The 72,089-nt window shown below is 35.6% G+C and overlaps 1 protein-coding gene across 1 annotated transcript; it reads right to left on the bottom strand.

The window, feature by feature from the left end:
• Positions 1 to 28,242: 28,242 nt before the first annotated feature.
• On the bottom strand, positions 28,243 to 28,857 carry LOC145661592 (protein GVQW3-like). The gene has a single exon (XM_081726910.1). It carries the CDS (start codon positions 28,855 to 28,857, stop codon positions 28,243 to 28,245), a length of 615 nt encoding a protein of 204 aa, XP_081583036.1.
• Positions 28,858 to 72,089: the final 43,232 nt, after the last annotated feature.

The following is a 72,089-nucleotide window of genomic DNA, read 5'->3' as shown; positions in this document are numbered from 1 at the left end:
AATAACTTCTAGGAAAAATTAAGAAAAAAAATCAGTTCATATATGTTGCTCATGAATAAACAAAATGAGACGAATCGAGAAAATCTTTCCGAGAATCGAGACGAGACCTGATTTCTACAAAATTTACAAGAACTAAACGAAAAACCTTATTTCTCGTCTGACCTCGTCTCGCAGGTAACACTATCTATCTCAGGGAAACAGAAGCGTACGTAGGGTCCATTTAGTTGTAGTGCGACATCTTCAAATTCGAATTTTAAGTAGCTCAGAATTTTGTCCAATTTTTGTCCATTTTTGTCCACCCAAGAAAAAATTTTGTACCATTAAAATAAACGAGGGAGGGCCATTTCAAAATTTGGGACACTTCGATCACCTGTAGTGCGACATCTTCAAATTCGAATTTTAAATAGCTCAGAATTTTGTCTAATTTTTGTCCATTTTTGGCCACCCGAGAAAAAGTTTTGTACCATTAAAATAAACGAGGGAGGGCCATTTCAAAATTTGGCCGAACCATTTAGCTGTAGTGCGACATCTTCAAATTCGAATTTTAACTAGCTGAGAATTTTGTCCAATTTTTGTGAATTTTTGTCCACCCAAGAAAAAATTTTTTACCATTAAAATAAACGAGGGAGGGCTATTTCAAAATTTTGGCCGAACCATTTAGCTGTAGTGCGACATCTTCAAATTCGAATTTTAACTAGCTGAGAATTTTGTCCAATTTTTGTCAATTTTTGTCCACCCAAGAAAAAATTTTGTACCATTAAAATAAACGAGGGAGGGCCATTTCAAAATTTGGCCGAACCATATAGCTGTAGTGCGACATCTTCAAATTCGAATTTTAAGTAGCTGAGAATTTTGTCCAATTTTTGTCCATTTTTGTCCACCCAAGAAAAAGTTTTGTACCATTAAAATAAACGAGGGAGGGCCATTTCAAAATTTGGCCGAACCATTTAGCTGTAGTGCGACATCTTCAAATTCGAATTTTAACTAGCTGAGAATTTTGTCCAATTTTTGTCCATTTTTGTCCACCCAAGAAAAAAATTTGTACCATTGAAATAAACGAGGGAGGGCCATTTCAAAATTTGGGGCACTTCGATCACCTGTAGTGCGACATCTTCAAATTCGAATTTTAAGTAGCTCAGAATTTTGTCCAAATTTTGTCCACCCAAGGAAAAATTTTGTACCATTAAAATAAACGAGGGAGGGCCATTTCAAAATTTGGACAAACCATTTAGCTGTAGTGCGACATCTTCAAATTCGAATTTTAAGTAGCTCAGAATTTTGTCCAATTTTTGTCCATTTTTGTCCACCCAAGAAAAAATTTTGTACCATTAAAATAAACGAGGGAGGGCCATTTCAAAATTTGGCCGAACCATTTAGCTGTAGTGCGACATCTTCAAATTCGAATTTTAACTAGCTCAGAATTTTGTCGAATTTTTTTCCATTTTTGTCCAACCACGAAAAAATTTTGTACCATTAAAATAAACGAGGGAGGGCCATTTCAAAATTTGGGGCACTTCGATCACCCGTAGTGCGACATCTTCAAATTCGCATTTTAACTAGCTCAGAATTTTGTCGATTTTTTTCCATTTTTGTCCACCCAAGAAAAAATTTTGTACCATTAAAATAAACGAGGGAGAGCCATTTTAAAATTTGGGACACTTCGATCACTTGTAGTTCGACATATTCAAATTCGAATTTTAAGTAGCTCAGAATTTTGTCCAATTTTTGTCCATTTTTGTCCACCCAAGAAAAAAATTTGTACCATTAAAATAAACGAGCGAGGGCCATTTCAAAACTTGGGACACTTCGATCACCTGTAGTGCGACACCTTCGAATTCGAATTTTAACTAACTTAGAATTTTGTCTAATTTTTGTCTCTAGTGCCGTTTCAAAATTTTTCCACTTACATCACTTGTAGTGATGAAGTTCAAATTCTAATTTTAATTTTTCAAAATTTAGTCTAGCTTTTGTTCATTTTTGTAACACCATGAAAAAATTTTGTACCATTCAATTTAACAATGGAGGGCAATTACAAATAGTGGCCAGTTCGATCACCTGTAGTGCGATATATTTTTTTTCGAATTTTGACTGACTAGTGAGAACTAAGTACATTTCTTTTATTACAAAGAACTTTGTAGCATTCAAATAAACGACGGAGGGTCATTTCAAGATTTGGCCAATTCGATGTCTTGTAGTGCGACAATATTTAAATCCTAATTTTAATTAACTCATAATTTTGTCCGATGCGTGTACGTTGTTGTAGAATCAAAAATAATTTTGTAATATTTAAAAGAACGAATTAGGGACATTTTTAAATTTTAGCCACATGGATTATTTGTAGTGCAACATCTTTAAATTAAAGCTTTTAACAAGCTTACAATTTTGTCTAAATTTTGTACTTTATTCTATCACCAGTAAAAGATTTTCTACAATTTAGATAAACATCAAGGGGTGGTTTCAAAGTTTGGCCTATTCGAACACCTGTAGTGTGACATCGGCTCAGCTCAGGCGACCCATCGGCTCGACTCAGGTTAGCCACGGCTTGGGTCGGTTCGGCTCACGTGAGCCATGGGCTCGGTTTTATTGGGTGGAATTGAGTCATCAGCTCGAACCGGCTCAGTTGCGACGAGCCACCGGCTCAGTTCGGCTCGGCTCAGGTGAGCCATCATCTCTCTTTTTCTCGGCTCGGCTCAGCTCATGTGAGACATCGACTCGGTTTTGAGATCTGTTGGCTCGGCTCAATTCTCGGTTCGGCTCGGTAGAGACTTAGCCGTGAGCCGAGCCGCTCGAGCCGTTGACAACACTATCATATTCGAATGTTATGTAGCTCAGAACTTAGTGAATTTTTACTATCAACAAAACTTTTGTAAAATTCAAATAAACGTGGAAGAGTCATTTCAAATTTGGCCAATTAGATCACCTGTAGTGTGACCATCTTCAAATTCTCAATTCAAAATGCCGAATTACCATTAACTTGGAATGCAACCAATTCGTATTAAAGAATTAAGAACAACAGCGTCCTCTACGAGTTTTGCACCTTCAGAAAATGTAGATATTTTATTTTGTACCCTCGCCGTTAATGAGAAATTCCTAATTAAAAATGCGGAATTACCATTAACTTGGAACACCACCAGCGTCTTCTATGAGTTTTGCATCCTCCGAAAATGTCGATATTTCATTTTGTACCCTCACTGCTAATGAAAAATTCCTAATTTTAAATGCCGAATTACTATTAACTTGGAACGCCACTATTTTCTACTGAAGGATTAAGGACACCAGCGTCTTCTACGAGTTTTGCACCCTCCGAAAATGTCGAGATTTCATTATGTACCCTCGCTGTTAATGAGAAATTCCTAATTCAAAATGTCGAATTTCCATTAGCTTGGAACGCCACCAATTCGTATTGAAGAACCAAGAATACCAGCGTTTTGTACAAGTTTTGCACGCACAGAAAATGTCGATATTTCATTTTGTAACCTCACTGTTAATGAGAAATTCTTAACTCAAAATGCCGAAATAACATTAACCTGGAAAGCCAACAACACATTTCGAAGAAATAACAACATTAGAGTCTTCTGCCGTTTTAGCATTTTCAGAAAATGTGGATAATGAGTAATTTAAAGTTCAAAGTGCCGAATAATCATTAATTTGGAATGCCACCAATTCGTATTGCAGAACTAAGAACACTTCTACGTCTTCTACGAGTTTTATATTCTCTGAAACTGTCGATATTTCATTTTGTACCCTTACAGTTAATGAGAAATTTTCAATTTAAAGTGCCTAATTATCATTAACTTGAAACAGCACGAACTCATTTTGAAGAAATAAGATAAGCGTTTCCTATGAGTCCTACTCAGTCAGAAAATGCCGATAATTCGTTTTGTGTCTTGTCAGTTAACGAGGAATTCAAATTCAACATGTCTCAAATCACATTTTGTCTACAGTAAAACAACATATTTTAGCAAAAGGATAGTTTAGTAATGAATAATTAATTAAACTGTACTAATACGTAGATATTATGTTACAAGATAGTTCAATGAATTGCGTTAAAATATGACTAAGTATACTGATGAAGTACATTATTTTATTATTAGTATAGGTGAAAGTGGATATGAAAAGGAAGAGGACACATGAGGTCTCGCTGTTCCCTGTGCCCATCTTTGTCAATTGTATTTTTTTTTTTTTTTTTTTTTTTTTTTTTAAGGAAGTAGAGAATGCCATAGATATTGTCATTAACTTTTAACGCCATAGATAGTTTTTGGAAGCGGGGTAACGGCGTCCACTTGCGTTCCCCTTCACTTTTACACCCAATTGTTTGCTCGAAGTTATTTTGATGTGCAAAACTCGTAGAATAAGCTGGTGTTCTTAATTCTTAAAAATGAGTTGGTGGCGTTCCAAGTTAATGGTAATTCGGCATTTTGAATTTTGAATTTCTCATTAACTGTGAGAGTACAAAATAAATTATCGACATTTTCTAAGGGTGCAAAACTTGTAGAAGACGCTGGTGTTTTTAATTCTTCAGTACAAATTAATGGCGTTCCAAAATAATGGTAATTCGGCATTTTGAATACGGAATTTCTCATTAACTATCGGGGTACAAAACGAAATATCGACATTTTCTGAGGGTGAAAAACTCGTAGAGGACGCTGTGGTTCTTAATTCTTTAATACGAATTGATGGCATTCCAAGTTAATTGTAATTCGGCATTTTGAATTCGGAATTTCCCATTAACTATCAGATACAAAACTACATATCGACATTTTCTGCGGTTCAAAACACGTAGAAGACATCGGTGTGCTTTATTCTTCAATACAAATTGGTGGCTTTCCAAGTTAATGGTAATTCGGCGTTTTGAATTTTAATTTTCTCATTTACTTGGAGGGTTCAAAATGAAATATAGACATCTTCGGAGGGTGCAAAACTCGTGGAAGACGCTGGTGTTCTTAATTCTTCGGTAAGAAATAGTGGCGTTCCAAGTTAATGGTAATTCGGCATTTTGAATTCGGAATTTCTTATTAACTGTGAGGGTACAAAATGAAATATCGACATTTTCTGCAGGTGCAAAACTCGTAGAAGACGCTGGTGTTCTTAATTCTTTGAAACGAGCTGGTGGCGTTCCAAGTTAATGGTAATTCGGAATTTTGAATTCGGAATTTCTCATTAACTGTAAGGGTATAAAATGAAATATTGGTATTATCTGAGGGTGCAAAACTCGAGGAAAACGCTGATGTTCTTAATTCTTTAATACGAATTGGTGGCGTTCCAAGTTGATGGTAATTCGGCGTTTTGTTTTTGATTTCTCATAAACTGTGAGGGTACAAAATGGAATATCGACATTTTGTGAGGGTGCAAAACTCGTAGATGACACTGATATTGTTAATTCTTCGAAACGAGTTGGTCAAGTGCCCCAAATTTTGAAATGGCCCTCCCTCGTTTATTTTAATGATACAACATTTTTCTTGGGTGGACAAAAATGAAAAAAAAAATGGACTAAATTCTGAGCTACTTAAAATTAGAATTCGAAGATGTCGCACTACAGGTGATCGAAGTGCCCCAAATTTTGAAATGGCCCTCCCTCGTTTATTTTAATGGTGCAAAATTTTTTCTTGGGTGGACAAAAATGGACAAAAATTGGACAAAATTCTGAGCTACTTAAAATTCGAATTCGAAGATGTCGCACTACAGGTGATCGAAGTGCCCCAAATTTTGAAATGGCCCTCCCTCGTTTATTTTAATGGTGCAAAATTTTTCTTGGGTAGACAAAAATGGACAAAAATTGGACAAAATTCTCAGCTACTTAATATTCGAATTTGAAGATGTCGCACTACAGGTGATCGAAGTGCCCCAAATTTTGAAATGGCCCTCCCTCGATTATTTTAATGGTACAAAATTTTTTCTTGGGTGGACAAAAATGGACAAAAATTGGACAAAATTCTAAGCTACTTAAAATTCGAATTTGAAGATGTCGCACTACAGCTAAATGGTTCGGCCAAATTTTGAAATGGCCCTCCCTCGTTTATTTTAATGGTACAAAATTTTTTCTTGGGTGGACAAAAATGGACAAAAATTGGACAAAATTCTCAGCTAGTTAAAATTCGAATTTGAAGATGTCGCACTACAGCTAAATGGTTCGGCCAAATTTTGAAATGGCTCTCCCTCGTTTATTTTAATGGTACAAAATTTTTTCTTGGTTGGACAAAAATGGACAAAAATTGGACAAAATTCTGAGCTAGTTAAAATTCGAATTTGAAGATGTCGCACTACAGCTAAATGGTTCGGCCAAATTTTGAAATGGCCCTCCCTCGTTTATTTTAATGATACAAAATTTTTTCTTGGGTGGTCAAAAATGGACAAAAATTGGACAAAATTCTGAGCTACTTAAAATTCGAATTTGAAGATGTCGCACTACAACTAACTGGACCCGCGTACGTAAAATGTCATCAAAGCCCCCCCCCCAAGTCCATACACTGAAAAAATGACTTGGTCAGGAATACTAAATTTGTTTAGTCAGGGCATTTGGTCACTTATTTGTATAATTTAACCAAAATTTGGCTCTTTATACCAAACGTGTTTGGTCATTAACATTATTTTTTGGTCAAAACATTTGGTTGATTAATTTTGTTATGCCAACCAAATCTTAAGTTATTTGGTTTTCCTGACCAAAATATGTAGTGACAAGGTCACATGTATCTACTTGACTTCTGGTAATCACGAGAATCAAGTGGCAGCTGGACTGGGGAGTAGTTAGTGCGTAAACGCTATTCTACATTGCTTTGTATTGGTAGAACAGGCACGTAGCCAGGATTTCGTAAAGGGGGGGTCCGTGACATGAAGTACTTTTTCTTTCAATTATGACCTCAACTATTACAAAAAGTACATGTTCAATAATGTCTGCATTTTTTTTTTTTTTTTTTTTTTTTTTTTTTTTTTTACAATATATGCGTTCCTTTCTCTGTTGAATCAAATGTTAACAGAACTTTCTTTCCACATAACTTTTTTGATTTCATTATTCCGTCAACTACTGTCTGCTTCAAATGACAGGTTAAAGGACCAGTAGAAAGCTGTTTCTGAAATAACATTTTTGATACTGCAGAGAAGCAATGACGAAAAATTATGATTAGAAATGTCCACGCTGTTACAGAACGGCACTATGCTTTCGAAAGCTTGAATAGCAGAAATTCTGAAACTTATGTAACTTTTCTAGAAACTACAAATTCCCTGACTTTTCCAAAATATTCCGCTCAATGGCCACCATGTATAGTAAGTAATACAAATCTCATCATAAGAAAGAGTAACCAAAAGCTTGCTTATAGTTTTTTATTTTTAATGCTGATTCTTCTTTTTCTTGTTTCTTTTTGCTTCATTATTCCTTAATTTTTTTCATTTCTGGTTTCGACCCTCCCTTGGCTACATGCGTGGCGTAGAAGAATCCGAATGGACAAAATAACTATTATACATAACAAAAGTGATTATCTGTTTGGATGCGGAGAATGTAATCAATATATTAAGAAGATGAGAATTACAGCAGCTAATCGAGCAGTTTCCAGGTAACCTTACTTTTTCGAATATATTACTTTACTGTTAGGTAATGTATTGGTTATTTTAGTGGCCGTAAATTTGCACGAGAAAAAGGAGTAAAAATAATTGTTTGTATTATTTGATATGTATTTTATCCTATCTATAAGTAATATTTCCATATGTATTGACTTTCCATTTGCATATTTAAGAATTTCTTGCTTTGTTATGTTTTCGTTAGAAAAAAAAGTTTCCATGACTTTTACGATAACCATCGTACTATCTTCAGTTTAGTACCTGTAACGAAAGTATTTAGTGTCACCGAACATTTTGTTAAATCAAGTTTGGTATACGACATTCGGTTAAATTCACTAAATGGAGGTTTAGTATTTACAACAAAGTTATTTAGTTCCAAGAACCAAACCTGGATCATTTTAACCAAATATTTTGGTATTTCCAATCAAATCCCAAAATATTTGAGCAGGAGTACCAAATACATATTTTTCACTGGTAACCAAATACTAGGTTGTTGCAACCGAACAAATCGTAACCAGATTATTTCGTACTGGTGCTACATTGACCAAACCAGTGGTTCTCAAAGTGGGGTACGCGGACCCCTGGGGGTCCGTGGAACGTATCCAGGGAGTTCGCGACGCCTAAAAATTCAAATGTGTTATAATAAAATGGAACTCTCAGCTATTATGCAAGATTTTTTTTCAGTTACTTAAAAGAAAGCAATTAGAAATTATACTTATTGTAAATTTAAATGTTTCCTACTTTACTAAATTTCTGCCCTGTGAGTATGAAGAGTCATCTAAAAAGGCATTGCAACATTTGATGCCTTTCCCTACCACTTACTTACGTGAACAGACCTTTTCTGCTCTTTGCAGTATTAAAGCATGAAAGCGAAATCGTCTTAATGTGGAATCGGACCAAAGATTAATGGTGACAAAACTTATTCCGGATTTCAGTGCAATTATGGAAAAACAGAAAGAATTTCATTTCTCACATTAGTGACCCCACATTTGAGAACATTGTTTATCAAGTGGATTTTTTAAAAAATGATTTTCAGTCTTGAAAGTTAGTGTATTTTCAATTGAAAAATCGTTCACTAGGAAATAATCATGTATCTTTAGAATAAATTACTTATTGAATTACTTTTCTTGATCTTTTTCTTGTCAGTCATAATTCTAATCAGTGTAGTTGTTAATACTATGTGAAATTCACCAGCACCAGTTTTTTTTCAATCTCACCAAACTTTTTCCAGTGTATCATTTCATTTGTTTTATACAGATATCGTAATATGTAATTGTGTATTTTTCATATGTTGTTCAAAGGTGCGCTAAATCCGCCTTTGCATGCGCAACTACGGAAAGATTTTGGTCAGTTTTGAGTATCATTAATTAAATAGTTCCTTGATATAAGGTACATAATGAGCTTAACATTATTTTAAAACCGTAAATCCATTGCTTTTCTTCTTAACACAACACTTCCGCTTAAATAAAAGACTTGTATTAGCCTTTCCTCATTCCTTCGAACAGGAAAATATATTATTTCCGGTTTCATAAATTTATCTCTACTATCCTCAAGCAGAAGCTAATTCCACCAACCACTCTATCTAGAGTAACTTCTAGAAAATGTCGCCAAAATCAATTTGAACAATAATTATATTTTAAATTATGTGCTATGCAACTTTATTAATTACTATTATGTTAACTTTTAAAGGTAAATAGAAAATTTAAAATTTACAGGATAATGAGATATAATTTCACACATCAATACAACTTCCTAGTTTCAGAAGCACAGAGCCTAACCGAAAAGAAAGATCAATCTTAGGGTCTAGACGAAAGTCCCGCTAAATTATTTGAGCTAGAGGAGAAAGCTGTGGAGCACGATACATAAACTCATTCTATCACTTACAACGTTAGAACTAAGTGGAATTGTTATAGGAATGGGGAAAAACAATCATTGTTACAGTTCGTAAGTACAGCTAACGCTCTAAGTTTTTTGTGTAACTTCGAGATTTGAGCCACGTCAGAAGTGAACGATGACTCATTCGACCATATCACACGTTTCCGTTCATCATCAATCCATGTTGAATGTTCGTGTCACCATTGACATTATATTAAAGTGTTATGATCCCTTTTAAGCTGTTTATTTCACCCATACAATCCGATCCCGTATGTTCATGTCATATAACTCGCGGGAAATATTCATGTCATACAACAATTTCAGAATTATTTCAGTAAGAAAGTGAGTAAATCAACTGTACATGGATTAATCGTGAACTCAGCAATGTGCGAAATAAGTGTCTTGGCGAATAATCTTTATGATATATTGTCGGTGGTTCCAAAACTTCACACGAAATAATGTTTCTGTACTTCATAAACATTCTTCACAGACAAGGCATGGTTTAACTTCACAGGTGATGTTAATTCACAAAGCACGATATTGGTCCGCTGAAAACTCAAATATCTTACACGAGACTCCCCGGTGTGTTGTGCTCAGTTCGCCAACAATTCGGTCATTCTTTTTCGAAAACAGAGTAAACTCAGCTGTGTCTCCAAATGTTATTCTTGCAGTTCGCAGCGCTTTTGGAAGTTGGTGAACGATATGTATGACTAAAATAACTTTTACATGATTATTTTGGTGACCGTCTGGTTTCAAAAGGACTGTGACCGCCGAGGTCACCCAATCTGGAATTTTTAAGGAAAAGTAATTTAAAAGGAAAAGTCAACAAAAATATCCCAGGGATTTGGATATATTAAGAAACAACACCATCCAGTGCATAACAGCAATTGTGAGCCTACTCCATGTCGCGTGGCACGAAGCATGTGGCATCGTGTACAATTCTGCATCATACACCAAGGTGGACACTTTCAGCACCTCCTGTGATATGTTAACATTTACTCAGAGGTCTAATGAAAGCCACAATATCACCTACACATTAGTACCTAGGACTGTTTCACTTGTAGAATTTCTGGATCTCGAATTTGAGGAGTTTTCGATCGCTCTGTATATGTTGTGCTACATATAGAATATTTCCTTGGATCCCACTTCTGCACTTCTTTTAGAACTCAACAATGGTTGTTCTTCAAATAACAAACACGTGTTGATAAGCAGTTTTGTCGACACTTGGAGGCTAAACAAAAGTAGGCTTATAGTCATGAATCTGTACTTAGCTATGAGTCTATGCCAAATTTAAAATAAATATGGAACAACTTCTGAAACACAAAGAAACTTATTTCCTGTTATTTCCTGCAATTGCTTTGTATCCTCAGTAAACTTCTTTTTTCTGTTGTGACAGATTCTGAATGATAATCCATTATTTTGTTATTCTGACAAGTCATTCATTTCTTGTTAAGTTCGTTTGTTCTTAAAAGATCATTTGTGACTCGAGCGGTGACTTGACAAATAACAGCTGAAGGCGAGTAACTGAATCAGAAATATGTTTTCTTAAAGAACAAGATTTTCCATTTGGAAAATTAAGGAAAATATTTCTTCAGTATTTCTTATAAATGTGGATTCACTGTTTGTTCCCTGTTTTGACAATAACATAAAAACATAGATGAATAATCATACTCGGCTTCTCACTACACGCAGTTACTTATGGTTTTCTTATAGAAAACAAAATGTTTTCAGGGGGTTCTCTTGTTCTGTCCCACTTTCTTCATTCCACCATTATCATTTATTTCGTTATTGCCATCTCCTTTAGTCTCGGTGAATAATCATGTGATGTAAAACTACAAAAAAATTATTTCTTTATCCTTATGTTTCACATATACAGAATGATAATGTAAAACAGTGATATTCACCTTTGCTTCCCTTTACTATACTCTTGCATTCAAACTTGTATCCCCAAATTTAACCTATTCTTAATTTAAATTATAGGTAACTATATCAAAAATAAGTTTATTTTGTATTATCAACTGAATAACCCAGTTTTACTATAAACAAGAAAATAATGCTGTAAATTTAATAGAACTATGTAACAGTTCGTTAGTTGATTTGTTGAAATAGACTGCAATACAGATTCTCGCTGGCAGAAATTGTTTTCATTATTATTCATGAGGTAAACATGTATTATGCTTATTTCAAACTTTACCCCTAAGAAATCATTGCGTACCCCATAGTGAAGATTACTGATGTAGAGAACGTATTTTTCCTTACTAATCAGTTCTCAGAAAATCATAACATGGGATTCTTTTAATCAAAGTATTCAATGTTAAACTCAGTGGCGTAGCAGCTGCCCTCGCAACCCCCGCAGTGCGGGGGGGGGGCGAGATATAGGGGGCCCCGAAGTCTTGCGATGAATAAAGATTTAAAGAAGTAGAACTTCAACCTTACTTCTGTCGGCTTTACAACTAGGGCCCCTTCTCTATACTTTGCGGAGGGGCCCGCAAAAGTGTGCTACGCCACTGGTTAAACTTAAAAAAATGAATAATTGTAATAATAATGGCACGTGCAAAAGTATAGATAAAATGGAGAAATTAGTAGAACAAGGAAGTACAAGAATATCGTGAAACCTCCTGTAAACCCAGCAGTGAGTACTCAATACATGGGGATGAAACAATTTCTTCGAACCAGACGTCAGCACTTTACCACTGAGCCACAATGCTAAGAAATCATTGCTTCTTACCTAGACTTAATATACTGTTTTAGTATTTAATGTCATTTACTACCACCAAGACGTAAGACACAATGCAGGGTAGGCTAAAAATACTTAACATAATAGAAGCAGGCTTTACAATTTACAATATGGTCACGAATGGAACTTGGAAATAAACTCTAACAATACACAACGTTTACTTATATATCCGAAGGCAAAAGGAATAAGACAAGATCAACTCAAAACGGTAGAGATTAATAACATAAGACCAAGCACAAAAATAATATATTTAGAAGTAATCTTCAACAATGTACCATTACATAAACTTAAGAGATTTCAAGCAGTAAACAATGAATATCATATATTTACAACACATAGTCCATATATATAATGGAAATAAAAAATAGAATATACAAAAATATAATACGAGGGTTGGGGAGTAAATTACGGCAACCCAGTGATATTTCGAGAATCGAAGGATGCATTACAAATGTGTTGTATGCAACTGAAAGAATATTCATGATGGATATTTTGTTGGTAGGAGTCATGAAAGAAAACCCAAACAACCCAATGACATACAGATGTATTAATGCACATGTTACAAAAACTCGTCTCATTATGATAAACCCTCAAAGTAATCTCCTGCATTGTCCACAGTACAATTTCATCGATGTGAAAGACATCTAATACCATTGTCAGCACCATCTTCATCATTAGTTAATTTTACAACTAATTAAGAGGAAAAAGTCAAAGATCTTTGAAAGCAAACCTCGATTGCATTATTGCAAAGTTCTTCACCAACACGACCGGCTAGTAACATTTTGCACCTAAAGAAGAGAATGTAGCGACCTACTCAAAATCTAACAAGCATTGTCAATCCTATATTTCCTGGCTTCCTAACACACTTCTTATTACACGAATACACGTAAATTACATCTAAATATTCTACGTGACACTAACACACTCATTACACACTTTGGACAAAGTAGTAGAGAAACTAAACCTTTTTCCCCTTGAGGATAAACCGACTGAAGCTATGACATGCTGTGCTATGAAGCGAAATTTGAGAGGGTGAAAAATTTCGAAATTAAAACACAAGCTAATTCCATCAGTGGAAAAGCGCAGAAGAATAGAAAAAGAGAGGTTAGAGGTTTTGCCTGAAATCTGTCATTATGCTTACGATCCATTGGAATTATGATCTTATACGAAAGCACTACTAAAACTTTGGTACTCGAATCAGAGACAAGAAGCTGCTTGGCTGATAATTAAACTCTGACTCATTCAGATTTCTATGATCTTGTCCGCAGGTAGAAGAGTCTAGGCTGGACCAATGGTTTTCAGTCTTTTCGAGACTAGTGGCTCCTTGTGTGAATGCGATTGTACTGAGAGTTCCATCATCTTAACCCAATTAACAATAAAAGATTGGCAATTTTAAACTCAGCATTCAAGTATACTGTAACTTGTGTTCCATTAGCCATCTTCTCCTTTACATTTTGCCCCCAAAAATGCTGTTTTTTAATAATTTTTTAGCATGCACTTGCCCTCTTCATTTACAAAAGAAAAGACGATGAGCATTTCTTTGACTGACTTTTTTTTTTTTTTTTTTTTAGAAAAAAGAAATAAGAATCTAAATACGTATAATAATCAACCTATTATTATTGATTGTAAAAAAAATCTAAACTTTTGATAATTTATAAAATGTATAATGGATAATTCATCCAATAATAAGAAAATAAGGTAATAGGTTATGAAATCTCAAACGCTCCCTAAATAGTCTATCGTCCCCCAATCCCCATTTAGGTTCCAGCGTCCCTTTTGGAAACGATAACACCCTCTGATGGGCACTAACGTCCACTTTGACAACTTGGGCTAGACGATGTGATGTTTCACCTGAAATACGAAGACTGCTTGTCTGAACGACCTCTCTGGTCTCACTTTTAATAGTCGAGTAAACCAAAAATCATCCCCTCACCAGATGCGCAAATCTATCTTCAACATTGGGGGAGGGGGGAAGAGTAAGACCGTTCCCATATATTGCTAAGCAATGATCAAAATATTTATGAAGTTAAAAACCAATGCTGTGGAGGATAAGGGGCAGAGTTGTCTTCAACATTGGGAAGCTAGTAGATTTCAGGCTTATTCTGGGAGGGGGGGGGGGGAGTAAATAATACGATTGTTTTTTAAAAATGAACGAGCCAAGAGACTTGACTTCAATTTCATTTCATTTTCCTTTGTTGTAGTCGGACACAAATCACCACATTTCTCTCTCTCTCTCAAAAAAAAAAAAAAAAAAAAAAGAAAGAAAGAAAGAAAGAAAAGAAAAGAAAAGAAAAAAACATTTCAAATAGAATTATTAGGGGGTACAGTCCACCCAAGTCCAAGATTGAGGGGGACATGTCCCCTCATCCCGAGGAATTTGTGCCAGTGTCCCTCACCTTCGTAACCTGAGTATTTCAATGACAGTTTCTGCAGCTGTCACCATGATGTGACATCCTTCACTTTGGGGGTTTTCTCTTCCTGTGGTTGTTTGCAGTCTGGCGCAATTAGATGGGGAAAGAGAAGAGCAGAGAAGTTTTGGAAGATGAGCAAATAGAGAAAAGTAGAAAAGTATTGAGCGATAGGGAAATAGAGAAAAGTAGACTATTGAGTATGGCGGAAGAAGGAAGGTGTTTTGTTGGCATGTTGTGTTAAAAACATTTTTTGCCGTTTTATTGAATTTTGTTTCCTTATTACATTCAAATTAGTCTAGTAAATTCCTCAACTGGACGATGATTAAAGAAAACAGGAAAATCTTCTGCTTCCTTGTTGCGCGTCTCGTAAACGAAACGGATGGCCTTCTGTTCGATGTCAGGGTGGTACCCCTTACCTCTACAGTATGAAAAAAGTACAAGCAAACACTCGGTAGAAGATTAATCATTCGTTTTCAGTGTAGAAGGAAATTTGGATTACAGTAATGCGGATGATAAATTATTATTCTGTATATACCAGTCTGTAATTACTTTTACAATTACCAATTTTGAAATTAAGGAAAGAGATATTCTTTCATTAATCGTAAAATTATTATTTACTAATAATTTACTAATTATTTACTAGTAGTTCCAGTTTGGTTCCCACTGCCATGTTTTTATCCTTTTATAAAATGTTGCGAAAATAAAAAAGCTATACTAAAAGAAATATCTTTGAAATTATTGAATACTGGCATCGATTACACGTTTCTCTGGGTTAAAATAAAAATTTTAAATGCACAACTCCTTATCTCATGAGCTTGGTACCCGTGAAATATGCTATTTTTGTTTTTGGTGGCATGAATTTAAACGGCATTGGAAGTATCATTGTTCATTTCAGATACTCCGAAAACTATGGACTCGACACTCATGTTGGTCATTTTCGATCATTGATATATATAGTGTGTCCGTAAAGTTGCGCAACCCAAAGTTCGATAGCGTATATTTTTTGATCTAAGAATGATAAAGATCTGAGACTTGAAACAAATGTAAGGATGTTTTATGTAGATATTTTCGAGATCATGACCAATGCTGGAGCTTGTAACGTTTTTGTGTAACAAAAGAAATTACCGTAAGTGTAAAATAAAAAACGTGCAAAATGAAGAAAACCAATATTCAGTCGCAGAAAGCTTATTTCCTCCGGGTGAATTCCTGTGTATAGGCCTATGTACATTATGTTTCAACATTTATCTATTGGTGCGAAAATGCGACAAGGTTGATGCAGTGTTGCCATATAAAAAGGCTATTTAATGCAAGTCCGTAAAATGGGTGTTTTTTGACAGAAACGTGGCCCCTGGCAACACTCTTGTCGTAAAATTACTGCAACAGGCGTGTTTTAGGTTAATTAATGATAAGCAATGAGAATTTGCACATAATTGATAAGATGAATTTTTATTCAAAAATTTGCGATATCGGCTTGAAAAGACAAACAAGAGCGCCGATCCTGGGGGCCGAGGGGGCCCGGGCCCCCCAAAGCACATGTGGACCCCTTATTGTATTTGTAAATTTATAATATTGGGCATAATTTGCCTCATATATGCTTTCTGCATCTGAATGGGCCCCCCAAATTTGCAGAGAAATCGGCGCCCTTGGAGACAGATACTCTATTTTGTAAATTTAATTAAATTCCTTTGACTTATTGTGACGCGCGGGCTACTAGCTACTATTTCTGTTGAAAAAGGTCTACATTTATCTATTTACTTTCGGGGACTATGAAGATCAAAAGCAATCTCACATCAGCAAGATTAATCTAGTTGTGTGGTAATTGCAACGCGAGTTTCCAACTCTTCAGTCTCTGCTACTTTAAAGACGTGTTCGAGGAGATGTTTAAGTACAAGATATACCATTGCTTCCTTGGTGATGTCAAGGCTTTGCATATTATGTCTTATTGCAAATGTTTCGATTTTCTTCAGTGATCAAATTAGGAAGTCGATATGGAATACCAGTAGTAAATTTCGATGCCAAAAATCGAACTAGCTATAAAATTTTAAAATTAAGCTTCATCATATTGAAACATACCCAAAATAGGTCTCTAAAAGAGCATATCGTTTGCAGTTTATTTAAAATTGGACCACTGTCTGAGAAGGAATAACTTTTTGACAAAGAAGTAAGTTTACGAAGATTTTTTGATCAGCTAAAATAGACAGGGCAGAGCTTACATTGTTAGTTTGGCCAAAATAACTAGAAGGATAGTACTGGCAAAAGTTGGCCTAAGGTATCTGATTGGCTGAAAGCCGTCACCTGACATAGCATTATTGGGGTCAATACTCCTCTTGATTTTGGCAGGAGTACCTTGGCCAACCACTTAAATTTTGAGAGGGGTACATAGGAATGTCCACTTAAATTTTGAAAATTACCAAATTTAAAAAAATTGATATGATAACATAGGACCTGGGTATATACCTCTGTAAGTTTGGAATGGTCCATCTTGTCTCTTTTTATGGATATAAAATTGCCAAACATTCAAAAATTTGGAACTTTTAAACCTAGTTCATCCCCATTTTGATGAGTGTTTATCACTCTCTTTTTAAAGACATGAGTACGTTTATGTGCTCTTGTAGATTTTTGGGAGGGATTCTTTGGTCCACTTCTTAAATTTTGGAGTTATTAAAAACCAAAGATTGGTAAGTGTTCTTTAGAACCGAAACAAATACCACTCTAAATTTGGATGGTTTTGCTTATCCCCTTCTATGGACATGTGTATTAAAAGTTCTATGGACATGTTTGTCACTTGGTCGGTTATTAATCTATCTTCTTTGATGAACATTTAACGCGTTATATGATTATATGGTAGAGTACAAGAGTCGATTCTCTTTCATGGGAGATGGGTACATTGAAGTTCCCTTCTCAAAATTTGGGAGGGGTACATAGGACCACCCTTAAATTTCAGAATTGTCAGAAAACACAATTTGGTAAACGGTTTTTCAGGACTCAAACATATAACTTTGTTGGGTGGTACTGCTTATTCTCATCTATGTCCAAAAATTGGCAAAGTATTCATATTACCATGTGATCGTTATTGACTTATTTTATCCTCTTTGATGAGGCTTTATTTAAGTTGTATGGTTAAAGGATTGAGTATAGGGATTAATTCTCTTTCATAAGACGTTGAGACATTCATCTTATGTTTTTTTCCAAAAGTACTTAGGGACACCCTTAAAATTGGGTATAATGGGAAAGCAAAATTTGGTAAATGTTCTCTATGAATCGAATATATATCTGTAAATTTGATATTAGTAGTGCTTTCTATATGAGGTGGAAATTTTTTAATGTTGTACTTTAAGATTCATGACCAGGGACCTGTGCCTACCTCTTTTTTTACTTTTGGGAAGATTCACCCTTAAATCTTCCAAAAAATTGTATTTCTTGATCTTGTTTAATACACTATATGACATCACACAGTATTTAAAATTGATATTACACTTTGAATTGGAATTCAAATAAAAACGGATAAGCATAAATTATATTTTATTTAATTTCTTTTCTTCTTCTTTTGTTACGCTAAGATATAACGCTTTATAACTATTGTAAATGTCGTTTAATCACATACATATTTTTGTACTTAAATAACTTTATGGACAAAAATGAGCATTGATTACACTGATTCGCAAATTTTCAATTTTTTTCTGTTGTTTTGAAATAAAATGGTGTACCCGAATCGATTTTTTCTGCAGATTACGAAAATGACCTTCAAAGTTGTGTATCCCTTCAGTTTTTTTTTCACAAATCACGAAAATGTCAAAATTGAAAAAAAAAACTAATTTTTTTAACCTGTAGACGCCTGCCAGGGAATTCATGTCTTGACGTTGTCATCCCTGGCGCCTCTTCTAATCGTTGCAGGGACATGAACGGCCCCTTGTTGGAAAGCTAATAGAACAAGTAATGTAACAAGCTATGTTTGGTGCATCTGAGCTCCCATTCGTAGAAGAAGAAGAAAAAATTCGAAATATTTGTAAAAAATGTCATTTTTTGAATTTCCGGCCACGCTGGCAACACTGCTAGTTATTCTACGTTGGTAAAAATATTAATACGAGTTCCTTACATAGTCATATCAACCATATAGAAAAATGAAAGCCGTAGCTACAATAGGAAGCAAGGGAAAAATCAAAGCGGAACCGTTTATAATTTTTTTTGGTTCGTAAACATTCACGTTGTTACCCCTGGCGCCACCTAATTCTCACAGAGACATGATCGACATCTTGTTGGAAAGGTAATAGAACAGGGAATCCAACGAGATATGTTTAGTTACCCTGGCTCCCGTTCGTAGAAGAGAAGGAAGAAGAAAGTCGAAAAAGTTGTAAAATGTGTTATTTTTTTTAAATTTCCGGCCACGCTGGTAACACTGTTAGTAATCCTACGCTGGTAAAAAAAAAATCATGTGTGCCTCACATAGTCACACCAACCATATAAAAAATGATGTGATCGACTTGTTGGAAAGTTTAAATGGAATTAATGTGTAAAGAGAAACACATATTAGAGTGCCCTTGCCCCTTACTCAGCATGAACTTAATGATTTGGTTCGTGACCTTAATTTACCTAAAGACGCAGCAGAATTATTAGGTCCGAATACGAGATTCTCTTGGTACAGACACTGAGAGGCAGAATTAGTTCCGCTTTTTGCAGAGGAAAATGGTTTGGTATATTGTCGAGACATTCCGGCAGTCATGAAATTCTACATCAATTGCAATTCAGGAGAATGGAGGCTGTTCATAGATTCCAGCAAATCCAGCTTAAAAGACGTTTTATTACACAACACTAACGTCCATCCGTCCATTCCAATAGCACATTCAGTGACTATGAAAGAGACATACGAAAGCCTTCAATTTCTGCTGGAAAAGGTGCAGTACAAGCGTTATGAGTGGTGTGTTTGTGGGCATTTCAAAGTCATTGGAATATTGCTAGGCTAACAAGCAGGCTACACAAAATATCCTTGCTTTTTGTGTGAGTGGGACACCAGAGCAAGAACTGAACATTGGGTTCGAAAGCAGTGGTCATTCAGAAGTACTTTCATACCTGGCAAAAAGAATTGTTTCACTTCCATTGGTTGATCCCTCTAAAATACTGTCGCCACCGTTACATATAAAACTAGGTTTAATGAAACAATTCGTGACAGCTTTAAGCATAGATAGTAAGTGCTTTCAGTATCTTGCCAGTAAATTTCCATCTATCACGTCAGAAAAAATCAAAGCTGTAATTTTCACAGGCCCACAAATCCGAAAATTGATGGCGGACAAAACATTTGTGGAAAGTATGAGTGAGATAAAATTACAAACATGGGTTGTGTTCAGAAATGTGGTACAAAACTTTCTGGGGAACAAGAAGGCTGCAAATTACAGCGTTTTAATCGACGAGATGTTGGAATTTTCTAAACTACTTGGCTGCAACATGACCCTCAAAGTTCACTTTCTTCACGCTCATCTCAATTACTTTCCTGACAATCTTGGTGATTTTACGGAAGAATGCCGAGCGTTTCCATCAGGACATTAAAGTGATGAGAAAGAGATACCAAGGAAGGTGGACTGTCTATATGATTGCGGACTATTGCTGGATGTTAAAATAGACTGGACGGAAGAACACCAACGAAAATCGAAAAAGAGGAAGTTTCAAGGGAAGCTCGGTGACGAATATAAGGTATGTATGTTTTAAACTAAGTATTTAAGTTTATCTTCTTTTTTCTCTTTCTTCTTACCGTTCTTCTTTGATTATTAGACTATGGGTGCGAAGCATACCTCGTTGCATTTCCTGTTTCATGAACTTTCCAACCAAGATGCCATTCATATCTCTGTGACAGTTAGGAGTGGGGGAGACTCCAGGGTTGCCAATGTGAATGCATACAAACCAAATTATAAATTTTGTACAGGTGTTGCACTTCGTTTTGTTTCTCCCTTTCTATTGTAGCTATGGCTTTCATTTTCTATATGGTTGGCATTACTATGTAAGGCAATTGTATTTTTTTTTGACTAACCTGGGATTACTAACAGTGTTGTCGGCGGACCGGAAATTCATATTTTAAAAAAGAATATTTCGAATTTCTTCTTCTTCTACAAATGGGAGCTCAGGGGTACCAAACATACCTCGTTGGATTTCCTGTACTATTACCTTTCCAACAAGGTGTCGATCATGTCTCTGTGACAATTAGGAGGCGCTAGGGGTAACAACGTGAATGTTTACGAACCAAAAAAAAATTATAAACGGTGGTTGTACTTTGATTTTTTCCCCTCACTTCCTATTGTAGCTACGGCTTTCATTTTTCTATATGGTTGATATGACTATGTAAGAAACTCGTATTAATATTTCTACCAACGTAGAATAACTAACAGTGTTGCCAGCATGGCCGTAAATTCAAAAAATGATTTTTTTTACAAATATTTCGAACTTCTTCTTCTTCTTCTACGAATGGGAGCTCAGAAGTAGCAAATATAGCTCGTTGCATTGCTTGTACTATTAGCTTTCCAACAAGGGGTCGTTCCTGTCTTTGCAACGATAAGGAGAGGCACCAGGGATGACAACGTCAAGATATAAATTCCCTGGCAGGCGTCTACAGGTTAAAAAATGTTTTTTTTTCTTTTTCAAATTTTGACCTTTTGGTGATTTGTGAAGAAACCTGACGTGATATACAATTTTGAAGGTCATTTTCGTAATCTGCAGAAAAAATCGATTCCGATACACCTCTTCACTTGAAGACAACAAAACCTTGCATATCGGTGATTCATGTTTCTTGCTTGGACCTCTCCTTCTTGATTGTGACGATTTGTTTTCATGTCATGTAGCATAGTACTTATTTGCAAAGGTTCGTACTGAGAGTTCTGTAAAGAGAACGAAAACATGATTTTATTATAGAAAGTCTATATGATTGATGATGATTAAAACAGAACTTATAAAAATTCTCATAGATAAATATAAATTTACGTGGAAGGTACAGTATGTATATTGCAGCAATCTACTGCCATTGACAAGAGATACAGTTCGCGGCATAGAAATCGTTACACAAATTCTAATTCAAAATTAATAACAAACTCTCGTCCCGTTTTCTTATGCATCCAAAAATACATGTCTCAATCGATTAGTTGCTTTTAGTATTCAATCCAACTCCTCCCCCTCCTCCACCTCTCCTTATCAAAAGCAGTGTGTGTGACGTAGTAGACTATTTCCATTCAGCTGAAAAAGAAACAAGAATCAAGTTTGTAACGTTATAGCTTTAAAACAGTCTTTTCCATTCGTTTGTTCTGAAATATTTTTAAGAGCCTAAATTAAAAAAAAAAGTCGCACAATGTTCCCAGAACTTTATAAATACCTTTAGTTTCATTCTTTCCTTTCTTTAAAGACTGCAAGCTAGTAAGATACTCCCTAAGAAATCTATGGAAAGTGCCAATAACGGCAAAAGGTTTTGTGCTTCCTAAAGTTTGTAATGTACGTACAGAGCTCTAAAATATTTACTGACAGAAATGAGTGTTATTCAATGATTCATTTCATTTATTTTCAGTAATTTCAAGCAAATGTTTCTGGGGCGTCATTTGGGCAGGACAGGAGGGTGTAATTCACCCTCCCTTGAGCTTCATAAATACGTATTGTTTGATCAAATGTATAGTAATACACTAATAAAAAGTTAAAATCTTATGTCGGCCGGGAATCTCCGCCCCCTCCCCGAATAAAATCTAAAAGACACTGCTTTTAGCAACAAACCTATGGAGTTACGATAGCACATTGTTAGAGAGCTTACATTTGGTTTCAAGAGTCGAAGGTTTGATCTCAAGCCATATGAGTTCCTGGGCGACATTGAGAGAGAAAGATTTAAGTATGGAGACAGAGAGAGATGATTTTTATCCACAGATTTAGAATTGAGGAAAAAATGATCAGACAGCATTCGTATTATGACGAAAATTGTGATTTTGTGAAGGAGAAGGAGGGAAGGTTTCGAACTGCGAGTATCACATTAGGCAGTTGTCGTATTAAGGTGGAGAACTCTTTTTAGAGCATCAGATGATCACGAAGGGAGAGAAAGTTCTTGAGAACTGAGAAATTAAGAATTTAAAATATTTGCAGCTTCCGAGACGGGTTCCGAACCACGAACCTTGTAGTTATCGAATTATGACTTTATGCATTCTGCTACGGAGAACTCTAGGTACTCGTTCAATTACGTTTCCTTTAGCTACGTTGAAAGCTAACTTAATGAGATATTCAAAAAGTTGACTCAGTGGATGCGCCGTTCAGATAGGACGTAAACCTCTTGTAACTTAGTTACAATGTGCATAATGAACTTCCCCTTGTTCAGGACACTTTTTAAAGCAGTAAAATTTGTTACTATTGTGTTAATTAAGTTACATTTGATAGAACCATATGATAAAGTAGTGCCAAACCCTGTGCGTCATTGTTGGGTGAATGGTTAATGTAAGTTACTCCTACGTGAATGGTCCGAGCTTCGAATCAAGACCATTCTTATTCTTATTGATTACTTTTTTTGAGCTACGCTCATACTGTGCATTCCACAACTTCAATTTTGAAGTAATGTAGTCACAGCTAGTTTAATTGGAAATTATTTTCAAATATATTTGTTACTACATGGCACTCCTCACTTGTTTGTAGCCCTGCATAAATGCAAAACTGTTTTAAAAGTATATTTTACTTTCAAGTATGATTGCTATTTTTTTTATGACGAAATGCAATATATGACAATTAAATTTATCATATCTGTAGTTTGGTGTGGAGAAGAAACAAAATTGCGAACGAAAGGTTTAAGAACAACTCACGTTATTAATATAAACTATGCCAAAGATTAGAGCGATAAGGATGACTATGTGACGGAAACGAAATCAGTTTGTTGTTCAGGTAGATTTGCACTTGACTAAACATTGGATTTATAAAATAATTTACAGGTAATTGATTTATCAGTTTGAATGAGAAACCATCTGGTTTTACAATTTGTGCTTGGATGTACAATAATGTTTGTTGCAAGTCAGTATATTCATCACTGCTACCACTCACCACAAATTCTATTGGTGAATTTTTAGCTATTGAACTAATTGGTTTGTAACCAACAATACGATTGTTCAGAACACTTGTTTGGGCGGATAACTTTGGAAAAATGTCAAATTCACTTTTTATACATTCACATGGTCGATGATGCAGGAAGGCGATTGTTGAATTAATCGCAAATGTCTGGTGATAATAATGGATCATTTTTTTTTTTTTTGGGTGAAAATTTACATCTTTTAATAGGATTGGTGCTGTTGTTGATGGTTGGCAGGTCAATCTCAAAGTGAGAAGAGTCTTCTCTCTTATCCACTTCTTAGCTTGATTTCCAACTTATTTTTAGCCTTTTCTTGTAAATATAATTTTGCTCCTTGCATACGCTGATGAAACGATTTTTCCAGCTGTTGATTCGACACTACAACACGTTAATCATATTAGCACTTGATTTCAGTAATTATTTTCCTACAGTTTTAAATTCTTGCCTCACTAGTGGTAACACTGAACGAAATAAATAACCAAGGAAACTATCAATTCCATGTTCCGTTTGATAGGGACTTAACACGTAGAGTTTCCTATGGCAGAAAACACTTGTTTTTGATAGTATTGCAAGTACGGATCGGTCATGACGACGACGATGGAAATGTAGTTTTGGACCCACAGTTCGAAAGGTGAATTGCATACGATGACCTGTGCTGTTCCTTATATCGATTTTTCTTTACTTGCGATTCATTCTTTTCCCTGAAACATAATATGCAGGATTGAATATTTGTATTGCAAGACTTCCAAATGTATGCTATATAGAATTCATGCTGACACTTCGTAGCAATGTCTCTAACAATGACAGATTCAATGATGTCACAATAGACGTACATGTCCATCATCATCCTACATCAGGTGTATATTGCCCTTTTTGCACGTCTTCATTTTAACATACACAATCATTTAAACATGTTTTATGGGTATATAGACGTAACAATTTAATCGTCGGGGAGAGTATTTGTAGAAACCGCGTTTCATCGGGCGTAACTTGTTTAAGAACCATCAACAAATAGTAATATGGATTTTTCGTTGCGTCCACATAACTTTCCTGTAGAAACAGCAGATGTTCAGGCATGATTTGATAATGTTTGTCATTTATCACGTGAATTTTTAAGCAACATTGAAAACGAACAATTTTAAACTGATATTTTTATTTGCTTTGCTTTGATGAATTACATTTTGTGTTATAAAAACCACACTAATGTTGCAATGATGAAATCCTTCAATGAACAAATCAATTATATCCCTATTCGCCTCTCGCATTTAATCATCAATAATAGTCAAATGTGGTCCATCTCGTAGTTGAAAAATCTTTCATCTGCAAAAGTCCTTCGTGAAATTGTACTGAAACCGGCATCGTTGGGTATAAAGTTTGCCATTTTGGTACCAATATATCTTATGAAATTTCATATTTATCATACTTGAGAGATTAGACAACAATAGTTTCATACAATACATCTTACCACACTCACTAATACTATGTAAATGAAGTTTTCATTGCGTGTGTATGATGAATACTAAAATTTTGTTTCAAATGTAGTGTGATTTTAAAATGTTGTTACTGAATATTCATGGTTTGGTTGATGGTTTTAAGTTTGAAAAGTTTTAAGTTGAAAATTTTTGTCGCAAAATCTTGAATTTGAAACTTTAAAAAAATTGTTTGAACGAATTTTGATTAAATCTTTTGATTGAAATTAGAGAATTTTGAATTTAATTTTTTTCCTAAATTTTTAGTTTGAAAATTTTCGTTTTCTTGCACTCACTACAAAATTGAATTTTTAAGCAGACTAATGTCATTGATACAATCTAATTGGAACACTTTTAACCTTAGGATTTGTAGTCATGACACACCTTAGATTATAGATATACTAGAAGAATTAAAAACCATCTATTTGTTGATCAAATAGTTGAAAATCAGATAGAATTTGAAACAAGGAATTATTCTTGGTGCAACCTGATTGGGGATCAGTGGAAATATTATTCTTGATGCAATTTAATTGAGTGATCACTTTCAAATCTTTGTTTGAAATTTAAAAAAAGATTTCAAAATTTTTTTGATCTGTTTGATTTTTAGAATTTATATCAAACATCTTTTTAGGAATTTTTAGTTTGAAATTTCTTGTTTGGCAGTTTTGGTTTGAAAATGTTTAGATCAAAACCTTTTATTTTAAAAATTTTTATTTGATAATTTTTAATTTGAAAAGTTTGGTTTGAAAATTTTTAGTTTAAATACTTTTAGTTTGCAATTTTGTTTGTAAAACTTTTGGTTGAAATTTTAAATTTGAAAATTCTTCCACTCATTGGAAACAAAATTTGAATTTTCATAAACCTTCTGGTAGAACATTTAATATTCCAACTTTACACAGGAAATGTGAGGGGGTGGTCCTATGTACCTCTCCTAAAATTAAAACTGCATTGACTCCTATGAAGTCTTACCACGTGAACACGTCATGTGATGTTTCTCAGCCAATCAGAGAAAAGTTAGACAAACTGTCAACAGTACTACTTAGAAGGTTCGAATTTACCGATGTACGATGTTCGAACTAAGACATAAAGTTACCTAAATTGGTCATTTTTTATTGTTTCGCAAAAGCTAGGATAACAGGTTTCCTGACTGTTGTTCGTTAATGAAATAAAGTTAAATTTTGAGAGTCTCCTTTATATTATGCTGAAGGAGATGGATCATGAATGAAGGATGAATATGATGAAGGAATAAAGTGAAATAAAGGGAAGAATCCATTCTTCTCCAAAAGTTTGCATGGGATCAAACTTAGAACGGTTATCAATAGAGGAAAACGCTCTATTATTCATACATCGGAACTTCAGTTTTTCTTCCCTGTTTCCAGTCAACAGTCAACACTGCGATTAACATCCCGATTTTCACCTTTAGTTTCCTACCTTCATAACATTGTTTCCGTGTGTTGTGTAAGTGACAAAACTAAAGAATGATTTCATTCTGCATGTTTGTAAACAAAAATACTTAGTTTTATTCTATCCCTTTAAGCCTCATTGTCAAAGTACACAGGCTAATCATAATGAACAATGAACAAGCAACACATTTTTAAACTCTTAAAGGTGAAATTAGTATCACATAATGAAGACTTAGATAAATGCGTAGTTATTCATTATTTCTTTCCCAAGGTCAAATTTCTCTCTTTTTTAAAAAAAATCCTTGAACTTCCTTCAAGGAATTAACAAATCGTAAACATAATCAATGATGATACAATTACTAATACTAATTCATTAATTACAAGAATTTGACTGCTAATGATCTACTAAGTAAATTTACTTCTTTTATGTTGATATTTGAAGCAGCCAGAATTTGAAGCTTGTTGATGTATGTATTTTCCTCAAAAGCCACCTTGCCTAGGAGGAAACAATCAGACTTGGTCTCATCCATTACATTGCTCCTTCAGAAACATGTTAGGTAGTCCTTGGAATGTCCGCCCCCTAATGCGCGAACAATTTCCAGTTGCTAGAAAGTTGTCCTTTTTGTCAGATGAAGTAACCAAAAAAGATTATAAGATAAATCCGCTAAACAGTAATTGTAAAATCTCAAATGCTGGATGTTCAAAAATAAATAAATAAATAAGTGAAAAATTCGTGAAAAATCATCTTTTGCATATTTGTTTCCATGACTAATGCTCTAAAATGTAATCTATGATTCAATTAGTCAGAGTATACTTCAACATTTACGTGTCTTGATATGAAGCAGCGTTGTTAATATTATTCAATGAAACATTTTTTTCCTCGAATTATTCGCACATTCGGTATTGAGATAATTATTTGAAAAATTTCTGTAACAATTAATTATTCGAATTTAAAACGCTCGAGAATAACAAAGAATGATTGGATACATACGGAGCATATTTGGATACATAAAAATATAGTGACGTGCATTTATATTCATACAGAGTAATATTAACTAAAGGAAAACTATGTTTACTAACATATTATTACTAACATAACTATATATTGGTATCAATCTAGATATATTTAAATAGGCACGGATGCTGAATTGAGTTAGATAATACTCTTTCACCTATTTTCACAACCGAAAATGTTTTTGAAGTTTTATAATAGTGTTTGAATAAATAATACAACCTCTGACAATAAAGTTCGGTGAATGACTCCGTGAATAGATAGTAGACACAATATGAATGAAACTTACTTTGCTGTCCTTCGAAGTAGCCCCTCCCGCAGCTATGTATCGCTGGGCACGGCTGTACAAAACCTGGAAACTTTTTGAGAAGTCTTCTTTCGGGATGGTGCTCAGGAGCTTCGTCACGATTTGTTTTTCTGTCTGGAATATCGTCAAATCTCTTTCTTTTCAACGCAAGTTTGAGGCGTGGGAAGAGGAAGAAATCGGGAGGATTCAGATCTGGCAAGCATAGTGGATGTCAATTTGCACCACCCCGTTTTGGACCAGGAATTGTCTGATGATATTAGCTGTGTGAGGGTTAGCATTGTCGTGAACCAGAAAGCATAAACCTTGTTCTGAGCACTGGAATCGTATCCTTTGTACACGTTTCTTGAAACTTCTCAAAATTTCAACGTACGTAGCAGCATTAAATGTTGTTCCCTCAGGTAGAAACTCCTTGTGGATTATGCCATTACTGTCAAAAAAAAGTGATTAGTATCGTTTTGATGCGTGATTTTTCTGCTTTGACCTCTTTCTGACGAGGTGATGTAGGAGAACACAATTCCATGCTTTGGCGTTTTGTTTCCGGATCGTACCTGATACACCAGGATTCGTCCCCAGCAACAATGCAGTTCAAGAAATTTGGATTTTTCATCCGCCATAGCAATAAAGTCCTGTGAGGTAAGAACACGTGTGTGCTTCTGGTCACCAGTCAAGTAATGTGCCACGAGTCGACAAGACGTTTTCTTTTTCCTTATGTCGTTGGTGAGGATAAGTCTTGCAGATTCACGGCTAATGTTCAAATCCTCAGCAATCATTCCCACAGTTAATCGGCGATCGTTTGTAATTAATGCCCTCACCTTTTCAATATTTTCGTCTGTGCGAGGGCTTGACGGCCTTTCGCTACGGGGGATATCAAAAACACTGTCCCATCCTTCTCGAAAACGGCCGAACCACTCGTAAACACACTTCAAGGACACTGTTTGATCTTCATAAACCTGTACCAGCATATCATGGGTTTCTTTCGGTGTCTTGCCAAGCTTAAACCAAAACTTCAAATTGATCCTTTGTTCGTTCATTTTACTCAGTCTGGAACCGAACACACTAACAGTCACTTGGTATAACGCGTCTCACACAGACCACAGTTGACTCACAAACGAATAACGATGGGTCCACAATGATTGCAATGAGTTCTAAACATACTTTGAGCAATAAGTGTTCACTACGTTCAATAGTAAATAGTAAAATGGATACTAAATCAGTCTAAAAAACAGAGAAAGAAAACACTTTCTTACTGGCATTTTCTAAATTGTGATTGTAATTGTAATTGAATAACACTCAGCCGTAGGAAACATGTGATATTCTCATTACAACCCCTGCTTTTCAAGACCACTAACCGATGCTGACGCACATGCTAGGGACGACTCTGATTACTTCGGATCTATTTGAACGTAGCTAACTTAAAACAGAAGTCTAACATACAGAAAATAAGTGTATATTGAAGTAAAAATTTGTAGACTTCGCACTACAAATACGCACTTCTAACGCACTATTTGTTTGTATTTCATAAAATACTATAATCAATTTCCCACTTCGCTGGGCTAAAATGTTCCATTAGTCAGTCACTGTTTACTATTACTAAAGCACTTTCAGATATCGGTCATTTTCGATGATTTTTATATTTCTCTCCCCTCCTCCTCCCATGTAGCATGGCTGAATTTTGATTTAAACGGTATCGAAAATATCAGTGTTCACCTCAACGACCCCGAAAACTAAGAATTCAGCACTAATATACAGGGTGGCAGGTAACTCCACCGACAAACTTTGGGAGGTGATTCCTTATATGAAATGAAAGAAAAAAGTTCTAATAAACATGGGACGAAAAACGTCTCCTTTCAGAGTTATGAACCGCCGATAAAATTCGAAAATTCACGTTTCGAAACGCTCTGCCTTAGAAACTACAGGACCAATCCCAAGCGGTTTAGGGAATTACAAAGGAACTAGTATGCGAACTATCTAAATATCCATGTTTTACCATCCTCCGATATCGGTGAAACGAACTGTAAAAAGGAAATTGAGGTATAGGGATAATCCTTTAAGTACTAATAACGCGTTCGTTTCGCCGATAACGGAGGATGGTAAAACATGGATATTTAGACAGTTCGCATACTAGTTCCTGTGTAATTCCTTAAACCGCTTGTTATAGGTCCTATAGTTTCTAAGGCAGGGCGTTTCCAAACATGATTTTTCGAATTTTCGGCGGTTCATAACTCTGAAATGAGACGTTTTTCGACCTATGTTTATAAGAACTTTTTTCTTTCATTTCATATAAGGAATCACCTCCCAAAGTTTGTCGGTGGAGTTACCTACCACCCTGTATATGTCATTTTCGATGATTTTATATATCTTCTTCCTCCCCGTCACCCAAGTTGCGTTATTGAATTTGGTTTTAGTCAGCATCAAAAGTGTCCCTGTGCATTTCAACGACCCCGAAAACTATAGATCCGACTCTAATATTCCTCATTTTCGATCATTTATACATTTTCCTCTCATTCCCCTAATTTACACCGTCAAAGTTATATGACAAAACCTTCTCAGGTCTGAACCTCATCTATGATGAAAATTTGTTTGACATCGGTCGGCTGTTTGAAGTGTGATGAAGTGAGAAAGACAGTTACTGTCATTTATATATATATATATATATATATATATATATATATCCCCTGCCCTGCCCCTCCCCGAGGTTCTGTCGTCAAGGTGACATTATAAAAAAAAAAAAAAAAAACTTTCCAATCCCGAACCTCATCTATGTTGAAAATTTGATTGAGATCTGTCGGGTGGTTCAAGAGTTATTGTCACAAACCTAGTCACTTCTATTTTTATCTATATTGATTTTCATATATCTCCCCTCCTCTCTCTGTCCTACGTTGTACCGTCAAAGTGAAATGATAAAATCCACCCCAGTCCCGAACCTCATCTATGTTGAAAATTTGATAGAGATCGGTCTGGTGGTTCAAGAGTTAAGTTTTATTTATTTTTTTGTATGTCTCTTCTGCCCCTTCCCAAAGTTCTACCGTCAAAGTGAATAGCTAAGAACACTTCCAGGCCATAACCACATATACGTTAGAAATTTGAGTGAGATCAGTCGGTCGTTTCTAGAGATTAAGAGTCACATAATCATTTTCAATTTTATAATATAGATATATAATAAAGATTATTTTCAAACACCGAGCTCGTAGGTTTTCTCGGGGTTCTCCCGTTTCCTCCCACTTTCTTCATTCCACCATTTCACTCATCTCTCATCATCACCGTCTCCTTTAGCCTAACCGGCATAATCGTGGGACGTAAAACTTAAAGATTTCATTTTTTAAAGATTATTTTTGCAACACAAACAATACTTATGTATATAATTTACCTTGCTATTTGCACTCGACATATCTATGCCATCTTCCCTGTAACCAGTAACTAGCAAAACACTTAAAGTAGGCTGTAATTGTTGTTATGGAAACAGTAAATTCCTTGCTAAGGATGTTGACTAGCAAGTTGAGGAATGAACAATGGCTCGTGCTGCATATTTTCCCTTTTTACTGTACACTTTGCATAATGAACCCGATCACCATTTGTTATAAGATGAATGCGTATTTTGCTGTACGAAGAATGAGTATTTTGCTAAGTTTTAGTAATAATGAACTGAAGTTTCACATGTTAAATTCCTTAATATATTTCTCGCTACTCAAATGTAGATATGCAATTGTGCGGTGTATGTGTGTATGTGTAAATAACATCATTTCTCTTTCTGAGTTGTTCGAAAAATATAAAAATAATACAGAGAGATTTTACTAGAAATCAGAAAACTAAAAAGTAAAATTAAAACCTGCTAGAACTACTTTTTCCTGCTAGCGAAATACATTCTATATATGCTGCAGACACATTACAGCAAATAAGATTAGCATCAGGCGAATAGTTTTTAAATTATACTTTCTGGTTTTTGCCAATATTGCCGAAAGAAAGATATTTTTGTAATGGGTTCAAAATTTTCGGAAATTTTACACAGAACGAGGAAGATACCTATGCCCATAAAATATATATTTGATTGTAACATATCGGTATTAACTAAAATGATTCTGACTCCGTTATTTTAACACTTCCTTGCCATAAGGCGAGAACTTCAGAAGATTGCTTAAGATATTTTAAATGCGTCTATATTAATTAATCTAGGTAGGATTATATTTCAGTATCTTTTGAAGCCATAACTCAATTCTATCACGGTGCTAACTTTAAAGAGAGGTGCACATATTTGTTGACACAAATTTTCCCTATTCCAATATAAGAAACACACACTCAATGATCTTAACTGTAAACTAGTAAATATAAAATAGTTTTCATTTTAAAAGCATAATGTAGTAAAATATTCGAAAATTTCAAATTGTCCTAAATTTTCCGTTTTTTCCAAGCTCGGAAAAATTGTAAAAAACTGGTTTCTTACCGGAAACTTTCGTTTTTTTTCCCAGGCCTTCACAACACTAGATAAGACAAAAGCAAATACAACCTACGAGACAGAAAAATAGCAGTATGAAGTATACAGGGTTTAGAAAGATTGGCGCAAGGCAAGCAAAATTGGGAACCACTGAACTAATGTGTTGAACTTGTCTTATTACTGTTTTCAATACCGGGATACTAACTGATTTGATTTGATTTCAGTTTAGCAGCGAGGCTATATGAGACTTAGACCTACTGCTTAACATGGGATCTGAACCAAATGAGCTCCCGTCAGGAATCGAACTCAGGTCTGCAAAGATTTTTGAATATTGCACACAGGAAGCTCATTGAAATCATAGGTAGACAATAATATTCGTGACGGTGCTTTCGAAGATTCATTGCTCCAATATGTGACAAATTTACGAAAGTGCTAACAATAAACAATGTCGAATAGGTACATTGCTGTTTTGATATTCTAGATTAATTCCTTTTAGTTTTCTGTGTAGTTTCTAGGCCCATTTAACTTTGGCCTTGATAGAGACTTTCATTGACCTGTGCTCAAAGAAGTGGAAAAGAGCAAACTCATCATTGCTTCCAAGCTATTCCGGTCATTACACGATTTGCTTATTACCTAGCAGCGACAAAGACAAATCTTTCCGTTGACACAGATAATGTTTTAGCTGTTTTCCTTGTTCCGAGAATAACACTTTTTAGTACAGATGGTTAAAAATAATTTGATATGTAGTTTGTCATGATGATGATTCAGTTATTTTCCATGCACCGCAGTCAAAAATGAACTTTTTTCTTCCCCTTTATTCTCTAAGCATACTATTTTAAATTCCGTTATTCCGGTTGACGTCAATGGCCATCACTCTACAAAAACCCGTTCCAGCCCATCTAAAACTTCTTCTTTCAACGTCAAAGATATTGAGGTGGGTTAAGGATGGAATCTAGATAGTTTGTAATTTGAACAATGAATTGGATCAAGCCAAGAATGTAATTCATTGTTCATTACTCTTAATATTACCCTTAATATAATACGCTTAAATACTATTTTTTTTTTTAGCTCTATTAAATTGAATTCAGTAGGTCCTTAGTGAAACACACAGAAGAACACTTACTTTCAATAATGAGTTTATTTGCATGAGTTCAGTGGAACGTTTTTTCATAGTTTATCACAAAGAAGTATTGTATAGTCATGCGGTAAAAAAGAACACACTTACTCCCGAGAAGCTCCTGTATCCTCAACTCAACGTAAGATTTCTGCAAATTAGTTATTCTTAATTTTTCTGAACTCTTTCTTGTTAGGATATGAATCAAAATTTATAATTTGCAAATGTAAATAGAAAGCATTAGCAAATAAAATGGAGGTTCAAGATTGAAGAGTAAGTACTGCTAATCCGAATTGTTAGCGCGCATGACTTCAGTTTATGCGGTCACTGGCTTTATTTCCGATGGGAGCACTAAAATTTTCCTATGATAACCTTGCATCATGAGACAATTGACAAACTATCTAAATTAAGAGTTCCAGAAAGCCAGGAATAATGGCGACTAGGAATCGATGAACTGACCACGTAACATCCAGTTGAATCAGTGCGATGAGGTCGACCACGGTTTCCTAATTCCTATTCTTCTCAGCCAGAATACTCATATACACATACACTCCTGTACGACATGCTTACTAGTAACTTTCTCCATGAAGTTTCTTTGGCTATAGCACTGATATTAACTGCGCGAGACAATACTTTATATTAAATTACTGGAGTACGCTATAATAGAGATGGATTGGAAAACGTCTCCTTTCCGAATTACAAGTAGCAAAGAATTGTTGTTGATTTTAGTTTAGCGTCCCTTTCAGCAGCGAGGCTATATGAGACGTGGACCTACTGATTAACGTGGAATCCGAACCACATGAGCTCCCGCCGGGAATCGTACAAGTAGCAAAGAGAATAAAATGTTGTATTTTGTAAATAACCTTGTTTGAAATTATTGACCTGAAACTATTTAAATATAATACTAGACGAACATGTGCTGTCTACTCAGCATATCATTCTGTTATGACCATGAATCTCCTTCCCACTGTGCATGTCTCCTTACTCACACAAGTGAAGAATAGGAGACTCACAAAGGAACTAAATTACTATGTATAGATGGAGTGAGTTTGTATCAAATTTGTAGAGTAACACGATATCAAGTAGAAATATTTTTTGTAATAAATATATATCCACTAGAGTACGCCTCATTGCGTCTCTTGACGCCTTTGAAGTTGAAAGCATACAATGGGTTTTGCCATCCAGATTTAAGCTGTGCCTGTAATGTCCGTCAACCCGTCATACGTAACTTCTCTACTGGTTGCCTAACACCGTAGTTTCGGCCTGCAACATTAATCTTATGTTCTCACATACGTCTGTGAAGTTGTCCCGCCCACCTAACGAATTTTTCTTTTTCTTATCTACATCGTTAGTTTATCGTTAGTTTACCTTAGTTTTGCTATAATTATCGTAAGTTTCGAAAAAAATAAAATTTTTATTCAACAAATAAATGGGCAGGCCAACTTCACGGTTCCCCACCCACAAATGAATTTCAAAAGTTTTTCATATCACATCGTTAGTTTATCGTTAGTTTATGTTAGTTTTGCGAAAACTATCGTTAGTTTCCCCAAAAAAATTATTCTAGAAATAAAGTTTCCCGCCAACTGAGAAATAGCCCGCCCATATTGAATTCTCATAAAATTCCAACTCATATCGTTAGTTTATCGTTAGTTTACGTTAGTTTTGCTAAAATTAACGTTAGTTTTGCAAAAATAACGATTTTATTTGAGAAATAAGGTTTCCCGCCAAATGTAAAGTTAGCCCCCCCATAAAGAATTATCATAAATTTCCATCTCACATCGTTAGTTTATCGTTAGTTTACGTTAGTTTTACTAAAACTATCGTTAATTACGCAAAAATTACGATTTTATTCGAGAAATAAATGGGCAGCCCAACTGCACGGTTCCACACCCGCAAATGAATTTCAAAACTTTTTTGTAATTAAAAAACCAAATGTAAACCCTAACAGCACAATTACATAGCAGGCATATGCCTATCATGTTCCGTCAGGTACACTGGAATGTGTTCAGTATCTTCAACTCCGGGAAACTTTACATTTGGCGGGAAACATTATTTCTCGAATAAAATTGTTATTTTTGCAAAATAAACGTTAATTTTAGCAAAACTAACGTAAACTAACGATATGAGTTGGAATTTTACGAGAATTCAATATGGGCGGGCTAATTCACAGTTGGAGGGAAACTTTATTTCTAGAATAAAATCGTTATTTTTGCAAAACTAACGATAGTTTTAGCAAAACTAACGTAAACTAACGAAAAACTAACGATGTGATATGAAAAATTTTTGAAATTCGTTTGTGGGCGGGGAACCGTGAAGTTGGCCTGCCCATTTATTTCTCGAATAAAATCGTAATTTTTGCGAAACTAACGATAGTTTTAGCAAAACTAACGTAAACTAACGATAAACTAACAATATGAGTTGGAATTTTATGAGTATTCAATATGGGCGGGCTAATTCACAGTTGGCGGGAAACTTTATTTATAGAATAAAATCGTAATTTTTGCGAAACTAACGATAGTTTTAGCAAAACTAACGTAAACTAACGATAAACTAACGATCTGATATGAAAAACTTTTGAAATTCGTTTGTGGGCGGGGAACCGTGAAGTTGGCTTGCTCATTTATTTCTCGAATAAAATCGTAATTTTTGGGAAACTAACGATAGTTTTAGCAAAATTAACGTAAACTAACGATAAACTAACGATGTGATATGGAAAACTTTTGAAATTCGTTTGTGGGCGGGGAACCGTGAAGTTTACCTGCCCATTTATTTCTCGTATAAAATCGTAATTTTTGCGTAATTAACGATAGTTTTAGTAAAACTAACGTAAACTAACGTAAACTAACGATAAACTAACGATGTGAGATGGAAATTTATGATAATTCTTTATGGGCGGGCTAACTTTACATTTGGCGGGAAACATTATTTCTCGAACAAAATCGTTATTTTTGTAAAACAAATGTTAATTTTAGCAAAACTAAAGTAAACTAACGATAAACTAACGATATGAGTTGGAATTTTATGAGAATTCAATATGGGCGGGCTAATTCACAGTTGGCGGGAAACTATTTCTAGAATAAAATCGTTATTTTTGCGAAACTAACGATAGTTTTCGCAAAACTAACGTAAACTAACGATAAACTAACGATGTGATATGAAAAATTTTTGAAATTCGTTTGTGGGTGGGTAACCGTGAAGTTGGCCTGCCCATTTATTTGGTGAATAAAAATTTTAATTTTTCGAAACTAACGATAATTTTATCAAAACTAACGTAAACTAACGATGTAGATAAGAAAAAGAAAAATTCGTTAGGTGGGCGGGACAACTTCACAGACGTTTCTCACATGACGTCTTAAGCACGATAGCCGTAGAACGTTTCATTGCAAAACATTTTGAAGATTCCAAAACAGACTGTCTCACAGCTTTAATACTTTCAGGCGTACGAGCACTCTTAGAGTGGCCAGATGATTTTTCTTTCCAACGCTGAACCTAATTGTTCGGGAATTCTTTAGCCACTGCAAGATGGTCTTCCGATCAAGAACATTTTCATTGCATGGAAGAGCAAACTTTAAACGAAAAGTTCTTTGCATTGTAATCACAAAACTGCTGCTTTTGAAAAACATGTCAATTGTGTACGCGCGATCAGCTCCTGACCAAACCATAATAACAACTGAAAATGGTAGGACAGTAGTCAGCAGAAACGACGTCCCCCACTGACAACACTACAGCCGATAAAAATGTAGAAGGTTTTATTAGGTCACCATGCATTTGTAAAATGACCTCTCAACTATCAGAAGGCATCTAAATTTGCATCTTCTACTGGTGACATACACTGCTAACAGGGATACTCGTGCTACTTGTAAAATTTTACTAATCTACTAGCTGAACCTGCGCTCTCTACACAGCGCATCATTCCTCACATCTGTACATGTCCCTTTACAGACACAAGTGAAAAAAGTCTTGATTTAAAAAAATGGCAAGGCGTATCATAAAGGGGACCTCAATATTTCGCACCGTTTGCAAGAGTTGAACCTACTTCCGGTTGGAGTTTCTAATTCATGCATGACCAGTGTTTTCTTTCTTTTTCCATGCAGTATGTAATAAGCAAATACATTACAGACGCAATTAATTATAATCGCAGTTATGTATGGTGTTCATTAGGCAAATCGCTCCAAAAATAAAGATTTATTTTACTGGTTAAATTGGAGATATGGTTATCGTCCCTTTTTCATTATTATTTTGCCAAGAAATAAACGCCTGAGGCATATGCAACCCCTATATACAACAGCGTGGTGTTGGAATGTATTACACGTAGGATATGGTGCTTTAGTTTTTTTTTTATTTCAACGCTTCCATGCGTACCCTAAAAAATGTAATAAAGAAATAACGGCCATGTTTTTAAAATATTCAATTAGAAGTGTACAATCTACGCAAAATTTCCAATCGATCAATGAAAACATCATCTTTCTAGAGCCTGTAGTTTCCGAGATCTCATTGTCGAAAGGATTGGTCAGAAACATATAAATTTCCACAACATATAGTTTAAAAGAACTCGGAAGATAGAAGCACAATTCATGTGCATTGATTTTAGAGAAGGCTTATTAAAATACCAAGGCTTTGAAAAACCATTTTATATCGTAAACTTTATGAAAAAGATCAAAACTGATTTATTTAAAGTACTCGTACTTAAAATGTTTGTCTCTGTTAAACGTGAAATCACTCATCACCGTAAATGAAAGATTTGAAAGCCATAGTTATACGTTGGAGCTCGGGCGCTTTTAATTTCTATTGTAGCATTTTAATAGATGGATAATAATAATAATAATAATAATCATAACCATAATAATAAATATGTGCAAGAAAGTTGAAATTTGGCTTAATACGGGAGGCGAACCACCCAGGCTGTTCGCCGGAAAATAAAACTCAGATCCCTAACGCCAGAAGCGCATATATTAACGGCTTAGCCACGAGGTGGCTGATACAGAAATAAAGCAAATTCCAATATTTTTACTTTTCGCTCACGTTTGAAATTGGTGTTATTCCAAGTCACGTTTTTAACAAAAATGTTCTAACTACAGGAGTGAAATTTCAACCCAAACCATGGCAAACCACTATGTATAGAAATAAAAAAAAAATATTTAACCGGAGTGACACGGAATATACATAAAAATTCATCCATGTTTTTTCTCACAACCCCCGAAAGAAAAGATAGGTTTATTGCATCTCTCCGGTCCGGTACATAATCGTAGCAGACAGGTTAAAATTTCGTGGGACTTCGTGCACACTATAGCAACAGCAAAGTATATGGGAAGGAACGGCAGAAATCCGATAAAACGCGGTGTTGGCGTGTGCCACCACGGTAGTGAAAAAAGAATTTCTTTCTGTGAACACGAATTTTTCTCAACGAGAATAAATAAATAAATAATTTAATAAAAATTAAATACTTCTAAGGGAAGAACACAGCAAATGAATGAAGAGGTAGGTAAAAATTCCAAATTGAAATACAGAGCTGTGTTCAAAATCTCCTCATTATAGTACCCCTTGCCGATTTTTATCAAGACGTCTTTCACTTGCGTCTGTAAAGGGACATGTGCAAATGTAGTGAGGAATAACAAGGAGATTCATGCTGATATGTGAATGATGCGCTGTGTAGAGAGCAGGGTTCAGCTAGTGTGTATTTATAATTCCTCGAAGTTCAGTTCTAGAGAATTTATTTATTTATTTACTTATTTAGAGAAATAAATACTATAGGTAAAGATACCCACTTACAGTATGCACAGAAACAGGTAAACGTAACAACAGTAGAATAAACAGACAAGTGATAATTTTAATGAGTGGTTAATAATCGATTCTGGCACTTTTTTAAAATTTAATGAAGGACATTCTGAATATATCAATACTTGGATCAACCACACAAAGTTTGTTGTAGAAGTCACACATGCACCGAATAGGTAAGCTTTTCATTATATTTGCTTTTACTGTTCTACAGTGAAATAAGCCACCATTTAGACGTCTTTCAACGTTGGGAACTTTACATTTCAGAAGTCCAAGTAATTGCGACACTTGGATTTTGTTATTTAAAATTTTATATAGAAGGCAGAGTAACATAACTTTTCTTCTGCTGTCGAGGGATACAATGTTCAGTTGTTTAACTTAACATTGATATGTTTCAAATTTAGGATATATGCCTGTTTCCTTGAAAACCAAGTACCTAGCGAATTTTGATTGTATCATTTCTATTTTGCGGCTAATTTTTTTACTTGCAAGGTTCCATATTTCGACAGCGTATTTTAGTTTCGATTTAACGATTGCGTTATATATCGTTTTTAATGTGTTTTGTTTCTTGAAATCCCTTCCAGTTCTTATCGTATACCCCAGATTTCTATAAGCTTCGCTTACAATTTTTTAATGTGGTTGAAAAATGTTAATTTTTTGTCAAAGGTGACCCCGAGGTCTTTGAACTCTTCGATCCTTTTAATATTGAAGTTACCAATGCAATAGTTAAATTTTAGAGGTGTGAGGAATATCATTAATTAAAATTTAAAATAAAAGTGGACAAGGTTTGAGCCTTGAGGGACCCCTGAGAGCACTGAGTAATCGTCAGTCTGTTTACCTTGGTACGATATCCTTTGGCGACGATCTTTAAGATAGGAAGAAAATAAATCAAGCTCCGAATCTGAAAGGTTTAAACATTTCAGTTTGCTTAAGAGGACATCATGGTTAACCCGATCGAAAGCTTTACTAATGTCTGTGGTGTAACATCAACCTTCTTTTTGTCTTCAAAACATGTGGCTATAAAGTCAGGAAGAAGAGTTAGGTTTGTAACAGTGGATCTGCCAGGTAAAAATCCATGCTGATTAGAGGAGATTATGGGCAGTACGTGCGATAATAGTCGTTGATAAACAATACTTTCAAAAATCTTTGCTGGTGCGCTTAGTATGGCTATTGGTCTGTGTTTTAAATTTTGTCTGTTTCATTACACTTCGGAACAGGGCAAACAGCGGTGGTTTTCCACTTCGCCGGGAATTCACCTTTTGCCAAAAACAAGTTGCAGACACGTGCTAGGGGGATAGCAAGTAAATGCATGCATCCCTTAATTCCATCAGGAGCACAAGCTTTTTTGGGTTTGGGCTTTTTCATAGCATGATCAACTTTTTTTATAGCATTCGCAGAGACAGAAATGTCAAATAGTACAAATGAGTCAAGAAATTCATTCATTTCGTGTCCTTTAAGAAGAGCACAATCAGTACGAGGCGGGGTGAGATTTAAAGTAGAAAGAAAGTGTTGGGCGAATGCATTGGCAAATTTCCTTATTGCTAGTTAATGTTTCATTATTATATGTGAGAGTGTTGTTTGTCTCTTTCCTATTTTTATGGTGTATAAAAGACCAGAATTTCTTTTTTGTCAAGATCAATTCCGGTCAATTTCGGTTTCTTTAATGTAGTTATTGTAGGCTGCGTCAATAAGCTTTTTTTGATTCTCTACGTAAATTTTCAAATTGTTTTCGATGATAGTGTGCATTTCCTACACCGCGTCTCCAGTTCTTGTGATGGCGTGATTTACTTTTAAGTACTTTAATTATTTTTTCGTGAACCAGCAGGGAAAGTTAGTGCTGGCGCAGATCCTTTTGTAAGGTACAGTTTTTTTTTTTTTTTAAATATCTCCTCTAAACTTTTCTAAAAAATAGTCCAGTGCCTGATTTCCACGGCATTGATTAAGCCCATCCCATCTGATGTTCGATACTTCCTCTTACATAATTTTGAAGTTGCATTGCCATAATTTCGAATATAAATGGGTTTGCTTTTTCTACTTTCTTGCTTTTGTTATATAATATTTCAATGAGAAGTTGGGGATGATGTCCATCAGCTGGTACTAGAGTTTGGGTTTCACTGTGTACGTACAAGTTTTCAATATTGGTGAGAACTAAATCTAATGTTCTGTTGTTGGCATTAACGACATTGTTTCTACTTGTAAGATTATAGTAGCACATGAAGTTCTGGAGGGTATGACATTTCTGTGAACTTTTACTGAGATCATAGCTAGAATTAGTAATTTACGGTAAATTAAAATCAGCTATAAGGAGTATGCGTGACCCCACTGGACAGACTGTACAGAAAGTATCAAAGAAATATTCATAGGTGGTTTATTTCGAAGAGAGGGGAGAATATGCTATACATATATATATATATAAAAAAGTGACATGTTATTGTTAATCACAGTTTTAGTGAGAACATATTGTATTGACAAGTCCGGTAAATCAAACGGAACTGAAGATATTTTATTTTGTATTCCAATAAACACACCACCTCCATATTTTCTACCCACTGATGTGTCACGATCACGTCTGTTCATGTGGTACATAGAGTCTAACACCTCACTATCTTTAATACTCAGTTTTAACCAGCTTTCAACTACGGCTGTTAAACTGTAATTATTGGGTAAATCGTTTCTATAAAAGCCTGAAAGCTTGCTACGCAGCCCTCTAGCATTCTGAAAGACATCTGTAAATATGTTTTTGCTCACATGGTTTGCATTGTCCTCCCTAACTGTCAAATGTTGACATTCCTTGGTTGTTCGTGCCTCACCTTAGGCAGTGCTTTGGATGTGAGTTTGTGGTGGACAATATTGCGTCCGAGGGTTTTTCTCGGGCTTGTTAAACTGGAAATGTCATTTTTTTTTCATGTAACATAGGGCGTCACAACAATGTGAACCCCAAACTTCTGATATGATTGAAAAAAATCCCATCATTTTAGATTGGAAACTATTTATTTGCAACAATTTCCCCCTCTTCTCATTTTCCCCCATCTTTACTTATAACGTAGGTGTCCTATGACCCCAGATTTTTTTTACACCCGGTATAACTTTGTTTTGTGTGAGCACTCTGAAAGCTGATTATAGCCATTTACTAACGTATTGAAACGCGTCACTAAGCTACTAAAGAAGAAGAAGAAATGAAGTAGCCAGAGCACGGAGATAAGGGGAAAAGAGAGAGAAGTTTTTGGAGCTAACTTGAGTTCACCAAATATAACAATAATTTTTCAGTACATAAACGCCATTATGAAATACTGTTTTTCTTAATGAGCTAACGAAAGTACTTGGAATGCATTGAATAATTAGAACGATTTAATGTAATTTTAACAATATGTGGAAATAGGAGATTGACTATAAACGAATAGGGCTATGCAATTCTGTCAAATGAAAATAAGGCGTACCCGCCTACAGACGATAAAATCATCTGAAACTATCATGAAAGAAGAGGAAGAAAGAAACAAATACCAGAGCAGCTAGATTAGCATAGTAAATAAAATGCTATTTGTGACTAACTGTATTTTAATTTCTGGAAATAAAATATGAATAAATTCATCTCTCCTTCAGCGAAAGAAGGAATAATTGTCAAGTCAAATTAAGAAAGGAAAAGAAACCTCTGTCACCTTCTTTTGCTGAAACAATGGGCCGGAAATACTAACAATTTAAATTGGCTTCTCTATTCTGTCCCTAACCAAATGCAAGAACCTGTTTTTTTCTCATGCTTGTAAGCAAATAAGCTAAAGTAATATCTGGACGCTTTATTTTTACCTAAGTAAACAAAAGAAAGATTCTATGAAATAACTGATTATTCCCTTCTCTTATGTAATTGTAGTTAGTTCAAAAAGTTATATTACAAACTAGTATTTAGGGAATTGGATTAAAGAGATAGACTTAAGAGTAAAGTGGGTTGCAACGCCTGCTGCTGCTTAACATAAATTTACTTAGGTATCGTATAAGAAAGATTTCTAGCTCGCTCTATTTTGTATATGGAATACGTAACTTTTATGGAGTATGCCGAATTATTACCTGGCGGTGGTCACTCTACTATCACCGTGAAGGACTTCATCATCCTGATGTAACTCTAAAGCAGTCATTTCCAACTCGATGATCCATGACGTCACACTTTGCTTCTCAGGCTTTCCGTAAGACGGAGCTAGAAGGCAAGAGTGCGGTGACAGGCAAACAAGATGTGATCGACGGTTTTGTAGTTACATTACACGCGAATTCATGAGTAATCGAACCCTGCCAATCTTCGTTCGTTCCATTCAATCTGCGTAGTTAACTCCCCTTTCTTGCTTGACCTGGGGTTTCATTCCTTACAGACGTCGACGATTTTAGGATTCGTGAATAAGGGGTTACGATAACTAAAACAGTGCCCCTCCTTGTGTTTATATAAAATGAAAACTGATTACAGAGTTTCACAACGTCTTTTATACTGTATAACAATACTTTTATGAAGTGACATGACTAATTTACAATTTACTTTAAAAATAAAACAAACACAGAAACCAGTGGCGTATTTAGGAGGGGGTCTTCCGGGCTTAAGCCCTCCCCGAAATCTTACTTACTATAGTAAAATATATGAAATATCTTGCAGAATTTTCACATTTTCAGGCAAAGCCCCCCGAAACAAAATCGTAAATACGCCACTGGCAGAAACAAACCTATTTTTGCATAGGTACTTAACCTATTTTTGTTCAAATTGAATTTCAACAATATCACAATTTCCTGATTTACTGTTGATTCATTGGAAGTTTATTTAACAAAAGTTTCTGCTGGATTTCTTTTCTAGTAAATAATGTATTATACTCTTTTTATATAGCAATTATACACTGACCAATCAGAACATTATGGCTACCTACCTAATGTCTCCATCTCCACCTCCACCTTTGCCTTGCAGAGCAGTAACAATGCGGTCTGGCTTGGACGCAATAAAACATTGGTAGGTTGCTGGAGACATGGCGCACCACTTCTGCACACACAAAGTACTTAATTCATGTATTTTCTGCGAAGGGGATCGATGAGCTCGGATCTGGCATTAAATGACATCCAAAATGTGTTCAATTGTGCTAAGATTGAAATGAGTTCGTGAGCCATTTAAGCAACTGAAACTCACCACCTCCGTCCTCTAACCTTTGCAGCACAACATTGGCCTTGCAACAAGAAGCGTTATCCTGCTGAAAGATGCCATTCCTAGTTGGAAATATAGCCGACATGAATGAATGTACCTGATCAGCAATGACCCTTGTTGATAGCCAGGAACCGTCATTGTGCCCTTCTCCGGCACCCGCCTGTCGTCATCATATTGTGCATCTATCGAGATGTTCCCCTGGAGGACGATGGATCCTGACTCGTCCATTTTGCCATTGTTTTGCGGTCCAACGACGACTGGCACCTGTCCATTGCAGTCAACGACTATGCTGTGTGGATGTAATTGGTATACGTGTGAGACTTCGGCTGCGGAGGCGCATATCTAACTGTGAATCGTGTGATCATGTATACAAGTGTTTTGTCCACTGTTAAAGTCTGCTGTCAATTGTGCCACAGCTTGCGCCCTAGCCTGTTATACGAAAATGGTTTTCAATACACATAAAGGTCATAATGCCATTTACAGCAATTTGATATCTCAAACCATTCCGGAGATATGGAAAAAATGGTAAAATTTGATATTGCTTAAAATGGCGTTTTTGTCGGAGCTTTCTATTTTTTTTTATTTACTTAGCTTCTGTGACATTACAGCAATATTTCCTGGTAAGTCTAATTACAGGAAGTTATCGGAATTACATAATTTTAAGCAGTGTAGCAAACTTTACCATTATCCATCGTATACCCATAATAGTTTCAGGCTTCATGTTGCTATAAATGACATTATGATCTTCATATGTATTAAAAGCCACCTCTGCAATTGGATGAAGTACTTATCTAAGCAATTTTTCGAAAAGTCATATTTCGAATCCCTTGTATTTTTGTCCCTATTCATTCGAAATCTGTCTTATCATGATAATATTATTAGGCACTAAAGTACTTTAAAATGTGCATTACACGGTCCGTCTCACTTACGTTGTAACTCCAATTGAGACCACCAAAATTTGAATGTTTGTGATACTGTAGGGTCCGTAGTTTACAACATTGAGTAACAAATTGGGTATATATTTTGTTTAAGTTATAGATTTAAAATATGCAATAATCTAATGTAGTGCTATTTGAAAAAAAAAAAATAACGTTATGTTGAATTGGCAGTACTATTAACCTAGTGGTACGTATCACAGAGTATGTCAAAAAATGTTCCACTGTTGATATTTGGATGTTTTAAAATATCAACGTTGTCTGTCTATTAGTTTGAAAGTTACAAGGGCGTACCAAGATAAATACTCCATCCTGTAGCCTACGTATATAGCTTCAAAATTATTATTTGCTTCAAAGATTATCATTATAGATTGGTTCTTTTGGAAATTCTGTTTTCAATAGAATTATGGTACCGCCAAAATGATAGAAATATTCCATCAATGGACAGGTTAAGAATGACGTATTTCCGCCACGTTGTTAATTTGTTTCCGATGGTTTCCAAATTCATGAGCTGCATATGGAACTTACAATGTTATGTTTTCCATTGACTTATGAATACTACAATGAAAAAAAAAAGTGTTTCAATTTTTGTTTAAGTTTCTGAAAGGGGGAACTTGAAAGAGCAAATAAATCAAAGACAAGTAAAGAAGAGAAACTTACTTACATGAAAGTAAAATGAAACATACACCGGCCTATGACGTATTTTTTGGAACGGAAAATGTTAGTTTTACACCCTTGCACTTAGGTTGATAGCGGAAGTGACGAAATTACTTAACTCATCCATAAGAAACAACCAGGGCTCTAATCTAGTTATTAGAGCATACCTTCTGCTCAAGCATAATATTTTTATTTCCTTTATATTTGATTATTTATTTATTTAATCGGGTCCTAACTCCAACGATAAAGTGAATTTATCATTTTCTTTTTCATCCTACCGTATTCGTAGCTATTGTTCATGTATATCGATCATGCGCGAAAATCCGCTTTTTCTCACTACTTTCTATTACAAAAGAGTTTAGGTAAGTAGGATTAGCGTTTAGTGTTTCATTCAGCATCGAAGCTACATAAGAAGTGTACCTACAGGTTAACATGAAATGCAAACCACATGAGCCCTAACAAGGAATTGAACTGGACTTCCAACATAGTAGACACATACACTAATCATATAGCCGCGGCGGAGGATCACAAGAGAAAGAGGGAGATAAAGGAAAATGGAAAGATTACATGAGGTTTGTTTCTGTGCAAGTTCGTGTTGTTTTGATTAGACCCTAGTGAATATCATTACGAAAGCTTTGTTTAACTCTGATATTCATATTTCCAGCCCACTTCTCATCACAATTTTCTTCCTTCTGGTACTTCAGGAACAATTTTCTTTGTTTCTTCTCGCAGTAGATTAGTTCCTTTCGCATGCCTATATCCATTTATGTCATTTTCTAAGGAATATTATCAAGAAAATGGCATAACATGCTTTTAGACTAATCTGCTAAAGTATAAAAAATCTCAGCCTTTATTATTTTAATGGAACTGTAAATTTAAAAAAAAATGTCTTATCTATTGCCATATATGTCTTTTATACTACTCATATATGTTCACAAAACAGCGAAAATTTTAAGGTTGCAACACTTCAAACAATATGTCAAATCCTCTACGTAACCATCACAACGTGCACTGAATTCTGGTTCCCTTTGATATTTAGTTATATTGCATAGTGTTTCTCACATGGACGCAGTATATTTATGTTTGTGTTTACACCCACGTGTTTTTATAAATTTACATCCCAAATAGCTTCCTGTTGCTAAATATTTTGTAATAGTTTAGCAATACTAGTTGTAATAAGTATTGGCAGACTGGCCTTGGAAACTCACATGTGGATCTTCCACTTTCATTGACTTGGAAATTGTCGCGACATTAAGTTTCTACATTACAGAACACGTTATCAAAGGTGTACTTAAATATGCAGATGCAAAATTCTTTTACATGATTTCAATTTGTGTTGTAAGATATGATTCTGCCTAAATGAGGCATAAGTTTAAGTGTACAACATATTAAATTTTGCGAACGATTATATTAAATTACCAGAAAAGTGATTTCGCTTTGTTCATAAGAACATGCCATGAAACCGGATTTTCCGACCTTCTATCTTACACGTGAGAATCCACCTTACACGTGTCAAGGTGGGATGCAAAGCATGTAATTTACAAATGTCGCATTACCAAAGAAATAATAAAAAGTTGTTGTACTTATAATGTTAAGTTCGTATAAGTACAAGTGCTTATCCTTACATGTAAGCAAACAATTACATACTAATATTCACATTTAAAAATTGTTGTTAAAACAAATTATTATAGTTTTTAAACGTCTACCGTTTCTCACAGTTATTAGGTCTAAGTTTGGCTGCTTTAGATTTCACTTCACGACAACCACATTGCTAATTATCACAGAATCTTGGCATTATAGTACATTGTACCAAGTAGTACATATATATACTTCGTGGTACTTACTATCAAATTACCATCACCTATAGTGTTCAAAACCTATATAAAGTCAGCAAAGGTGTATTGGGCACCAGTGATCTAATACTATAACAAAAATACTTAAGCCCTATTAAGATACTCAAATTTCCATAATCACAATTATTATTATTATTACTTTAATTAAGTGGTAGTTACATAAAGAAGGTAAAACATAATCATTCTCGAGATTATAGAAACCATACGGAGATATTCTCCAGTTCTTAAAGAATAAAAATGAAATCTTTCAGTTTACACACGACGGATGTGCCCCTTAGGTTAATGAGATGTATGATTAAGGAAAGTGAATAATCGTGAATGAAACAGTGGAATGAGAATATCGGAGGAAACGGGAGAACCTTGAGGAAATCCACGGACACGATGTTGTTCACCACAAACCCACATGACCTGAGCGCTCAGCCCTGAGTCATCCTGCCCTATCCAATGCTTATATTTTATTCTATTTTAAGATCTACTTTTCCACTTTAAATTTTCCGCGCAAATAATTTGTAAACTCCATCGGTTTCTTAGGAGAAATTAATCTAGATCTTCCCCTTTATGTTTCAAGAAATTTAGTAAAACATGAAATTGGCAACATCCTAATGAAGGAAAAATCTTCCACAAGGTTAAGTTACCGTTTTTAACAGGATTAACGAAGTAAAAATATTTTACTTAATGTCAGTGTTTTATGATGTTTGATGTAGAAGATCATGTTATCAATGCATTGAAATAATTGAGTCGTCTAGTTTCAAAACGACTCTTGTCCATTTAAAAAAATCCCAGAAAACCGAAAAAATGCAGGATCGATGCGTTTTTTAGAACTAGAAATATTTGAGGATGTTAGTTTTTTTTTTTTTTTTTTACATGAACACACTAAATTATTCCCAGTTCTTCCAGAAACTGATGCAGATCCTACATTTTTCTAAGTTATCTGGGATTTTTTCTTTCTTTTTTCTTTTTCTTTTTTCTTTCTTTTCTTTTTCTTTTTTTTTTTTGTAAATTGACAAGAGCCATTTTGGAACTGGATGACTCAATTAAATGACTCAATTGAATGAGTTGCTTTCTTGAGTACTCTAGATCTACCTCTTTAGATCCATTAACATTTTTTATAAAATTAATTGTTAATGAAGACTCATTTCGGGGCCAAAAAAAAAAAAAGATCTGGGAAACAGAAACAGAAACAAATAATTGCTAGATGAGTAGTTGTCGCCTCATATTTTTGCAAAAGTTGATATCAATCATGGCCAAATCTTGGATTTTTATAATAATAATAGGTCTTTTTCTTTGTGGATATGATATTCTACATATAGTTATTTTCAATACTGAATAAACTCAAGCCAACAACGAACTTATATATTAAAAGGAGTTAAACCTAAGTTGAGGAGAACTTCCTAGGTATATTTGCACTCAATTTGATTTAGAACTAATTTTGTGATACGCAACATGTTGTGTTATAGCTGCCTGCAGAGTGGGAAAAGGGGGAAGAATTGCTCATTGTGGATTTTTGCAGGGGATTCAGTTCTTCGAAATACATGTCAAAACATATTAGATTTGTTATTTCACAAACTATATCTATATTCTATATTCTATATTAAATGTGAGAGTGTATGTCTGTTATCAGATTTTCGCATGGAAAGTCACCTAAAGCCACCAAACTTTACGCTTCAAAAGATCTAAGCTAGTACAAAGACGTTTTTCAGATTTTGTACTCTACGGGGGTTTACGGAGTCAAAGTTTATATGCAAACATTATGCAGTGAACCATAGTACCTGTGAGATATACAACACAACCAATATTCAAGTTATATGCCTTCCACATCTTAGGAGAATCAGGTGAAACAAAAGGAAACGCGTTAACTAGAGATGAAAGGGCTCGGAAAAAACCGGCCTTTTTTTAAATCGTTTTTTTTCTGCTTCGCTTTTTTGCTTGGGAAATTTTGGGCTTTTTTCAAAATTCTGCTTTAAATTGATCAACCAGATTTTGTTTTGCTTCTCTATAACACAAAAAGTCATTTAATTAGTGGTTGATGCCGATAATAATATAAAACCTCGAAAATAAACCATGAATTTCGAAAAGATATTTCAAACAGTTTTACTTCTCAACATGTTTACATCATGAATTCCAAAGGATTAACCAATGTATATAATAAAGATTTTTTTAACCTCTTACATACAAAAGTAAGCAGGGTTGGCAAGAACCATGGTTGTTTTTGAAAATGCCAAAAACCCTTTTTTTTGGGGGGGTGGGGAGTTTAAACTAGTTTTTTTTTGTTTAAATCAGGTTTTTTTTTGGATTTATATATTTTGTTTTATCTATTTATATTACAGATTGACAGAAATAAGTTTGTTTTGCCTTGGTATTATTATGCAACAACGGGGTTATGCTGGAAGAGGTCACATAAGCTTAAAGAAGTCCGGTCAGTAAATTTCTTAAATTGGGAAACTACCGCCCTAGCCATCGAGAAAATCCCGTCATTACTCTAAATGTAAAACAATAAGGAAAAAATCCTGTTATTGCTTTGCATGTAAAATTTAAAGGTCAACATATCATAATCAGTACACTAAAACTGAGGTTTCAAATTACAAATTTAGTACGTACATATCATTCAAAGTCCAATCCAAGCTATTGTTGGAAGCTACTTCTAAAATCGATAAATTTTGCCAATTTCTATCAATATACTGAAGCAACCTTGGCTTATTTATAAAACAGCAGGCATTCAGGCATGCAGAAATATACAATTGGGTTTAGTTTCGTATGTTCAGGCTTAACATCCTTACGTAATACCGAGGTTATCAAGGAGAAAACTTTCGCTTAAAGTTACATCCGAACCGCTACTTTGTTTACGCATGAAAAGTGGGTTGTGGTTCGACCGAGAATTGAACATGGGACACCTTGATTAAAAGGTGAAAAGGAAATAAACCTAATGCAGATGGTTTGATGTGGGGAAACGTCACCATGAAGATCACACGATTCGCATTTTTTGTTCTTTTTATTTTTTTAAAATTTTTTTTTTTGGTTTAAACCAGTTGATTATTTTTTTTTAAAAAAAAGCAGGTGTAAACCAGCCAACCCTAAAAGCAGGGGTGCCCACAAGGGGAGGCTATGACGCAAACTGCGTCATTGAAATATTTGGGGGGGGGTTAAAATCTATATAAATATGTTTGATGAGGGGGGGTAAAATTAATCGAAAAGAAGATTTTTTCATGGAAGAACACCTACGGATAGACAATTGGGGGGGGTGCGTCATAGACATAAGGGGGGGGCACCACTGCCTAAAAGTAAATATTTCTTTTAAAAAATACACAAATAGCTAGCAAAATTCTATGTAGTGTTTTTCAAAATATTCCATACCCTCTTTTTGGAACAAAATAAAATTAAAATAAAACATATGAAAAATACTTAGATCTATATGATACACTTAAAGGCTGCACATCTAGAGCTTTTGGTTTTGTATATTCTTGAAATTCTACGGTTTTATATAACCACCATCACGTTTTACTCAGTCCTCAAGGTTTCTGAATTTTTAACAAGAGGGATTCAACATATGAAGGATGTAAGGCAAGAACATGGTAACCCTCAATTTTACTATTTTACGAAATTAGAGATTTTCTGCTGCACAATCCATTTTGAAAGGTGGAAAGCTGATTTTTCACATAAGACTATACATAAAGGATTAAACGAAGCGGAATGCGTTGCTGTCTATCTGGTGCTGCATAACTCAGTAATTGAAAATTTGTTAGTTACCATGTTCTTGGCTCATATCCTTCATATCATTATGGAACTCTCCCCACCTCACCCCCACTACAAAAAAAAAAAAAAAAAAAAGAACTACGGAATATACAAAGTAAAGATAAATACAACTGCACAACAAACATGACTGAGTGGAGCTTTTGCGCTTCTATCGGGAAGTCCGGGATTCAACCAGCATTCGACCATTCTGACAAAGCTTTTCTTCATTCCATCTGTGAAGTAGAAATAGTGCGTGTACTGTGAGTTGGCCGACTTCCTTCCTTATTGTTTTTAAATCGTTATTATTACTAATTACCAGCAGTGACGGTTTTATGAGGGTTAGGGGGGGGGGGGCGGTCTTTCGGACTGAAGCCTGTTCCCCAAAATTACAGAATGTCTAAAACAAACGAAATATCTATTAGTCATGCCTTTACTCATAAACTTTAAGCTCCCGTCAAATAAAAATTACGAATGTTTAGAAAAACTAAACATTAGTAAGAAAAAACTCCCAAAATACTTTTGTATATCCGCCACTGATTCTCAGTATAAAATGATCTTCAAGGTTGTATCCGGAAGATTATTGATAAATATATAAACGAAACGAAATATTGGTTACGCCTGTACTCATAAACTTCAAGCTCCTCTCAAATAAAATTAGAACATTTTAGAAAACGAAACAATCAGAGAAACACCTTCCAAATTACTTTTCTAAATCCGCTAATGATTATTTGTATAAATTAGTATTCAAGGTTGTATCCGGAAAATTACGCTAAATCGTTGCACAGCTACAGTATAACAGAAATGTGGAAGTACGGTTTGACGGATATATTGAAAAACGTACGCTTTGACGGATATATAGAAACACGTAAGTTTAACTTTTGCGCTAGAAGCTAAAGTACTAAGCTCTCAGAAATGAAACACGGATGACAAACTGAAATGATCCCGAGAAGAAAAAATGTCGATAAGTCAAAAGTTAAAATAAAGTTAAATAACATCTAAAATTGCCCTCAAATACTACATTCTTCATGTTAGCTTTAATTCGTAAAACACGTGCTCCATCCATCTTGATGGTGAATTTTAGAGAGAAATATGGCATTTAGGTCATGGAATTCTTATCTAACTATAGAATATACTATAAGAAAGCTATTTAGATAGAAAAATCATGATAATGAAAAAAAGCCAAAATTTCCAAAATTCTCGTTTTTTTTTTTCAAAAAAGCCGGCTTTTTATGTGAAAAAAAAACCATCGATCCAAAAAAGCCGGCTTTTTTGCATCTCTAGCGTTAACATCAAAACAGAGAATAAATGTGTTTCTGCGATTTCTGAGCGATCCGGGTTTTGAAATGGGCATAGGAAAAAACATTGGAATTCATCGTACAGCAGTATGCAGCATGGTAACTTATATGCTGCATGAAATTATAGAAAAAGTAAATGTATGGATAAAATTTACGGACAGGTTGTAACATCAACAATTAGTTTTACAAATGATCGTTCATATTCGGCAACTATATTTTGCATTGTCTGCTGTTTCTATTTTTATCTTTGCAACTGCGACTTGTTCAATATACTATAATTTTATATTTTCGATCAATATAATGAATGCTAACTGGTTATTATTGCATTTTTCCGCATCAGAATGCTCACTTTCTTTAAAAATTTCTTCCTTTCAGTCTTTTCTTCCAATTTGGCCGCAGAATCCGTCAAACACCTCACACTACTCGCTCAGAAGCCTCACGTAATATTTGTCCTTGTGCCTCCTTCATTTCAAACAACGTGAAGCAAATGCTTCGTGTTGCGAGTTTTACTTTAGTAGCGATAGCAAAACATTATTCTCTCGGAATTCAGCAAACGATATTGCTTACTAGTAGATGATACGTAGCACATGACGACTATCCACAACACACTATCAAATTTAGAAGTAGTTCAAGTTTACTATTACTTCCGGTTTCAACGTTTATCACCATAAGACGAAGATGGTAACAGATAGCGAGAAGCGTTTTTTTTTTTTTTTTTTAAACGATTCAGTGTCTCGAGACAACGTATCATGTCTATCTACACACTATATCAAATCCAGAAGTGGATCAAATTTACTATTACTTCCGTTTCCAACACTGATTTCTCTAGAGCAAAAACGTTAAATTCTAACAAGTTGCTTTTTTCTTTTTCTTTTCTTTTTTTTCTTTCTTTTTTCTTTTCTTTTTTTGAAGCATTTCAACATTTATCGCTATAGAACGAAAGTGGTAACAGATAGCAAGGAGCGGTTTTCTGCAAACGATTCAGCGTCTTAAGTCAACATATCATATGACTATCCACAATACGCTACTAAAACCGGAAGTAGTTCAATTTTGCTATTACTTCAGGTTTCAATACTGATTTCTGTAATAGCAAAAACGGTAAACGCTTTTAAGTTGTGGTTTTTACCAGTTATTCAAAATTTCGGGAATAGGGTCCATCTGCTCCGTTAAGCATCTATTCAAACCAGAAGTGTTTAAAAATACCCATTTCCGGTTTTAAAGATTATCTCCCTAGAACGAAACCGGTAATAAGCTGTTTTTGTGAAACAATTCAGCATCTTAAGACAACATATTATGACTATTCGGAACATTCTATCAAAATTAGAAATGGTCCAAATTTACTATTATTTCCGGTTTCAAAAACGGTTTTAACGTTTATCGCCATAGAACAAAAACGATAACAGATAGCGAAAAGCTGTTTCTTGTAAACGATTCACGTCTCAAGATAACACATCATGATTATCCACGATACTTTACCAAACCTGAAAGTGGTTAAATTTACCATTAGTTCTGGTTTCAATACTGATTTACGTAGAGGAGCTCCTCCGTGGCTAAGCGGTTAGCGTACGCGCCTTTGGCGTGGGAGACCCGGGTTCGATCCCCGGTGGGAGCTCATGTGGTTCGAATTCCACGTTAATCAGTAGGTCCATGTCTCATATAGCCTCGGTGTTGAACGGGACGTTAAACTCATAATAAACAACTGATTTACGTAGAGCTAAAACGGTAAAATATGTTAAGAAAAGACTGTTTGAAATTGATTCAATATCCCAAGAATGGTTTCATCAGCTCCCTTAGTCCTTTATTCAAACCGGAAAAGGTTGAAAGAAACTATTTTTGGTTTCAAGCTTTATCGCATAGAACAAAAACAGTAAGGGATAGCAAATAATGGCTTTTCGATCTATTGCGACCAGTACTTACAGATGCACTTATTCAAGTTTAAGGATTGAATTCGCATGGTTCGGAAGTCTCAGTTTCACACTGTGAAATGATTCTCGCTTGTATGTTTTTTTTTTCAAATGTGATATCAAAAATCGTGAAAATCTGGAATTTTGTTTCAGTGTTAACCTTCATGAACAAGTTAATTCCACTTTCCTCAAGAATAAACCTGGTTGCATACTAAAAGTACGTAAAAGGCCGATATCGATCTTTAAAAATATGCAAGAACTCTAATTTAATATATATATATATATATATAGTAGTGGCGATTGGACGTTAAAAGTAAGGGGACAAGACAGGATGTTAATATTTGTTTATTAATGTTAGTTTTCCTGGTTGTTTCTAGCACTTTGTTTGACGAAAGGTTGTATATGTAATATGATACTAGTTTTTTTAGTTAAAGTACTATATGTATTACATATTTTATTAAGTAAATTGACAAGAGTAACGGAAGTAGGTACTAGCCCTTTGTACTCTTAAACAACGAAGGGGAAAAAAGAGATTTGATATCTTGCTCACGAATATCTGAAAATTCTGCCTCGAAAATTGTGTGATCAGATTATTTAATAACAAATTTGCAAAACAAATAAACAAAATGGATAACATTAATTACAGTAATGGATAATGAGGCTTGTTTTGCAAAAGTTATATTGAAAATGGGAGTTAATGAACAACTTATATTTTTAATTCCACACTTGCCATTAAATGTATGTTATTACTCTTAGAAAATGAAAGTAAATACTACAAGCATATGCTACGACATTTAAAGAAATACTTGCTTGTGCAGCTTCCCGAAACATATTCGTTGCCATTAGGTGCAGTTTTTACTTTCTTGGAACACATTAAACACAACAATACTTAGAATCACTCAACACTCCAGTTATACAAAATAATCTAAAACTTAGAATTATTTTGAATTCACTCAATTTAATTATATATTCACTCGTACACCCCTAAATTCGTATACCCCTAAATTCGTACACCCCTTCATTCGTATATTACACTATTGAATAGTCTCATTCTCAAGCTTTTTAGAAATCTTGACACAGATTTCCGAAAAGTCCTCAGCATTATATTTTCATTATGAAAAGCACTAAAAATGCTTTACATTTAAAAAAGAGCAAAATGTCAAAGACTTTCGCCGAGCAAAAAGATCTACAGTAATACATACAAAAACTTTACATTTCCAAATGAAACTACAGGGTGATTCAATAAGAACGTACCAGGCCTATATCGCAGCTAATACTGCACGTACAGGCTTCAAACAAAAAATTGCATTACCAAATCGTATGTGTAGAATGCAATAAAAATAGTAGCAAGACCAGTGGCGTCTCGTGAATACCTCCAACGGGGGGCAACTTCAAAATTTGAAATGGAAAGCGGTATAACTGTTGGGATCGTTCGAAAGGACATTACATGTCATGCAACTTTTAGAGGACAAGCTTTCTCATATCCTTTCCCATTTAGCCGCTAGAGGCGTTGTTGCAGGCTGGTATCTGACTACCCGTAGCAGGCCTTTATCTCAGCTAATAATGCACATAGAGCCGTCAAACAAACAATTGAACTATCAAATCGTATGTGTAGAATGCAATACAAATAGTAGCGACACCAGTGGCGTATCGTGAATAACTCCAACGGGGGGGTGGGCAACTTCAAAATTTGAAATGGAAACAGGGATTGGTTGTGCCTCCATTGAAACAAGCGCACAATGGGAGAAACGTCGAGAGGAAACACGTTGCCATATTTCTTCCTCGTTGGCAGCAACATGGTCGCATTACTAGGTGAAAGTCAGATGGTGCGAGGGTGTCCCCAGTCACACCAGGCGAAGGCCGGGAGGGTACGTGCAAACCATGCCCTGGCAAACAACCGCCGACGCCTTTGCAGGATTAACTCGGGGCCTAAGCCAAGGATATCTCAGACCCACAATGACGTGGACACGCGATGTATCTTGTGTGCGTACGTACAATATGAAATATTTTCCAAATTCGGGAGCATGTGCTGTGGGCTTGTTTGTCGTCGTTTCGAACAGCACACTCATTTATCGTTGCCAGTGATTGTGTGGTGGTACTCTTGTAGATCCAGTAGCTAACACGCACATGACCTTGCTCAAGACATAGTCTATGCGGCCTCGAACAGGCGATTTCTGCTATGACAGACAGAGGGCAGGAGGAGCGATGCTGTAGCCAAAACAGGTAACACAAGCGTGTAGAGTCCGAGAGTGATTAACCTCTGCAGTGACTCAAAGTGGTCCGTGTACTGGACAAAATGTCCTGCATTGAGTTCTACCCCCTGTGCATTACAAGCTCGTGACGGGACGAATACGAAACTTCCTCAAGCAGTGAAACCTCTTTGATTGTGTTGATGTTTGAGTGATTGTAGTAGGAAGTGTCGGTAGTAAATAACATTCATGCGGTATACGAATTTGGAGACATTCCAAATTCTCATGATTTTAGGGGAATGCCGGGAAAATTATAGGGCTGCAGCTCGATTATACGCTGAACGCTATCCACAGCGACAAGCTATTTCCCACAATCTGCTGCGGAGATTAGCAGCACGATTGCAGCAGACAGGAAACATGCGTGGACGCTATGGTGTCCGGAGAAGAGTCGTACAGAATGAAGACGTTGCCATTGATGTACTTGCCGCTATTGCAGTAAATCCTCATGTATCTTCGTGACAGATCGCACGAGATGGTGGTATCAGCCAAGGTAGTGTCCTGCGTATTCTGTGGAAATCACATTTTCACATTTTTACTACCTCTCTCTGCAAGACTCAGTGATGCGGACTGTAATTTACGGCTTCTGTTCTGCAACTGGGTGGTCAATCGCGTGAGAGAACATCCGAATTTCATTCACTTCATTTTATGGACTGATGAAGCGACATTCTGCAGTGATAGCAATGCACATTACTGGGCAGCGGAGAACTCTCACTGGATGAGAGAAGTCAATCGGCAACACCGATAGCGCTTTAATGTGTGGGGTGGCATTGTAGGGACACAGGTCATTGGGCCATGGTTTTTTGCTGGTCATTTAACAGGTGCAATGTTTCGTGATTTCTTGCGACACCATCTACAGCCGCTATTGGAAAACGTACCGCTCCATATAAATCAGACGCTGTGGTTTCAATTAGATAGCTGTCCAGCCCATAATGCTGTCATGTGTAGGGAAGAGCTAAATGTTCTATTTCCGCAAAGTTGGATCGAAAGTGGTTCCAATCCGCAGTTTCCTCCGCGGTCGCCCGACCTCACTTGTATGGACTATTTTTTCTGGGGTCGAATTAAGGATCTTGTGCATGTCAACCGCCCAACTTCACAATTAAGTACCTCGAATAAATCGCTGTATTGCTGTTCGGAGACATCACTATAAACATTTGTGAAAACCAGGGGGCGTCGACTACACTCCACAGAAGGTAAGCTGATTCTTAGCTCTTTACTCATCTTTTTCCAATGGCTTGATTGCAACGCCTCAGCTTTCTGTCCCCATGTTTTGTTCCATGCTTTGGCAATAGCAAATTCGGTTCGTCTTTCTTCGTTGCAACCAATAGTTTCTTCTTCCGATTTGTTATAGCATCGTACATTGTTTCTCATCATAGTTCTCCCCATCCACTGCGCTTCTGTCGCAGCAATACGGAAACCACTCTCTTCAAATATTTCGTATGTCATTGGTTCCCTATTTAGAGCTTCATTCAACAGCAGCAAATGTACCTCTGCTTACTGTTACAGTATCTACCCTCCCCCCGTCGTGGTCTCTTGCTGACGCCATTGCTGTCGCCACTTACACGGTGCGATTCCGCGTATAAACAATTGTACGTCCCGTTCGTTTCAGACCAGTATTTACTCTTCCCTTTGGTTCCGCATGCAGAAACCCTCGCAAAAAAATGAAATGAAAATGAAATCTTTGAGTTTTACGTCCCACGCCTATGCCGGTTAGACTAAAGGAGACGGTGATGATGAGAGATGAGTGAAATGGTGGAATGAAGAAAGTGGGAGGAAACGGGAGAACCCCGAGAAAACCCACGAGCACGGTTTTTGTCCACCACAAAGTTCACTTGGCGGGGGCTGAGATCGAACCCGGGACCCCAAGCACCAGAGGTGAACGCTCTACCACTGAGCCACCGCGCCCCCCGCAGAAACCCTCGCATCATCTGACTTTGACCTCGTAATGCGATCGTGTTGCTGCTAACGAGGAAGAAATATGGCAACGTGTTTCCTCTCGACGTTTTTCCTATTGTGCGCTTGTTTCAATGGAGGCACAACCAATCCCTGTTTCCATTTCAAATTTTGAAGTTGTCCCCCCCCCCCGTTGGAGATATTCACGACACGCCACTGGTGTCGCTACTATTTGCATTGCATTCTACACATATGATTTGGTAGTTCAATTGTTTGTTTGACGGCTCTATGTGCATTATTAGTTGAGCTAAAGGCCTGCTACGGGTAGTCAGATACAAGTCTGCAACAACGCCTCTAGCGGCTAAATTGGAAAGGATATGACAAAGTTTGTCCTCTAAAAGTTGCATGACATTTAATGTCCTTTCGAACGATTTCAACAGTTACACCACTTTCCATTTCAAATTTTGAAGTTGCCCCTCGTTGGAGGTATTCACGAGACGCCACTGGCCTCGCTGCTATTTTTATTGCATTCTACACATACGATTTGGTAATGCAATTTTTTGTTTGAAGGCTCTACGTGCAGTATTAGCTGCGATATAGGCCTGGTACGTTCTTATTGAATCACCCTGTATATACATTAAGGAGTCACTTCAAAAAAGTGGGAGGGCAACTGCATCGTTGTGCCCCCTAATCGCTGCCCCTGAATATATATATACGGTTAAACCGTTGTAAGTTAAAGAGGAGCATGTAATAAAAATAAATGAAAATTAACTAAACAATTAGAGCTTTTAGTTCAGTACAATTTTAAACTATAGTATAGCTGTCGAAGGTTCTGGTTCAAAAATAACAATAAATAAATAAATAAATAAATAATAATAATAATGAATGTTGTGCTGATGTATGAAGGCAAGAATTGCGCGTATACATTGGATTCATATGATTCCAGGTTCAATTGTCGGTAGAGACTGAGTATTATCCCAGTTTACGTAGCATTGTGATTTACTTGAATTAAGATGAGCAAAGTCCAGTCTTGAAAACATTATATTTGGCCATGAGTCACCATTTTAACTATATTTGAATCAAGACTTCGAAGCAATGAAGCATGATAGATACAAAGAACTGATTGCTCTGTGGTCACAGACTATCTTCTTCGTATTGTGGTAGGAATTCCTCTCTGACCCTTGGTGATACATGCCTTTAGGCTGTGGTAAGATTCATGGTTCTTTAGTTTCCTTTTGGACGTAAGCAAGTGGTAAAACAGGTCTTGGGAAACTATATATATACTCATAAATCTCATATTAAAAAGAAATGTGAAATGTGGATTGCTTTGACGTCAATGTGATTCTTTACTCTTCGGCTATGGAACACGTACATGAACCTGGTAGATTATATGGAAAAACCCCGCGATCATGTTTGGTCCTTTGAATTACGAAGTACAGACAAAGTACATAGTTTTTTTTTTTTTTCATGTTTAATCTATACTATTCAACTGCAGTCCCTGATCAAGGCCAATGGATAGATTATGTGTGTTGGGAACGAATATTATTATTTACTGGAAATAAGGAATTATATAATGTTTGATAAATTCAAAGGACTCCCGTTTATTCCTCTCACACAACACCACTGTTATCAAGTTTGACTTTCTTTATCATCTCAAAATTCATCTAAACATATTGAAAGATGATGCTGTTTATATTGTAATACAGACCGTAAATAAAAAAATTATGGTTCCCAATTTGTAACCATGAACTCCCAGCTTCAAATCTCGCTTTCAGCTATTCTCACTTTTATTTTAAGAAAGTTTCTTTTAATGAGGCCTATCATGATAACAACTTTCAATACATAGCCCGTTGTCGACTAGATAAACGCATTTCTCCATCTATCATTACTAGTGTATCTAGTATAAAAAACATAAAATTGCTTGATAATAGTTGTATCGGGAATTTTTATGTATAATAGATAAGAGCGGGTATGACTGTTCAGTGCTATTTTTAATTTATGAGATGGAAGTACATATTAGGTTGGTTTTACTGAAATACCCGACTTATGTATAACACTATCAAAGAAATTTCACAAACCAATGGCATATGACGTATTGGTCCAAATCCACTGTTAATATTTTTCGCAGCTAGACGTTCAGAATGTTCAAATTTTAACACTTTAAGGAAAATTATGGTGATTGTGTGTTCTCCACGGTACGCTTTCTAAAGACCTTCTTCAAAAACGCAATGACTAGTGACTAATTCAACATTCTACTCTGTTTTCAAAACATGTACGGAATTTGTGACTTTGTACTTAGACCTCAAACCAATGAATTGATTGCGTTAGAGAAGTGGTTTTGCACCAGACGTAAAATCATGTGTTTCAATCCTGTCAACTCAGTATAAACAAGAACTGAACATTCTTTCCTTGTATACAATGATGTCACTTTATGACCAAAAACATCAAAGAAACGACTTACACTTGCATGATTGAAGTGTAACGGATTGTTAGTTCTTCACTTTCTCAAGGTATTCAGTTACATGAAAAAAAAAAATCGCTGGCATTCTACCGATGGATGGAAGTTGAGACTGGGATTTGTGCTTTTTCTTCCACTGACATCCCAGTGAAGAGTCCTGATACAGTTCAAATGCACTACTGTGGCGTCGGACTTTTGAAACAGCTCCTCTGTTCGTGTATTTTGTCTGATGCCCGAACTCTGGAAAATGGAATAAAATACAACTTGCACACTATTAGTTGAGGTCGTTTTTAGTAGAAAGCGCGGTGTCTGGCAATCGTCAAGGGAGTTGGCCATCAAATAGAATACAAGCGATGGTAGGAGGCAAAGTGGCTCAGTGGTAGAACACTTACCTCTGGTGCGTGGGATCCTTAATTCGATCCCCGGCCAAGTAAGTTTGTGGTGGACAACATCGCGTCCGGGGTTTTTCTCGGGATACTCCTGTTTCCTCCCACTTTCTCATTGTACCAATTCTTCCATCATCATTCACTTGCTTTAATTATCGTCATCTTTAGCCTAAAGGGCATAATTGTGGGACGTTCAACTTAAATATTTCTTTTCATTTTTTACAAGTGACGGTGGGAGGATAATATAGATGAGTCAACTCTTGAACACCAATGAATATCCTTTTGTACCAAGAGTTTCAACGTGGAATGCTTTAAAGCGACTCTAATATAAGAACTTTTTAAGAGAAGAGTATTTACCGAATTCAAATCAACAAAATTGGTGCGTCTACGTCGCGTCGGTCGAAGTCATGGTGATCATGCCCACATTTGTAGCATTTCAAGATCCATCCAATGAGATGTTTCATGATCTAGCACCGAAGACAATAAGTGTATCTTGATTAAATTCATATGGGACCACCAGGGAAGTATATCGTCCTCCTTCAAACAAAAAAAACAAAACAACAAGAAGAAAACACGTCAAAATCAGTGCACCCACGACGAAATTATGCATAGAAATATGTACAACATACATACTATAAACAGATCGAATTGAGAATTTCTGCTTTTTTTTAAAAAAAAAAAAAGAAAAGAAAAGAAATCGGTTAATAACTACTTCTAATTCCAGTCATAATTGTAGCATAAACAGGAAATAATATTTCTTAGCTTTGATTTAGGAATTAAAAATTATTTCACATAATGCAACTTGCATTTTTACTGTACGTTAGATAACAAATGAAATAAGTAATTGAGGAAAGTTTTTTTAAAAGATTATTTCATGCTATGTGCTCAGTTCTCGCCCTTGATTTAGATCCTGCGGGTACAATCACTGCTATCCTTTATAAATTTATATTACTTGATAACAGGAAAATTCATCTGAATCTGTATTTTCTCTTTGTTATTATTTTGTGCCCTTGCATTAAGAATTTTCCGGTGAGATGAGATCTAAAACTCTCTTACATAAACGTTTCGAGGTGTAGAAGTTACTCAAAAGGACGAGGGCGTAGCCAGGAAAAAACAGGATCATCTGGCAGTCATATCAGGCTAATAAATAAAAATATTTAATTAAAAGTAGTAATACTATGCATAGAAAGAAAGTTTAATTTGGTTTATATTTATTACTTTACTTTTTCCATACTATTGTACCGTAAATTATTAATTATATGTAAACTTTGTTGTTTTTAAATGACTGAAGCGAGGTAATCTTACGATGATGTTTTAAAATATGGTCATTTGGGAGAGGGGAGCAGGAAATCATTTCGGAGGCCCGGCCCCGATGGGTTCCCCGTGGCTACACCCCTGCCTATTTTTCAAGGACTTCGTTATACAGGCAAGGCTTAGCGATGGTAGAATAGCCTCAGGCAAGCATGGATACTTAGAACTATTAGAGTGATTGGTTATTATTAGAAATAGTGAGAGAGACTCATACATTTTGCCGTAACATACAGAATACAAAAAAGATTTTCAAATAAAACGGGGAGAATTGAGAGAATAAAAATGGTGATTTGGTGAATTGGTCCAGGCACGTAGCCAGGATTTCGGAAAGTGGGGGGTCCGTGACATGAAATACGGTGGTCATCACATCAGAGGCTCGAGCATTCTAAACTATTTTTCTGTAATATATGTTGTTTCATTTAGCCAGGATTTCGTAAAGAGCGGAGGGGACATGAAATACTGACCGACGTCGACCAATCTAAACTACTTTACTGGCAACATATATTGGTTTCTTAAGAGAATAAAATGATGATATATTAGTAAGTATTTTAATAACAAACTATGAGGAAATTTCGAGTAAAAGAATATAAAAAGGCTTTGAAAAGCATTTTACAATGTCTGCGTTTCTTTCTCTGTTGAATCAAATGTTAACAGAACTTTCTTTCCACATAACCTTTTTGTTTTCATTATTACTTAGTGACAGATTAAAGGAGCAGTAGAAAACTGTTTCTGAAGTAACATGTCCGATACTGCAGAGAAGCGATGACGAAAAATTATAAAAAAATTCCACACTGTTACAAAACGGTACTATGCTTTCGAAAGCTTGAAGATTCCCTGACTAGTAGCGAAAATTCTGAGAATTCCGCAACTTTTCTAGAAATTCCAAATTCCCTGACTTTTCCAGGATATCTCGCTCTCCTCACAAGAAAGAGTAACCAAAAGCTTGCTGTAGCTTTTTATTTTTAACGCTGATTCTTCTTTTTCTCGTTTGTTTCATCTTTCATTAATTTTTTTCATTTCTGGTTTCGAAAGGGGGTCCGGACCCCCCTTGGCTACGTACTCGTTGGTCTGAGGTAAAATAAAGTGTAAACGTGTACGAAAATAGTATATATTCAGAAGAAATTATATCGCTTTCAAGTATCTGTTATTACGTTTTTAATGTTCGTTTGAAATAACCTTTCGAAATATATGTAGCACATCCAAAGTTATGAGGAAAACATAGAATGAAGATATATTGATATAAATTACTTATAGACATTTATTTACATAATAAAATAATACGTAAGTACATACATACATACATACATACATTTACGTAAGTAATAAAGGCTGAATTTTGTGTTTCATAAAAATATCCAGGGTACAGCTGATAGATCTAACTAAAAAACTAAAAATCTACCTATATACTTTTCACATATACAATATAATGTACCTTGTCACGAATATGGCTAACCAATTATACATATCTAACTCCTATAAAGGCACGTTCTGGTATAACGTACTCCACTTCTAGTTTTTATATTGTGGCAACACAGTAGGTACCAACTACCATTTTAAGCCACTCCCACATTTTCTCTGATAAGCGAGCTGATGCACTTGAATGTGTTTCATACGCATTTGAGTGGAAAATATTCTTTGTTTATTTCATATCGGTGCAATACGGGAAACAATGACATAACACGAAAATGTCATTGATTAGAAAGTTACAAGGGATTCCATGTAGTTTCCAACCCTCGGTTTATCAATAATATTATTAAAAAATTACATTTCAGTAATGTGATTTCTATTATAACATTAAGATTCATCAAAATAAGATAAAATACTGGTGTAGCAGAAAAAATCCTCATAAGGCATATCATCATCATCATCATCATCATCATCATCATCATCATCATCATCATCATCATCATAGGTGTTCTGCCTTTATTGACAGGTCACCTGTGCAATTGAGAAACTTCCATGCTCCACGGCCTTCAGCTAATCTCTTCATCTTCACGTACGACATTTCTGTTTTGATATCGTGCATTAATTATAGCCTCCTTCGTTCTCTCCTTCATTTTTCTGCCACCATAATCTCTAGTACGTCCTCATGATACAGTTCCTCCTTAGCCAATGCCCCAACCAGTTTCTCTTCCTCTTTTGAATTACATCTAAAACTGCCTCTTTTCTAACCCTACCATTTCTAACACAATCTCATTCATTTTCCGCTCGACCCAGCTAATTCTCTCCATTTTTCTGCACATTCACATTTTCAAAGCTTCTAGCTGTTTTTGATCATTTTTGCGTCTGTTCATATTTCTGCTCCACACACTGTAATGCTTCACAACAAAGCATTTTATGAGTCCTTTTCTCAATTCAGCATTCAAGCTCCAAGAAATAGTATTTTCGTCCTTCTAAAGGCTTTTTTCGCCATTCCTTCTTTCATTTATTTCTCGTTCACACTGCATATCGTCATTAATAATATTACCCAGATATCGAAAACTAATCACCTGTTCTATTTTCTCCCCTCCTAGTTCTATATTTGATACCGAACATTTCGTTCCAATCACCATGATCTTTATCTTTCTAACATTTATTTTCAGTTGATATTCTTCACAGCTCTTCCTCAAGTTTTGTAGCATGTTATTGATTCTCTTTTCAGATTTCGCAACAAGACCGCCATATCATCTACAAACCGTATACACCTAATCATTCTACCTCGTGCCAAGGTGCCGTCTTGATTATGTATGCTCTTTCTCACTTTCTCTTCTAAATAGATGTTAAATAATGTTGGCGAGAGACAGCATTCCTGTCGAACTCCCCCTGCAATTACACTCCCCTCTGTCATTTAATTCCCTATTCTAGCAATTACTTGTTAGTTCATGTATAAGTTTTGTAATGGGCCTCTGATCTTCCATTCCAATTCAAACTTCTTTAGAAGTCTTAATAATAATTCCCAATTTATCCGGTCAAGAACCTTTTCTATATGAATAAATAAAACATATATCTTTTTCTATAAAGTTTTCACTCATATCTTTAATAATCATATTGCATCTCTTATGCCCTTACCTCTCGTGAACCCGAACTGTTCCTCCTCTTGTTTTTCCAGAAGGTAGGAAAATTTTATATAATTGGCAACTCTGAGTATACTATTAATCATCATAGTTTATGTATGATATACTATGACTGCATTAGTGATTTATAAATTATTTTGTGCATGCGATTGCTAACTACTGGAAAATGAACATGTGAGATGTGATGCTCCTCACGCGCCTGCTAAAGTTAGGCAAATTGATGCACCTACTACAAGTTTAATTGTAATAATAACCAACACATAATTTATAAAGTTATCTACAGCAAAGATTGTATATAGAGAGTGACAATCTAACTGAAATATAAATTATTTACACAAGAAAAATAAAGTTTAAGAAAAATATTCCAATCATATTTGAACCTCCTTCCTCGCTCTTAAAATGCATTTTTCAAAAAAAATAATTTATAGAAATCCAGATGGAGCCAAGTGTTACCTATATCCAAAAGTTCATTTAAAACGATTGAGCAACTATTCTGTAATGATTAGTGTTTCGACGAGAAAAGTTCTGGGGCTAACTCGTCTCAAAAAGTTGTTCTGAAAGTACAAGCTTGTCTCGAAAAATTTTTATTTGAAGAGCCCTGTCTTGTCGACGTCGACATAATAATTATGTCTCGTCTCGTATTAGGAAACACTAGTAATGATAGTAACAAACGTCACTGATTTCATGTTTATATGCGTGTATATACAGTAAACTAAAAGTGTGAGAAAAACACAACGTAAAACGTTTTCTGTCAAACTCGTTTCTGAAATAGAAAAGGGTAAAGCGTTGCATTAAAGTGCATTTTTAGTATCGCATTCTTTATTATTTTATTCTTTAACTTTTATTTTTTATTTTTAAAAATGTTTAAACAACGAAACAGTGAGAGGATTCAGTACTTAGAACTTGTTGCGACATCATTGCCCTATTACCTACTGTCTATTGATACTCTGTTCTAGGTGTGTTAAGTTGCAGGCAATATAATAATGTATACACGACTCCAAAAGTGCATTACCACCTGCAATTCTCGTTTTCCTGCAATAGCAGGCAACCCAAAAAGCTCGGCGGTTGGGTTGGTTTCGAATTCGAAAGGCGCTGGACCAAACCTCAATTTTGTAATAAATATATCAGTGTGGCAAACTGCAAATAAGGGAATAAAACAAATTGTTAAAAATGACAATAATATCGTGAAGGAGATGGATGACATCAAAAGTTACAAAATGATCTTACTTAAGCAGTTCAAACAAGATGAATGGGAAGAAACATATATCAGAGGAAAGCATTTCTCTCCTCACCTCCCCCAAAAAATCTCATAATAAAGAAAAAGTTACATAAAGTTACGTAAGTTTTAATATAAAAGCCCCACTCTATATTGTGAAAGTTGACACCCGAAACGCAAGAACAACTGAACCAAAGTCAATGAAATTGTGCACAGATATTGTAGACGTAAAAGGAGGGAATACGAGTTTCGTATTTTCCTGAAAAAAAAAAAAACGGCTGGGTGGGGCACGGACCCCTCCAAACCTTTGATCACGAAATATCAAAACTGCTAATAACAGTATATCAGAAGTGTGTAAAAGACATGAAGAATTGCAACGGAACTTTTTGTATTGAAAATACGCAAAAACTAAAGGAATACGGGATTTTAAATTTTCTGCGGAAAAGGTCCCACCCAAAATTTTGAAACTTAACGTCCGAAAGGCAACAAGAAGTGAACCGAAGTGAACGAAATTAAGTGCAGATGTTGCAAACGTAACATGAGAATACGAGTTTTGTATTTTCCTCGAAAAAACGGTTGGGTGGGGCGCGGACCCCTCCAAACCTTTGATCACGGAAAATCAAATGTGCTGGTAACAGCATGTCAGATGTGTGTAGAGGACATGAAATATTTAATCAAACTGTGTGAATAGACAATACGCAAAAAATAAAAGAAAACATTTATTTAAATTTTCTGTGAAAAAACGGTTTTAAAGGGGAAAAGCTCAAACCCAAAATTTTGAAAGTTGATGCCCGAAATGCAAAAGGAAGTGAACCGAAGTGAATGAAATTGTGCACAGATATTGTAGACAAAAGGGGAATCCGCGTTTCGTATTTTCCTGGAAAGAACGGTTGAGTGGGGCACCGATCCCTCCAAACATTTGATCTCGAAAAGTGAAACGTGCTAGTAACAGTATGTCAGTCAGATGTATGTAAAGGACATGAAATATTGAAACGAAATTTCTTGTATGGATAATACACAAAAAAATAACGAAACAGAGGATTTTCTATGTTCTTCGTAAAGACGTTTTTGGGGTCAACCTCAAAATTTTGAAATTTGACGCCCGAAAGGTAAGAAGAAGTGAACCGAAGTGAAAGAAATTTTTCACAGGGATTGTAGATATAAAATGTGGGAATACGGGTTTAGTATTTTTCTGGAAGAAACTCATTCGGTGGGGCACTAACCACTCCAAACCTTTGATCACGAAATATCAAAAGTGCTAGAAACCGTATCTCAGATGTGTGTAAAGGACATGAAGAATTGAAACGAAACTTTATGTATGGACAAAAAAATAAACGAATATTGTTTTTTATTTCCCGCGGAAAAACGGTTTTAGAGGGGAAAAGCTCCCACCCAAAATTTTGGAAGTTGACGCCCGAAAGGCAGAAGAAAAAATGAAATCTTTGAGTTTCATGTCCCACGGTTATGCCGGTTAGACTAAAGGAGACGGTGAAGATTAGTAATGAATGAAATGGTGGAATAAAGAAAGTGGGAGGAAACGGAGAACCCCGAGAAAACCCACGCACACGGTGATTGTTCACCACAGGGTTCACTTGGCGGGGGCTGGGATCGAACCCGGGACCCCAAACACCAGAGGTGAACTCTACCACTGAGTCACCGCGGCCCCTGAAAGGCAGAAGTAAACCGAAGTGAATAAAAATTGAAAAGCGCTGGTTACGCTAGTTCGATTCCATGGCTAGATAGCCAAACTCGCGGCGTCGCCTTTTCCAATAATTAGAATTTTGACTATGGGAACCAAACCTGAAAAGCGCTACCTTGCGTCTTATATTACCTTGAATTTGTATCCGTAGCTGACATTAAGGAAACGAAGGAAAAGAAAAGAGAAAAAAAACATTGGGTCGCCGTTATTCCTTCTTACACTATAATTTATAGACCAGTAAACACAACGCTACTTACTCCAGATTCTTGTACACTACTTGCGTTGTCAATGCTAAGGAAAAGACGAGGAAAAGAAAAAAATCATTTAAGATAACACCATATATCTTGCATCTCTGTTTATTTAACTTTCCTTGTAATAAACGTATAACAAAAGACTCTCATTGACATTTATGACCGTGGATAGCTAGATTCAGGGAAAAAAAATCTTTGCATTCCGTTTAAGTTTCTCAAACCTTTTGACACCAACACAACTCAAAGGTAAATAACAATATAAATTAAGCCACACTGTACTAACAGTAAGAGAGTTGTTTACTTTTCTAGACAATAGCACAAAGTCCTTGGTAGGCTACTTCACCAAAGGAAATTTACCAATTACATTACCACTCGTAACCATCTCCTTGCAGAGAGAGAGACCTACGGCTGCGTCGATTAACCTTCCCCCTTTTAGTACATAACTTCTCCACTTCACCCGCATCCAACTGCTAAGAGGGCATTTCCCTCGACATTTACTATTAGCAGCGGCGGTAATAACATTAAACTCTGTAGCACATTATGGGGAACACAAAACCAGCCAATGAAATTAGACTCGACTTCTGACACTCCCGCATTGAAGTACGAGTGGTATCGTACACCCACCGTCTTAACGTGCCTCACTGATCTAGTGAGCAACATCACAATCAAATGTAACGGGACAACTCGAGAATGCAAACTTGGGGTGCGGCGACTTAATGCTTAGATTGTAAATTATATAGATATACTTATGTATATAGTTATTGATGAACAATACGGAATACCCGCTGCTAGTCAGACGTAAACTAGCCATCGCTAATCAATCCTTAATTTATCAAATAGAATACCTGAGAGAATAGACAATACGGAATACCTGTTGCTAACATACATGTGCTAGATGGCAGCGAGTAATATATTATACATCTAGACAACTCTAAGAGATGATTTTTATTCAGAGCAAGAGAGAAACGGCTTTGATATCAGACTATCCCGCTGGCGTATGATTCAACTTACTGGATAGAGACTCACTCTCGTTTACTCGGACATATTACGGACAAAACTCATTTCGGACAATATTATAGACATTATAAACTGACTCAGATAATATATATATATGTATACACCAAGAAAACTGAGAATTATTAAACGTATATTATTGTTTGTTCATAAGTAATCTGTAGTAAGATAATGAACACACGAAGACATTAGTATGAAGTTAGATGTTATATTTTAAATGATTTTTGGACAACTATAAACAGTGGACAATTTCTTCCGCAACTTCCCGGATGATACCAGTTTCTTCACAAGACGGAATAAAAGAAATAGACATATTTACCTAGTAGACAGTTACCAAAGCTCACCCGACCGTGGTTTCACTTTACGAATAGGGACACTGAGGAAACACTGTGAAACAGCACTCCAGGGTGGCGACCGGTCCTGACGACTCCTCCAACATCTCACCATGCGTACAGCCATAACCTCGGCGTGGATTGATCACACCCCCTCCTTGGTTAACAGCAAAGCATACGTTCCACTGCTATCTCCACCAGGTAGACAAACAATCACTGCAAAGCTGCTGCAATGTTCATCCTCACAACAGCGACCACAGTTAGACACATTAAATTCCGGAGAGGCAGGCTGAGCTGACAACAAGTAATATAGGACGAAGTCCCTTGCCAAGAAAACGTAGTAAGGGTGGACGGAAATTTACAACGTCAAGAGAAGGAAGCCATACATCAATCGAGTTCGGTCTCGGAGACAGCACAAAAGGGATTTCTGAACTTCAGCTTTCATCACATTAACAGTTAGGAAATATCTAACCAATCCCAGCCATATTCCAAAACGCACAGGTCGAATATTTGAGTAAGTTCTCTTGTGATTCTTGTTTATACCCGCTGGCCTAGCATAACGTTCGACTAAACAGCTTCTTTAAATATTTATATTAAAGAACGGCCACTCACTGCATAATTCACTGTAAATTAATATCCGAAAATATGGACAATCGTGCTTTTCACCTCACCACGGCCATGTTCGCAGTTCGTAGTACAAAGAAAAGGTGAACCAGAGGGGGCTCTCCGCAGCCCTCTCACTTCCGGATTAGTCATTCCATACTACGCATCAGAGCGTAGAATGGAAATGACAGATTTTATAATAAAACAAATATAACTAAAGGAGAATAAAAATTATATAAACAGGCATTTATATATGCAGATTCATAATAATCCTTCCGTTTTACATGAAACGAAAAAATTTAAATTATTTCAAACGATCCGAGCTACTCTCAAAAGCCGCTCAACGCAAACCATAGACGTACAAAGGAAAGTAGCATACTACATCTACACGCACTAGTCCAATTGTCGACCATCTTGAATCCTTCATGAGAGTCGAGAATTGAGAAAATAAAAAGAAATAATATTAGCTGAGAGCTAATTGAACATTTCCGCAAATATTCTCTTTGAGAAAATGTAACGCTCAAAGGGGAACGTTACATCCACCCAGAGGACAAGAAAAAAAAATTCTCTCTCTCTTTTTTTTTACCCTATATATTATTATTTAGGAGTTATTTATATGGATAATTTCGAAGAAGTTCATCTCTTCGTTCTTTGGAACAGTTGAATTTCTTCAAATTATGAAAATTCTGCGTTCCCACACTTTCCCCAGTGAGGGTATGCAAAATCACTGAGTTTTTCAGAACCCTTCTAGCCAAGAAAGGGCCCGAGAAACATTTCATATATTTAGCAAATTCTCCTTTAATTGAAGAGGAAAGATGGTGAAGTTTAACCATTACTAGGTCTCCTTCTTCTAACTTAACCTCCCTTCCTGTTCGTTTTAAAGATTTCTTAGTTTTATTAGTAACTTTAGGATACAATGTAATATGACGATCTTGGGTAGGTGTCT

The sequence above is a fragment of the Thermobia domestica genome, chromosome 10 (genome assembly GCF_964235325.1).
Source record: "Thermobia domestica chromosome 10, izTheDome1.hap1.1, whole genome shotgun sequence".
NCBI classification, from domain to species: domain Eukaryota; kingdom Metazoa; phylum Arthropoda; class Insecta; order Zygentoma; family Lepismatidae; genus Thermobia; species Thermobia domestica.
This window is presented reverse-complemented; position numbering and strand designations above follow the sequence as displayed.

Coding starts and splice junctions, on each gene's coding strand:
- LOC145661592 (XM_081726910.1), bottom strand. CDS start 28,857: ATGAACGAACAAAGGATCAATTTGAAGTTTTGGTTTAAGCTTGGCAAG.